Genomic DNA, 71725 nt, shown 5'->3' on the forward strand with positions numbered 1-71725 from the left:
GTTCAAAACAATTTTTCATTTAAAAAAGTCCTTTAATGTTATTATAAAAACCCCAAATTTAAAAATGGTCAAAATCTGAAAAGGAACATTATGATTTTGTCAAAGAACACAAAACATTTCTTTTGACTCAAAACCATTTTTTGGGGGGAGGAATTTTTGTAATTGCCAGTATACCAAAAAGTCTGTTATTCACACATCTCCATGCAGCAGATGTTTTGTAGGTTTAATATGAGCTCTTAGGGGAGGCAGCAGGTTATAAATTTAAACTCCCATGAAACTCAGTACAACCATCATCTTTTTCTCACCATCTGAACCATTAACCATTATATACACTTCCAGTCTTTCAATAAAGGGGACCTGTCCTTTAATGAGCCTGCAAACAATTGCAATTTCCCAAAACAGCCCGGCATTTTAATCGTTTCCCCCACACTTAGCAGTTTCATGTCCAGTGGTTCCAGTTTCCTTTTACTTCTACTTTCACTAGGCCTCTCCAGTCACTCTCTGTTTCACTGTGTTCCTGGATTAGGAGCCCAGTCTCATTGCCATTTATTGTGTCTATTGCTCTTTGCATAACAATTGCAGTATGGAGAAACCACATGGCATAGCTGGGTCCCAAATAACTCATACATAATGCTGCCATGAGTTGGTTTTTGTTTGCATCAAAATTATAGAACATGGCGAGAACCACCAGGGGGCTCACAGAGAATGTAAAGGGACACTACCCTATTATTACACACAATAACATAGGCATATCAAAGTAATATGGCATTACCAACCCAAAAGATTTAAAAAAATCACAAATCCAACCCCCCAAAAAAACCACCTCACAGGATTAAAAAACAAAAAACATTTTTGGGGGGCTGTCTTCTGGTTTCTGGACTCCCCCTGCCATTACACATGTGGGTGACAATCAATGTTGCTAACTCTCATATATTTATAGTGAGTAAGAAGATTTTGTCCCCTGCTGCAGGAGCACTTGCCAGAATACCCAGGTGAGATCAGACTTCACACAATGGTGTAAAATGCTGCCTGATGGTGCAGAGCTTCCAGCTTCTCCCAAAAATCAGAATAATAATCTCCCAGCCCCATGTCAATTAATTTTGGGCTTTCCAGCCACACAGCTATCCCAACCCATCAACTCTGTCCATCCACCACACATCTTTTCCGCACTCCCCAGCTCCACTTTTTCACAACTCCCCTGAACAGCTCTGCTCCTCCTGCAGCTGCGGATGTTCTACATACCCCCAAGCACCAACCCCACTTGGAGTTCTTGGTCACACGGCACAGACTGAAGGGGTTTATAGAAGTTGTGCTGTTCCAGGCCTGCAGTCAGCATGACATACAGCCAACATGGTTTATACAGTGTGCACTTGACATAGTTAGTGCACAGGGAGTACTAGAAATTAAATATGGTATCACTTCCAGGGTGTTATTCTGTGTGAGTGAAAGAGACAAAAATCAGTGAGGATTTTCCTGTTAGGCCCAGTGCTTTATCTGAGAAAGACAAAAGAACTTTTCAACAAAGGGACTTATTTTAATGTACAAGTTAAGACAATTGCTCAAGTTAAGAGAATAATTTCCCAGAGTGAGAAATCAGTGTGGACTTACCTATTTGAGCCAGCAATTCATCTAAAAAAGAAAAAAAAGTGGGTTTTTTTTGTTTTGTTTTTTAAATAGGAACTGATTTTAGTGTCCAAATTGAGATGATGGCTTAGTTTCCCAGAGTGAGTAATCATTCTGCCTGACCCACTGCCAGTCAAGTTCCCCCATCCCTCCCCATTACTAACTGCCTGTCCCTGCCCACAGCCCCTGTCCAGAAATAGAGTCACAGAAAGGCAGCAACATTTCAGATTTCACTCTGCAAATTTCCTTGTCATGAGGGTGCCAGGTTGACACCCGTGGAATTGTAATAATCATTCTTTGATCCACAGAAAATGTGGAGCATGGGCAGGGCCCATGTGAACTGCCCTCTCACAGCCCCACCAATGTGCTCTCAACTGCCTGGGAGACACCTGCTAAGAGCTGGAGGGGAGTGAAGACTCCAGGACTTATTCAGTTCTTGATCTGAATTCTGAGGCCTTAAATGAGGTTCTCTCTCTCTTTCTCTCTGCATAGATTCATAGATTTATATGGAGTATTTGGGGCAGATGATGGAGCAGTCAGCACAGAGGTCGAGGTTCAGTGGGACCCTGCAGATCACAGCAGTTTCAGAAGCCCCTTAAGCTCATGCAGACAGTGGGATGTCTCAAGTCTTTAGTGCCCCTGATAGTCCTTTGAAAGGCCCTCATGACACAGATGCTGAATCTCTGAATGTCACGGATAGGGCATAGCAAATCTGTGTTGGTCTCTTTTGGTCCCTGCCCAGCCCTTCAATGGTGCTGGATGGCTTCAGGGCAAGTCTGCAGCTTTGTATGGCCTGTGTAACATGGCTACCACTGAAAACAGTCTCAGAGACTCTGAAGTTCATAGATTTTGATATGGGGTGAAGAAGTCTCTTCCTTTGATCCTTGGCCTCCCTTTCCTGCTTCTTCCTTTCCCTATGTTGTACCTGCTGCCTCTTGACACTTTTGTCTCTGTGTCCTACCAACCACCTAGTGAATTCCTGCCCTGAAACCCTGATATATGAGCCCTGGCCCTTTCCCCATCCACAGCTCTGCTGTTTCGACCCCCAACAGCAGTGCTGACTCTCCTCCCCTTTCCTTGATTTGGTATCCTGTATCTTTCAAATCTGTTAGTGTGAGCATGCTGTGCTCACTGTTTTCAGGGTGCACAGACTATAGAGCAGCCTACAAAGGGCTGCTGCATGCGCCCCTTACACTGCACTGTGATGGAATACACCCCTGGATTCACACCCTACGCACTATCGTAATAATAATAAAAGGCAGGCCTTGTTAGGTATCATTTGAAAAAACTCATAATTTGATGGTCAATATTATCCTGATCAAATATGAGTGGCAACGTTTTACATAAAGTTATAAGATTCCCCTGTATGATGTTATTAACACATGTTCCACACCCCACAACCCTGCCCAAGCAGAAGTCAGCAGACAGGTCTGTTGTAAACAAAGGAATGTGTGCTTGCCTAAATGTTCATTTAAGCACTGAATAGAGTCATCAAGCAGGAAGGGGGAAAAAAGGAAGCTCAAACAGGTGGGGGGAAAAAATCAGGGAACATCCTTCCCCATAAAATCTTTGTCTGCTAGTTCCCAGTTGAAAATTATTTTCAAGAGTGGGGCTGAAACTAAAAAAAGAAGGTGCAAACTCCCCAAGACACTCCCACTCGCCCCTCTCTGCCTCTGGCATTACACTTAGGAAAACAAAGGAAAATAAACATTGGACTCAGGGGGATCTTGACCTGAAAAATTTGGGCAGCAAGCTTGATGGAAACATGTGGAGAGAAATTTTTCTTATATCTAATATAGTTTGCTGTGTTAGGCAAAAGTAAGTGTTTTATCTTTATTTTTCTTGTAACCATTTCCAAATTTTATGTCTCATTACTTGTATTCACTTAAAATCCATTCCTCTGTAATTAATAAACTTGATTTACAGTTTTATCTAACCCAGTGGATTTAAGCTGAAGTGTCTGGGTAACTGTATTTTAAGGTAACGAGCTGGCATATTATTCCCTTACAGGAATAATGGACTTTATACATTTGTACTGTCCAGGAGAGGGCTGAGCAGTACAGGACATACATTACTGGGGGGAAACCTGGGACTGGGGGGGTGTTGGAGTCAACCTGCAGTATAAACAAGCCTGGTGAGAGCCAGCAGGTACACACAGACACTCGGGGTGTGGCTAGCATGCTGGAAGGCTGTTTGTGAACAGCCCAGGTGGCATTGTAAGGCACCCAAGTTTGCAGGGCAGTTATGACACTGCCCCTAAGTGGTCTGAATTGTACCCTAGTATGTCACAAGCACCTCCTGGCTTTATCTATGTGTCTGAGGAAGGAGCCTAGCGCTGCTGCATGAGCATCTCCCCCTCCTCCTCCCTCCTGTCCTGCCAGTGGTCAGCACCTGGGTCTGCAGAACACCACCTGTGCAACGTGGCACAAAGAGGCTGACCAGGGTAGAACATGGAGTGTAGCGCACAATCCTGTACAGCTGTGAGCTCCGAGCCAAAGTCCTGCACTCAGTAGTGAATCCCGGTGAAGTCTCTGGGATGGTGCAGATGAAAATGAGGGCACCATTTGCCCCCCAGAGTGTAACTAAGTAACATAAATGAAAACTTACCCTTTTCCTTATCAAGTTTCCCTGCCAAATAAAAACAGTTATTTCACTGTGTGCATAGTTTTCAGACTGGACACAGATCTATCATTTCTATTGTGGATTCTCGTGAGCAGTTGAACTCAATGTCTGCATGTAACCTTCTCTTCACCATCGAGTACAGGGAAGGGATGGTGGCCTGAGCCTGGAGCAGTTTAGCAGCTGCCTGTTCAGACATGAAAGCCATCAAGCAGGAAGGGGAAACAAGGAAGCTCAAACAGGTGTGGGGGGGAATCAGGGAACATTCTTCCCCATAAAATCTGTGTCTCCTAGTTCCAAGTTGAAAATGTTTGTCAAGAGTGGGACTGAAACTAAAAAAAGAAGGTGCAAACACCACAAGACACGCCCCGCCCCACCCCCGTCTGTCTCGGCATTGCACTTAAGAAGACAAAGGAAAACAAACATTGGACTCAGGGAGCTCCTGACCTGAAGAATTTGGTTAGTAACCTTAACGGAAACATGTGGAGAGAAATTTTCCGTATATCTAATATAGTTTGCTAAGTTAGGCACAAATAAGCGTTTTATCTTTATTTTTCTTGTAACCATTTCCAAATTTTATGCCTCAGTAGTTGTACTCACTTAAAATCTATCCCTTTGTAATTACTAAACCTGATTTACAGTTTTACCTAATCCAGTGTATTTAAGCTGAAGTGTCTGGGTAACTCTATTTTAAGGTAACAAGCTGGCATATTATTCCCTTACAGGAATAATGGACTTTATATATTTCTACGGTTCAGGAAAGGGCTGGGCAGTACAGGGCATACATTTCTGGGGAAAAATCTGGGACTGGGGGTGTGTTGGAGTCAATCTGCAGTATAAACAAGCCTGGTGAGAGCCAGCAGGTACACACAGATACTCGGGGTGTGGCTAGCATGCTGGAAGGCTGTTTGTGAGCAGCCCAGCTGGCATTGTAAGGCACCCAAGTTTGCAGGGCAGTTATGACACTGCCCCTAAGTGGTCTGAATTGTACCCTGGTATGTCACAAGCACCTCCTGGCTTTATCTATGTGTCTGAGGAAGGAGCCTAGCGCTGCTGCATGAGCATCTCCCCCTCCTCCTCCCTCCTGTCCTGCCAGTGGTCAGCACCTGGGTCTGCAGAACACCACCTGTGCAACGTGGCACAAAGAGGCTGACCAGGGTAGAACATGGAGTGTAGCGCACAATCCTGTACAGTTGTGAGCTCCGAGCCAAAGTCCTGCACTCAGTAGTGAATCCCGGTGAAGTCTCTGGGATAGTGCAGATGAAAATGAGGGCACCATTTTACCCCCAGAGTGTAACTAAATAATATAAATGAAAACTTATCTTTTTCCAGTTTAAGTTTCCCTGCCAAATAAAAAAAGTTATTTCACTGTATGCATAGTTTTCAGACTGGACAGAGATCTATCATTTCTATTGTGGATTCTTGTGAGAAGCTGAACTCAACGTCTGCATGTAACCTTCTCTTCATCATCATAGAATATTAGGGATGGAAGAGACCTCACTAGGTCATCTAGTCCAAACCCCTGTTCAAAGCAGGACCAACATCAACTAAATCATCTCAGCCAGGGCTTTATCAATCCGGGCCTTAGAAACCTCTAAGGATGGAGATTCTACCACCTCCCTGCGTAACCCATTCCAGTATGCTTCACCACCCTCCTAGTGAAATAGTGTTTCCTAATATCCAACCTAGACCTCCCGCACTGCAACTTGAGACCATTGCTCCTTGTTCTGTCATCTGCCACCACTGAGAACAGCTGAGCTCCATCCTCCTTGGAACCCCCCTTCAGGTAGTTGAAGGCTGCTATCAAATCCCCCCCTCACTCCTCTTCTGCAGACTAAACAAGCCCAGTTCCCTCAGCCTCTCCTCGTAAGTCATGTGCCCCAGCCCCATAATCATTTTCATTGCCCTCCCCTGGACTCTCTCCAATTTGTTCACATCCCTTCTATAGTGGGGGGACCAAAAATTGGACACCATACTCCAGGTATGGCTTCACCAGTGCCAAATAGAGGGGAATAATCACTTCCCTTGATCTGCTGGCAAGGCTTCTTCTAATGCAGCCCAATATGCCATTGGCCTTCTTGACAACAAGGGCACACTGCTGACTTATATCCAGCATCTCGTCCACTGTAATCCCCAGGTCCTTTTCTGCAGAACTGCTGCTTAGCCAGTCAGTCCCCAGCCTGTAGCGGTGCATGGGATTCTTCCTTCCTAAGTGCACTTGTCTCTGCACTTGTCCTTGTTGAACCTCATCAGATTTCTTTTGGCCCAATCCTCCAATTTGTCTAGATCATTCTGGACCTTATCCCTACCCTCCAGCATATCTACCGCTCCCCGCATCTTAGTGTCATCTGCGAACTTGCTGACGGTGCAATCCATCCCATCATCCAGATCATTAATAAAGATGATGTTGAACAAAATCAGCCCCAGGACCGACCCCTGGGGCACTCCGCTTGATACCGGTTGCCAACTAGACATCGAGCTGTTGATTACTACCTGTTGAGCCCGACAATCTAGCCAGCTTTCTATCCACCTTATAGTCCATTCATCCAATCCATACTTCTTTAACTTCCTGGCAAGAATACTGTGGGAGACCATATCAAAAGCTTTGCTAAAGTCAAGATATATCACATCCACCACTCTCCCCATATCCACAGAGCCAGTTATCTCATCATAGAAGGCAATCAGGTTGGTCAGGCATGACTTGCCATTGATGAATCCATGTTGACTGTTCCTGATCACCTTCCTCTCCTCCAAGTAATTCAAAATGGATTCCTTGAGGACCTGCTCCATGATTTTACCATGGACTGAGGCGAGGCTGACCGGTCTGTAGTTCCCCGGGTTCTCTTTCTTCCCTTTTTAAAATATGGGCACTATATTTACCTTATTCCAATCGTCCGGGACCTCCTCCAGTTGCCACACATTTTCAGAGATAATGGCCAATGGCTCTGCAATTACATCAGCCAACTCCCTGAGCACCCTTGGATGCATTAGATCTGGACCCATGGAATTGTGCATGTCCAGCTTTTCTAAATAGTCCTTAACCTGTTCTTTCACCACTGAGGACTGCTCACCTCTTCCCCATACAGTGTTGCCCAGTGCATCAGTCTGGGAGCTGACCTTGTCTGTAAAGACCGAGGCAAAAAAAGCACTGAGTACTTCAGCTTTTTCCACATCATCTGTCACTATGTTGCCTCCCCCATTCAGTAAGGGTTCCACACTTTCCCTGACCTTCTTGTTGATAAATACCTCTAGAAACCCTTCTTCTTACTCTTCACATCCCTTGCTAGCTGCAACTCTAATTGTGCCTTGGCCTTCCTGATTACACCCCTGCATGATCTAGCAATATTTTTATTTTCCTCCCTAATCATCTGTCCAAATTTCCACTTCTTGTAAGCTTCCTTTTTGAGTTTAAGCTCACCAAAGATTTCACTGTTAAGCCAAGCTGGTCACCTGCCATATTTGCTATTCTTTCTGCATATCAGGATGGTTTGTTCCTGCTCCCTCAATAAAACTTCTTTAAAATACAGCCTGGACTCCTCACCCCCACATATTAGCCTCCCAGGGGATCCTGCCCATCAGTTCCCTGAGGGAGTCAAAGTCTGCTTTTCTGAAGTTCAGGGTCCGTATTTTGATACTCTCCTTTCTTCCTTTTGTCAGGATCCTGGACTCAACCATCTCATGGTCACTGCTGCCTAAGTTGCCACCCACTTCTACTTCCCCTACCAATTCTTCTCTGTTTGTAAGCAGCAGGTCAAGAGGAGCAGGGCCCCTAGTTGCTTCCTCACGCACTTCTACCAGGAAATTGTCCCCAACACCCTCCAAAAACTTCCTGGATTGTCTGTGCGTCAAGTACAGGGAAGGGATGGTGGCTTGAGCCTGTAGCAGTTTAACCAGACACCTGTTCAGACATGAAAGCTCCTGCATTTCCTATTGCAGTTAAACTGGAAATAGATGAAGTTAGTAGGAATGAGCCTGAGCCACAGTGTTCAGATCAGATTCTGAAGGTTTCCACTGTTTAAGAGGAAATGTGACCTGCCATTAGTTTCAGTCCCATATCTTGGAACAGCCTCTCTGTGTAAATCAGTGTGTTGGGTTTGAACAATGAAACTTTAAAATAATTTAGATTTTGAATGACCTCAGAAATCACCTCTTTCCCAGGGTGATGTCCCAGGAGCTGCAACTAGTTGAAATGCTGAGCTAACAATTGCCTGGATTTAATAAGGAAGGGGCTGGAGACTGGTCATTTTCAGCAGGGCCGCCCAGAGGATTCAGGGGGCCTGGGGTCTTCCGTGGCAGGGGGCCCCCACTGCCGAATTGCCACCAAAGACCCGGCACTTCGGTGGCGGGTCCCGGGGTGGAAGGACTCCCTGCCACTGAATTCCCGCCTAAGACCCGGAGTGGAAGAAGCTCCGGGTGTTCAGCAGCGGGTCTTTCACTCGCTCAGGGGGCCCGGGCCCCGTGAGAGTTTTCCGGGGCCCCCGGAGCGAGTGAAGGGTCCCACTCCAGGGGCCCCAGAAAACTCTCGTGGGGGCCCCTGTGGGGCCCGGGGCCTGAAACAAATTGCTCCACTTGCCCCCCCCTTCCCCCCCCCGGACGGCCCTGATTTTCAGTGAAGGACCCTCAGCTTCAGCAGTTGCTTCCCTTTTCACCCATCAAATCTGAGAATTGTTGATATTAAAGACAAACTGAAACTTCGCCTTTTCTCCCAGGTGTTTGTCTGGGGAAGAGGAATTAGTGGGTGGTATTGGGTGGTGGGATGAAGTCGGAGGAGGAGTGCAGGGGCGGGGGGGAGAGGGCAGTTGGGATGATTTCTTGTTTGATTTTTTTCCCCTGCTGTATGCTTTCCCAAATATTGTACAAGCCACAGCATTCTGGATGAGTTCATTTACAGTAATTATCACTAGTATACTTGTAATTATTCAGAAATTGTTCCATTTTCACAGTTAACATTGCAGATTACAATGTTGTTTGTGTATGATTCCTGCAATGTATGTTATGGACGAACTATATTTCCTAGAGAGGACGGACACAATATTGAACCACTAAAACTATGACACTACATATGTCTTGAGAAACAGATTAGAGTCTGGACTATCTATACCATACAATGGATGGCAGCCATCAGTGTCTCCTGGCTGAATTGCTGGGCAGTTCTGTACTAAAGTCTACTGGCTCACTTATTGCAAGAGGCTCCAAATCCACACACCCTTCTTTGTAGGTGGAATCTCATTGAGTGGAGCTCCAGTTAACAGCAAGGGTGTGACTACACATCTGTTTGCAGGGTCAATCATTAGGATGTTTCAAAACCAAAATGCTTCCAATTTTTTCTGAGGGTAGTAAGAGATATGCAGTTTTGAAAAATATATTAATTGTATTTATGTGGTATAAATCTTCTGTACTTTACTGAAATTGCTTCATTATCCAGGTAAACTTACCCATTTTTTTCAGCAATAATTCTAAAGGAGACAAAGAGAGAGAGAGAGGATGATTTAAATGTGTACATCTTGTTTATTCAAAACTGTATATTCTCTAAATCTAGTTAACTGTATTCATTAAAGCATCTCCTAAATTAGAAGGTATGAAACAACCATGAAAATCTAAACACTTACTAGTTTTTGTCTTAGCAGAGAATGATAATAACTTATAGAGCACAACATGTCACTGGCAGAGCCAGGAATAGAATCAGGTTATCCTCACTGAAGCTGGGTAAATACCAAACAAAGCAACTCTCAAACCTTCTTTTTGGTTCATAAACACATTCACTGTAACTGTAACCCTGCAACTTGTATTGAATTTTCTGTGACTATTCCAGCAAATATGTTTGCATTCTCCTGAGCACTGATATGTCAATAAAGAATGAAGAATATTCCTGGAAAGTGAGCTTATAATTATGATTATCTGGGTCATCTTGTTTGCCATTTTTAAAAATTGGAACATTAGCTTTCTCCCAGTCTCCAGGAACTTCCCCAGTGCTCCAAAGCTTATTGAAAATCAGCGTTTACTGTCCAATGAGCTTCTCAACAACCTCTTTTAAAACTCTTGGATACAAGTTACCTGGATCTGCTGATTGAAATTGTCTTATGTTAAAAAGAACAGGAGTACTTGTGGCACCTTAGAGACTAACAAATTTATTAGAGCATAAGCTTTCGTGGGCTACAACCCACTTCTTCGGATGCATATAGAATGGAACATGTATTGAGGAGAAATATGTTTCACTCTATATGCATCCGAAGAAGTGGGTTGTAGCCCACGAAAGCTTATGCTCTAATAAATTTGTTAGTCTCTAAGGTGCCACAAGTACTCCTGTTCTTTTTGAGGATACAGACTAACACGGCTGCTACCCTGAAACCTGTCTTATGTTAGTAGCTTCTGTTTAACTTCCTACAGAGAAACTAGTGGAATGGAAAAATAATGAGACATGTAAGCTGTCCTTTCACAGTCCCACCAAGGGAGTGCCTTAGCCTGACCTGGGGGACACCTGGAACAAGTCTGAGGGGAGTACAGAATCCATGGCTCATTCAGCCCTTGGACTTTCTTGTGAGTCTATGTGTAACTGACTACCTTTACATGTAATGTATATGTATAGATACTGGGATAGACCAAGGCCAGTTGGGTACAGCAGAGTAGCCTTATTGGTAGCCAGGAAGTGGGCGGGCGAAGCAGGCGCCCACTGCTAAAGGATCTCCCCCCAGCTTAAGGGGAGGATCCACAGGACCTGTATAACCAAGTAATTCTGGGGGACAACTAAAGAAATAACAGGGACAGGAGTGTGGTCAAAGGGTCAAACAAATGGAACCAGAGGGGGATACTGAGCAAAGAACCCCGGACAGCACCCACTGCTCCTCAAAGGCATCAAGGGTGCCAGTGGATACCGCCCAGAGGAAATCTGCCTGGATACGTGAGCGAACGGAGGATCGGAAATATGCCCCACAGTCACAGGAGACCTCGTCAGCCAACCTCATCTCCCTGGTTTTATAGATGGCCATTTTAGTCAGGGCCAAGAAAAGGTTGACCAGGAGGTCCCATGGCTTTGTGGGGCCACGGATTGGGAGTGCATATATAAGGAGATGAGGGGAAAAGTGCAGCCAAAAGCATAACAAAATATCTGTGAGGAGCCGGAATAGGGGCTGCAACCTGGCACACTCCAGACAAAAGTGCGCCAGGGTCTCCCTCATGCCGCAGAAGGGGCAAGTGTCCAGGATAGGGGTAAACCTCACCAAGTAGACGCCTGTGCTCACGGCCCCATGAAGGAGTCACCAACTGATATCCCTGGCAGGCCTCGGAACCAGGGTAGAGTACAGGCTGGCCCACCGGGGCTCCTCACTTTCTAGAGGTGGCAGGAGGTCCCGCCACTTTGTGTCAGGGCGAGACGCGAGGGTGAGGAAGTGAAGGGTGTGGAGCATGAGCATGTATAGATGTTTCTTTGGCACGGTCTGGAAATGAACCGGCTGCAAGTCATGCAGCTGGCTCACGGTGAAGGGGCGGGGGGGTGGCAGGTTGGATCCAGGGGGCAAGAGCCCAACGAAAATGTCCGGAGGGCCCGGGGAGGAGGGTGGTCAGGGTGTGCCCTCTCACAGGACCCAGTCGAGGTACGCCCGAGCAGTGGGCAGGATAGCAGCCCTCACCTCCTGAAGTACATGCTGGGGAGTACGAGGCCTGGAGAGCCCCATGCGCTGAGCGAGCATCAGGGGATCCAGCCAGTCTCCCCGGTCGTAGTCCAGGAGGTCTCTGACTCTGGAGACTTCTGCTAGGACCAACCTCTGGCACACCACGGGGGACTCCGCCACCTGCACATGGAGCTGGGGGTTGTGTAGCAGGGGCTCCGTGAGGAGATTAGCCCCAACGGTGGCCGCCACGGACCTGGTAGTTGAGAACCGTTTCCAGGTCCAGAGGAGGTCCTGGTAGAAGACCGGCAGCCCGGAGAGGTCTCACGGAAGATCTCTCGGATGGAGATAAAGGAGCTGCCGGTCGTATCAGAGCCCTCGGAAGCAGCACAGGAAGCCATGCACCAGTATGCGCCACGCCGGACTACCTGCACCATACAGGAGCCTCTGAAGGGCCTGGAGGCGGAAGACATGGACCTGAGTGTGCAGGCACTTCAGGCCCTGCCCTCCCTCCTCCAGGGGCAGGTGGAGGGCCCCTGCAGAGACCCAGTGCAGTCCTGGCCAAAAGAACTCCAGAATTGCCATCCGGAAGTTGGCCAGGAAATCCGGGGCCAGGACCAGGGTGTTGAGCTGGTACCAGAGGATGGACAGGACTAGTTGATTGAGCACCTGTGCCCTCCCTCGAAGGGAGAGACACCAGAGTAGTCCTGTCCATTTCCGGAACCACTCCGTCACCCTGCTCTGTAAACCATGCCAGTTCTCCAGTCGAGACGGATGCGTGGCAAAAAGGTAAACGCCGAAATAGAGCAGCAGACCCGCGCTCCACCGGATGGCCTAAAGCGCAGGTGGGAGGGAGTTCGCCTGCCACCTGTCCCCGACCACCAGACCAGAGCTCTTGACCCAGTTGACCCGGATCGAGGAGGCTGCCAAGTAGATGGCCTGGCAAGCCTCCACCCACACCAAGTCACCCAGGTCCTGGACCATGAGGAGCGCGTTGTCGGCGTACGCCTTCAGGACCAGCCGCAGCTCCGGCTCTCAGAGCACCAACCCCATCAGCCTCCAGCAGAGGAGACAGAGCATACAGTTGGCCCAAGAGGGGGCACCCCTGCCATACTCCTCGCCCAAAGCTGACTGGTTCGGTCAAGGTCCAGTTGAGCCTGACCAGACACTCTGCGGAAGTGTACAACACCTGCAAAAAACCCAAGAACTGGGGTCCAAAGCCAAACACTCGCAGAGTGTTCAGGAGGTACCCATGGCCCACCCTGTTGAACGCCTTCTCCTGATCCAGGGACAGGAGGGTGAACGACAGACCATCCCTACACCCAAGCTCCAAGAAGTCCCGGACCAGATACAGGTTATCGAAGATGGTGCGGCCCGGGACGGTGTAAGTCTGGTCTGGGTGGACCACGTCCACCAGCACGGACCCTAGCCGCAGCGAGATGGCCTTCGCTACCTCTTTGTAGTCCATGCTGAGGAGCAAGATGGGACGCCAATTCCATAAGTCACGGAGGTCCCCCTTCTTCGGCAATAAGGCGAGCACAGCTCACCTGCATGAAAGAGGGAGGACCCCGCTCTGCAAGGACTCAGCCCAGATGGTGACTAGGTCTGGGCTGAGGACATCCCAGAACACGCAGTAGAACTCCACGGTCAGCCCGTCCATGCCCGGAGATTTATTGGTGGGCATGCGACGGAGGGCTTCCGAGAACTCGGCCAGAGTGAGACGTAGCTCTAGCCGATCACAGTCACCTGCGCTGACCGTCGGGAGTCCATCCCAGAGCACTCTGCAAGTGTTAGGATCAGTCGGATCTGGGGAGAAAAGGTTTGTGTAGAAGGCCCTGGCCCTCCCACACATCTCCACTGGATCCGTGAGGGGGGAGCTGTCCTCTGCCAGGAGGCAGGTGACGTGATTCTTAGCCCCCTCCCTTTTTTCCAGGGCATAGAAGAAGCGGGAGCCACAATCCATCTCCCGAAGGAGGCAGATGCAGGATCGAACAAAGGCAGCCCGTGCCCGACTGTCCACAAGGGCCCGGAGCGCCTCTTGCTTCTCCCAGCATGCTCTGCAGAGGGATGGATCCTTGGGGCTGATGGCCAGATGCCTCTCCAGCTCTAAGACCTCCCGTTCCAACTGCTCTATCGCCGCATCCCTCTGTCGGCTGGTGCCCCAGGTGTAGTGCGGCAGAAGAGCCAGGCGCGCACCTTCCCCACGTCCCACCACCGCCACGCCGAGGGAAAGGCGCGCCTCTACCCTCGCCAGGCCAGCCAGAACTCCCGGAAGGACGTCACGAAGCCCGCATCCTCCAGCAAACTGTTATTAAAGTTCCAATAGGCCGGCCCCAGCCTCTCCCTGCAGAGAGAGGCCGTCACAGTGGCAAGATGGTGATCTGAAAATGGGGCTGGCCGAACGCAGGAGGAGTGGGCCCATGAAAGGTGGAAACATGACAAGTAGATGCGGTCCAGCAGGGAGTGGCGCGACCGATGGGCCTCCACCCGGACGAAGGTGAACATCTAGACGTCATCCGGGTGGTGGTTGCACCAGACGTCCACTAGGGAGTGATGTTCAATGATCTCCCAGAGGACGTCCGCAGCAGTCGGGCATTGCTTGGTCCCTGAGCGGTCTCGTTCCTCGAGGGTGGTGTTAAAGTCCCCGCCCAGGATCAGGCACTTGCAAGGATCCAAGGAGCCGAGGAAGGTGGCCCCATACTGATAGAAATGCAACCGCTTTGGGCCCGATGTCGGGGCTAAACGTTGACAAGATTGACCACAAGCTCCTCCATGCGGACCCAGAGGTGCAGCAGGTGGCCTGGCACAGCCTCGGTGACCCCCAGCACCTCGGGCCGTAGGTCAGGGAAGAACAGGGTCGCTACTCCAGCCATACGAACTGTGAAACGGCTAAAGTAGACCCTGTCCCCCATTCCAGCCACCAGCTGTCTTTGGCGGCCAGATCCATATGGGTCTCCTGCAGGAAAACCACAGAGTACCCCCTCTCCCAAAGGAAGGAGAGCACCTGGCTCCTGTGGGACACCGAGCAGAGAACCCCGAACAGCGCCCACAGCAGACGAGCAGAAGGAAGATATACTACTGACCACTGGATGAACAGTTTTCCGTTCCCTGACTGACCAGAGCAGAGGCTGCTCCAGGCTAATGAGAACACCTGACTCTAATTAACCTGCAAAGAGTCAGGTGAGGCTATTAAGCTAATGTGACCACCTGACTCTAATTAAGGCCCCTCTGATACTATAAAATGACTCACTCCAGTTAGGCAGAGGAGAGCCAGGGGAGAGGAAGTGTGGCTGAAGGGCTGGTTAATGAAGACATCCTCAAGTCATTGGTAAGGGAGCCCTAAGGTAAGAGTGGAGAAGCAGGAGAGCTGTGGGGAAGTGGCCCAGGGAAATGTAGGAACTCTGGCAGTGAAAGGTTGGCTGCCAACAGCTGCTACCGTTAGGGTCCCTGAGCCCAAACCTGGAGTAGAGGGCAGGCCCGGGTTCCCCCCAACCCACCACTACAGAAATATCTCCTGGGAGGGGAAGCCAGGCCCCTGTCAGGACAGGAGGCTAAACTGTTTTGGTATGAGGCCGTAGGGCAACAGAGACTGTGGGAGTTCTCTCACCAACCTCCTTGCTGGCTTATGATGAAAAGGGCTCAGTGGACTGTATCCCTGGCCCTAGAGAGAGAAGGGCTATGTGGAGGGTTGCAGTGAGTCTCTGAAGCTAGCATAAATGGCCTGGAAGTGCAGGACCCACAGGGACAAGGTCAGAGCTCTGCCACAATACATATATGAACATGGCCAGTTGTGGTGGCGGGCTGGGGTCTGATGTGAGAGCTGAATATTTTTCTGCATGAACTGGACTCTTCCCATGAACTCCACTCTCTATAGACCACCCAATTGCCATCAGATGGCAATAGTTTCTACCCAACAATTGGTACTAAATTTGAATATTTAGTATTCACATTTCATGGCTACTCATCAGAAATCATATTTAGAATCCCCCAATCTTCTGGTCTCCTCTGTTCATCAGGTTGAAAGCCACCTTTCAGTTATTAATAGGAACTCACCCTTTTCCTCCTGAGGAATATCTGGAAAATAAATACATAGAGTGAAACTTTATACAAATGCACTTTGCATGGGCAAAAATGTTCAGCTGTGTGCTCACAGTATGGTGCAAGGCTGGGTTGGGTGCTGAGGGGGATTTTCCAAAGCAGTGCGTCAGGTTTCTTCAAGTCCCCCGAACTCTCCATCCTGTGCAGTCCCTGAGGGTGAGGCTAGGGCATGTGAAAAGCGATAGATTCCTCCTGAATCAGAGGCTTCCAGTCTTAACAGTTACCATTGTGCCTGGCCGCAATGCCATAGACATGGCATGCAGGGAGAATGGACGTTGACTGGATTAGAAAGCACTGCATCTGCAGACCAGGATTCGATGCAGACAGGAAAAGGTTAACTAACAAGGCCACAAGATTCTGTAGGCCAGTAGTTAGAGGAGGGGGAGACCCAGGTTCCAGTCCCTTTGCTCCAGTGACTCTCCGATTACCCAATAATCTTCAAAAGGGGGGCTAGAATTATATTAGATATGAAATTGTACTAAGCTATCGGCTTCATAGTGTGTTGTGTTAAACCTACTCTAAGCTGTGTGACCTCCACCCCCACCCCATTTAAAATGGCCATGAGAGACAGATAAACAGCCCCACCTAAAACAAAGGGAGTATAAGAGCCTACCCAGTAATTTGGACTTTGTGGCCGAGAGCTCGAAGGGGCATTCACTGTCTTTGGGCATGTCTGCACTACAATCCTAAATCGACCTATGTAAGGTTGACTTACAGCCACCACAGTAATTACTGTGGAGGCTGGTGTCCACGTTACCCCCCTTCTGTCAGTGATGCGTGTCCTCACCAGAAGTACTTGCACCGACTGAAGATGGGCAGTGTGAGGGGCTGAGAGTCAGTGCTCTCATCTCCCCACCAGGAGCCCAGCTGCCCCCCCGGGCTTTTCGCCTCCACACTCATAGCCAAGTGCAAGGAGGAAGTTGGCCGGGGCTTCTTGCCTCCAGCGGGTAGATCTGTGCCCAGAGTCTGGTCAGTTGCCGTGCTCCTTGTGGGGAGCTGGGACCCCAGGGAGCAACAGGACTCCCAGCAGGAAGTGGGGAGCCTAGGTGGCAGCCCAGCTTAGAGTGGAGATGTGGCAATAGCCCAGCTGAGGAGCTGGGAGCCAGTTTTCATATCCAGCAGAGTCATGAAATTGACAAGACAGTCAACAGCTGTCATAAGGAACACAGTGTCTACACAGACACTGCATCGCCCTAACTACACTGACATAAGCTGTTTGCCTCTTGTGCAGGTGGAGTTATTAGTTGCCGGAGTAGGGCACTTACATTGGCAGGAGGGAGGCTGTAGTGTAGACACTGACATAGTTAGGTTGACATAAGCTGCCTTATGTTGACCTAACTCTGTAGTGTAGAGCCAATCTCAGTGAAACAGAGGCTATCGCTACACTACAGACCTTATAGCAGCACAAGCTGTGCTGCTACAACTGTGTTGCTGTAAGGGCTCCCGTGTAGTCACTCTTTGCTGGCAGGAGAGAGCTCTTCTGCCAGCAAAATAAAACCACCCCCCAATGAGCGGCGGTAGCTTTGTCAGTGGGAGAGCATCTCCCGGTGACATAGCACTGTCTATACTGGCGCTTTTTTGTTGGTAAAACTTTTGTTGGTCAGAAGTGTGAAAAAACACAGCCCTGACCAACAAAAGTGTAGTGTAGACATAGCCAGGGACAACACAAGCAGAGGCAGAGAGAGTCACAGCAAATAAGACAAAAGCAGAAAGAGAAAGTCAAGGAAACACAGCCTAGAAGCACAGTAAAGTGGCTCTGAAATAAAGCTTTTTTTCCATACAGAGTGCTGAGTGGAAAGGCAGGCTGACAACAGCGGACAAAGGAATGTCTCCTCTTTTTGTTTCTTCCTGCATTTGGAGAAGTAGGACTTTGTGCATTCCTTGTAAATAAACAAGATACCACCAAAGAAAATACCAGATTCCATTATCAATTTCTATTCCCATATGGAACATTCCCAGAGCTCAAAACTTTGGCGGACCACTCAGGTCAAAATGGAAAGTAATAATAACAAAAAGTAAAGTCTAACAATAGTTGTGTTTATCTTAGTAATAAAATTAATCCAAATAAAAAATCATCTACTTTCATGAACGCTAGATTCAGATTATGGTACGAAATGTGGCCTCTCTATTGTCTGACCCTATGCAGAGATTGAGAAATACAGCCTTCTAACTCTTCTTGCAATCAAATAATTCATCAGTTATTCCATTGCAAATTTAAAAACAATCCTGGTGCATCAGGGCACCATGTGAAAAAAGGGATGGGTGGTGAAATGAAATAGTATAGGGCTTACACAACACAGTGTATAATGTTTAAAAATATCAGTGTAGACTTACCCTTTCTCTTGCTCACTTCCTCTGCAAAAAGAAGGAAACATTTGAGTGTGTGAATATTGTGTCCCTACAGGATTTAGCTAAAGTTTTCTGTAGAAGTTGGATATGGAATAAGCTATTTGGAAAATCAAAGGAAGGGAGTATTGGAAGCAACCTGCTATGAGCTATCAAGTACAGGTAAAACACTAGAATCTCATTATAAGCTTGAGCTAGATCTTTTTCTACATGGAACTGTTTCCTGAAAAGAAAGGAGCATAAAGATCCTGTTAAAGGGAAAATCCTGGTGCATTCTATGTATGTAGTTGCTATGTCACCTCCATAATTAAAGTTAATGGGGATGGGGAGAGTTACTGCATTACTTACACCCCTCCACTGGGACCAGGGAGCAACAAAAAGCCAACAGGTAGGGAACAGGGGAGGAGAAAAACTTTCTTGTTCATCTGGCTGCATCCTGATTAGCCTTGGGCCCCATGAAGTCTGTCCTAGGGTGTGGAGAACATTTTCACTGATAATTTGTTTATGGAGGGAGCGTAACCTCAGATAAGGGTGGATGCTGGGGCATGGAACTGGGGATGGGCTCTTCACTTGCTGCTAATGCCCTCCTCATCCCACTCTAACAAGTTGTATTTGGCTCTTCAACCGCCCCATGAGAGCATTAAGGGGCAGCCTTAATGCTTTCAAAGAGCTGGCCGTGAGGGGGCTGGAGAACCTGGTAAGTCTTTCAGGCCAGTGTGGGATTCTGGGGGACTGTGACAGGGAGCCTGGTCTAACTGAAAAACCTTCTATAGGGGCTGGGGAGTCTGGAGTCCAGAAATCCCCAAGGAACAGAGGGATTTTGCCTGGGGGGGGGGGTGCTACAGTTAACACCCACAGTCCTCTCCACAGGGGCCTGGAAGAAGCAGGTGGGGGGAACAGCCAGCCAGAGCAGAGAAATGGTTTTACATTCTCTGGAACAATGTGCCTGAGGGTCCAAGAATTCATATGAGGGAGCACTGGCCACCGCCTGCAGCCTTAACTCTATCTTGATAGAGTTTTTGTGTGGGAAATACGTCATGTGAATGGATCATTCCTGCTGTTTCAAGGCACAGCTAATATCAGACATCTGACAGAGGTAGATGGAGGGACAGAGTTTAGGAAACACATTTTTTTCTTTCCTACAAAAATGTTAACAGCCAGGCTGCTGGTGAGCTGAAACCATTGCTCATCATGCTATCCAGTGTCATCTCATTGTGTTCCCCATCTGTCTGGATCCCTCTCTTGTCTTTTGGTAATCGTTTTTATCAGCTACAAAATGTACTAAATAATGAAATGTGTAATAAATATGTAATGTTAAAACTTATGTTTTGGCTAATTTTAAGCAAGTGAAAGTGTAATGCACACACCTCCTGGATGTGGTGTTCTGTCCCATCTAGTGGCACTGAGACCAGTTAGAGAGAGAGAGAGAGAGATAAAATGAGTCTGCTACAACCTTAGCTAACACCCAGTTGGCTTTTGGTTCATGCGAGAGAGGATCATGCACTAAGCTCCAAAGGTCCCCTGCGACCGGGGTCTGCTGGTGTTACATTTACTCTTCAGAAATAGGACAGAAGGATTCAGGTCTGGGAAACACCCCAGGCGTGTTTGGATTTTCCAGGCAAGGCAGTTCAGTGTGAAGAGTCATGGCATTTCACCCTCCCGTCCCCTCCCTCTCCCCCAGTTCCAAGCAGGCTGCCTTAGGGAAAATGTCACCCTGGGAGAACTTGTATTTTGGCACACCTGGCACTTGCTGCCTCCTTGGGCTTCCCTCTCTGGGCTCCAGACCCACCCCTCCATCACCCCTGGCCTTCGCTGCCTCCCCTGGCCCCCATCCAACCCCCATTGCCCCTGCCTCCCACTGACTCTACATCCACCCTGTGCCCACTGCCTCTCTGGGCTCCCAACCCACCCCTCATCACACCTGGCCTCCGCTACCTCTCCATCCATCCCATCATCATCATCCCTGCCCCCTGCTGCCTCCCCAGGCTACCCACTCCCCCATCACCCCAGAGCCCCACTACCTACCCGCCCACACTGCATTGACCCGACCTTCCTTCTGTGACCTTGCACCCAAGGTCTGTCCTTCTCCTTGCCTCTTGACCACGTCACCACCCCTCCCCGACCACAGTGCACTGGGCAGTGGCCCCCATCATCCACATGTAAGCCCGGTCCTGGTTCAAAGTAAAGGCCTATGTCATGGGGAAGATGGGGAGGGACTGCACTCCAGCTATTCCTGGGAACATGGGCAACTGACTGTAGGTAAGAGCAGTTCTGAGGGAGCTGTTGTCAGTGTCAGGGACTGGATCCAGAATACGAAGAAGTACGAAGATGGCTTTAAGTCACCATTTCCTCCCTTCCCACCCACAGCGAGGGCTGGCCAGGACATACTGTGCGCCAGAACGGAGAACTGGGGCCTGAGTGTGGATGATTTTGCAAGATTGGTCCTTAGGCTGCTTCAGAGTCAAGCTGCTTCCACACACTTCAGAGGGCAGGATGTGAGGATTCATTTGCACTGTCCACCTCCTGTGTGTGTGGGTGAGAGAGAAGGAGAGAGAGAGTGAACCTGTTGAAATTCAGGCAGACTTACCTATTAATTTATTGAGAGATTCTGGAAAAGAAAAACAGTTCTTTAAATATCTGCACATTGTTTTATCGAAACTGCATAGTTACAAAATGTAACTGATTTTTATTACAATCCATATGTCCTGAGAAATAAGTTCCAGCCCAATCAACCATTATAACACACTTAATTGTTAAGCTTACAGCAGTTCTTCATTAAATTGTAGAATTTTCTGCATTAAAATCCATAGCTTGTGATTCACCAGCTGTGATTCACCAGCAGTTTATGGCTTGATTTTTAAAGATATTAAACTGCCTAACTCCCATTGCTTTCAATGGGAGTTAGGTATCTAAATGACTTTAAAAACTGACCCTTAGTCCTCTAAACAAAATTCACAGTTATTGATTTTAAAACCCAATGTTGAGTTGTATTCCATGGGACTGTGTTGGATTAAAGCATATGTGCTTCTGTTAATGGGATCACACTCTAGGCTGTATCAAACCTAAGATGCTACAGACATTTATGTGGACAGGATCATGTAAATATGTGTATATCCTGTGGATCTTCTCTGAATTAAACTGCTGAAAAATCCATGCAGACTTACTCCTTCCAGTCTTGCCAAATACTGAAAAAAAGAAACACATTGAAGTGTCAGCACATTGCTTTATCCAAACTGTCATTATAAAATGTAACCTCTTTTTGTCAACTAGAAATTGTCCTAAATGATAATCTAAAGACGAACAATACTTTGGGGATTTTTACTAAATAATATTAAAACATTATCACCATACACTCCTCTTATGGAGGCGCACTGGTTCAAAAATAGTTAAGGGTTGAGAGAAGCTCACTTTCTAAAAAAAAGGTAATTTTTTCCAAATGCTCTAAAATCCATATATGAAGCCGATGGTGCTTCTGTACCTTATCTGTATTTCCTGGTTAAGTATAATTTGCACGTGGCAATGGCATGGAATGGAATGGTATGAGACGCTGGCTGCATTCACAAAGCTTTTGGTCAGTGAATAGTGCTCTCCCAGCAGTAGGTATCAGTGTTTTATAAAGGTGGGTAAGAAATTGTATCCTCATTTTACAGAGGTGTAAACTGAGGCACAGGCAGCAGAAGAGACTTGACTGTGGTCATATAAAAAGTGTGTGTCAGCATCAGGAATAGTTTTCTTGTCATTTCACATGAGCTGGGTAAATACTGCAAACTGTGAACAACATGTTCTTCCCTGTCAATCTATCCTCTTACAACAATGAATTCTTTAGCTGGAACTGACAATTGGGCTGACCACTCCCTACCACACTCAGAGAGGCAGCTTCCTGCTGAGAACTAAGTTGTGACACTGAATAGTTCTCCCTAAATAACCTCAGTGTCTGTCATAAGCCCCATTGATAATTTTCAGTACTTTCAAACCCAACAATTAATAAAGTACGAAGAGTGACTGAAATCTAGACTTGTCTTCCATGTTCTCTGAAGACAAAGTGGCAAGTAAGAAGAGAGTTGCCTATTTTGATACAGTTACCCTCACAGAAAGTCATTTTCAGACCCAAGATTCTTCCTGATTTAGGAAGATACATAAGCATAATGTTCTGTATGAATACCTCACCTAGCCCTATCATTGAATCCCACCCCCAGCTCTGCCACTAGAATAACTTGGCTGCATTCATCAAAGACAACAGTAACAATCAGATTTTCAATCTGGACCACCATAAATTGATTTAACTTTAAAGATTTTGAGAAACATTCTCTGCTAATTAACACTCTTCTTGTGAACTTATTTACAACAATGTCAAGAATTTCAATACTAGTTTTTGTAAAAGGAGCCAGTAAACAATGATTTTTTTTTTTAATGGATAGGTTACAACATTGACAGTAACAGATGAAATCCTGCCCCATTGAAATAAATGGGAGCTTCACTATTGATTTCAATAGGGCAGATGGAGCTGCTGACACCTGGTGAGTGAGATCTGGCTTTCAAGGGGCCCCTCGGTGCCTCAGGATTCCCTGAAAGTGTACGGCTTGCATATGACTAATTCCACCACTAGCTGCAGGTCAGGACTGAGGGTAACTGGCAGAGCTGTGGGGCTGGAGAGCTCTAACATTCTCAACCCTTCTGTCTCAGGGGAATTCATTTTCTGTGTTACTAACAAGCTACACACTCCAGGTGTAACTAGGGAGTGGACATGCAGATGATTGGAGCTCACATCTGAGATCTGGTTTTGGCAACAAAACATGGAAACATGAGCCACGTTCTGGGAAGTGGCCCAGAAGAGCCTGCACTGCTACAGTCATCTGTACAAAGCGGCTAGTCCCCTTCTGTTGCATTAAAAAATGTGATTGGCATTGGATTGTCAAAGGCCAGGTGACACGTGTCTGACTATCGAGACATAAGAGCAGGTAGACGTATGTCTGCTGCACAGAGCTTACTGAGCTGCAGTGGAGCTGCGGTGATGTAATGTGATTTGTATGTTTGCCCAAACTTCACTCATGCCATGCAGTGTCTGTCTGCTCAGAACCATGTGTTACTGGGAGCTTCTGCCCAGGGGCTCTGTGGGGGAGGTAGATAAACTTACCAGTCCTCTCATGCAGTTTGCTGCGCTCTGGGGAGAGAAGAAAAGGAGACCATCATGGGTTTAGCAGGGGTCGTTCTGAGCAGAGTGTCACAGGACTGAAGCGACGGAAGCTCCCTAAAAGTGGGGGGCCACCTGCAGCCGTACCATGGATCCAACCCACTGAGCCACCCCTCCCCCTGAAGCCCTGTACTTGTCCTGCCCCTTTCCCTGAGGCCCCCCCGGTGCTACCCAATCCCCCTGAAGACCCACGCTCATTCTGCCCCTTCTCACCGAGCCAGTGCTCTAGTACCACCCCTTCTCCCGAGACCCCATTCCTGTGCCATCTCTTCCCCCGAAAACACACCCCTGCGCTAGTATGAGCATTCCATAAGAATTTTCCCAAAATGACCGGTCCAGCATTGACCAGAGGCCTTCACTTGGCAAGGGACTGATGCCAGATATCTTGAAGCCTGACCCAAAGGGCTCTTCTCACCCAGGAAGTTCCAACCCACCTCCCACTGAACTGCTGGCAGTTACCAGAACTACAACCTCAACTTTCCATTTAAACCATGAACAGGACCAGGATGTTGTCAATGCAAATAGGCTTTTTCCTGCCCTGTTCTGCTTCCCTTGTATTACCTGCTCCTACCCCCTGACTCCGATCTCCTGGGAACCTGACTCTGCTGCTTACTCACACCTGACTCCTGTTCCAACCACTAGGCATGACTGCCATGCCCTGGTCATGACACTCGAGCAGAGCTAGCATGAATCAGCTACCTGGGCTGAGAAGCTCGCTCCCAGCTACAGTGTAGATGTACATTGTGAGTCAAGAGTGTCAGCGAAAACTGTTGGTAATGAACAACAGACAAGTTCCCAGATAAGCCCTGAAACAGAGCCCACAAATTGACACTGAGGACAGCACCTCCAGCAGATGGCACTGCCAGGAATGAGGGGAGGGAGCATCACACCAGAACATGTGTCACATAGAGAGAGGCCTTCACTGCGGCAGCCTGTCACCCGGCCTCAAACCTCCAATTTCTAGGCTGTGCAATCCCTTTGTTGTGCTGATTTGCAAAAGTGTGTAACTCTAGCGTTAGTACTGGCAGGAGCTTACTTGGGGAAGGGCTCGGTGGGGCTTTGCGGTACTGGATTTATTCTACACCACTAAAGACATGGGGTCACATACAGTTTCAGCTCCCAGTGGAACAGGCTGGGTGGTGGGTCCCATTAGACTGCATCTCACAAAGCCCACACAAAGCATAGAAGGTTTTGGAGGCTCTGTTCATTCGAGGCCCAGGCCTAGGCTAGGATGGGGGGAAACAGGACAGGACTGAGAAGCTGAGGGCTGGAATAGCAGGAAAGCAGTGGGTGGGGGACTGAGGGATGGAAACAGAGGTGGGGCTGGAGGAGGAAGCCCAGGGATACTGCAAATTCTGCCGCATTTGTTACTTCCAAGGGCAGGGAGGGATGATCATGAAGGAGACTCAAGTCCATACATTGTACAGGGGATTTTTCTTTCTTGTGACAGTGTGAAAGCACAGACACATGTTAAGTAGGGGGTTAGTGAAGTACCTGCTTCAAAAGCCTTCCTCTCAGCATCTGAAATAGGGAGCAGAAAAGAGTTAGAGACAGAGACAGGCGCTGTGTGCCCCTTAATGACTGGGGTCATTTACAGACACTCCACAGCCTCAATCCCAGCCCCAGCACAGAAGCCAGCAGCTTTGATAGGAGTGGGGCTGGCGGTTAGTGATACGAACCAACATGCAGGATCCCTGGGACTTGCCAAGCATCTAAACTTGATGGAGGACGTGGGTCTGGATCCGATACAGCTCTGACATTCTCAACCCTTCCGTCTCAGGAGAATTCCTTTTCAGCGTTACTAACAGCCCTTTGTAGCAACAAAGCTACCCACTCTAGGTACAACTAGGGGATGGACGTGCGGATTATTGGAGTTCACATCTGGGATGTGGCCTTAGCAACAAAGCATGGAAACGTGAGTATGAGTCTGGTTTCTTGCTCATCTCCACATTCTGGGAAGTGGCCCAGAAGAGCCTACACTGCTGCAGTCATCTATAGAAAGTGGCTGGCCCCCTCCTGCTCCATCAGAATAATGTGATGGGCATTGGATTCTCAAAGCCAAGGTGACACCTGTCTGTCTATCCAGACATGAGAGCAGATAACCCTGTGTCTGCTGCAGAGAGCTCACAGTGCTGCTGTGGGACTGGGGTTACTGTAATGTGATTTGTCCAAACTTCACTCAGCCCTGCCCTGCAGTGTTAGTGCTTCTGTGTCTGCTCAGCACCGTGTGTTGCTGGGAACTTCTGCCAATGGGCTCTGCCGGGGAGGTGGATGAACTTACCAAGCTTCTCATGCAGCTTGTCGCACTCTGGGGAGAGAAGAAAAGGACACCATCATGGGTTCAGTAAGGGTCGTTCTGAGCAGAGGGTCATGGGCCTGGAGCGACGGAAGCTCCCTAAAAGTGGGGGGCCACCTGCAGCCGTACCGTGCACCCAAACCACTGAGCCGCCCCTCCCCCTGAAGCCCTGCACTTCTTCTGCCCCTTTCCCTGAGCCCCCCCACGTGCTACCCAATCCCCCTGAAGACCCACCCTCACACTGCCCCTTCTCACCGAGCCAGTGGTCTCGCACCACCTCTTCCCCCAAAACCCCATATCTGCACCACCTCTTCCCCCAAAAACACACCCCTGCGCTAGTATGAGCTTTTCATAAGAATTTTCCCAAAATTCCTGCTCCAACATTGACCAGAAGGCTTCACTTGACAAGGGACTGATGCCAGATGTCTTGAAGCCTAACTCTCAGGTCTATTCTCACCCAGTAAGTTCCAACCCACCACCCACTGACCTGCTGACAGCTACCAGAACTACATGCTCAACTTTCTATTTAAACCAAGAACAGGACCAGGATGTTGTTCATGAAAATGGGCTTTTCCCTGCCCAGTTCTGCTTCCCTTCTGTTACCTGCTCCTACCCCCTGACTCCGATCTCCTGGCAACCTGAATCTGCTGCTTCCTCACATCAGACGCCTGTTCCACCCTCTAGGCCTGACCGCCCACGCCCTGGTCATGACACTCAAGCAGAGCTAGCATGAGTCGGCTACCTGACCTGAGAAGCTCGCTCCCTGCTACAGTGTAGATGTACCTGGTGAGCCAAGAGTGTTAGAACTGACTGGACGTGTCAGACAAAACTGTTGTTAATGAACAACAAGACAAGGTCCCAGATCAGCCCTGAAACACAGCCTACAAATTGACATTGGGGGCAGCACCTCCAGCAGACGGCACTGCCAGGAATGAGGAGAGGGATCACCACATCAGAACACGTGTCACAGAAGAGGCTTTCACTGCAGCAGCCTGTCACCCGGACTCAAACCTCCAATTTCTAGGCTGTGCAACCCTTTGTTGTGCTGATTTGTAAAAGTGTGCAACTCTAGTGCTAGTGCTGGCAGGAGCTTAGCTGGGGAAGGGCTCGGTGGGGCTTTGTGGTACTGGATTTATTCTACACCACTAAAGATGTGGGGTCACATACAGTCTCTGCTCCCAGTGGAACAGGCTGGGTGGTGGGTCCCATCAGAGTGCACTTCACAACGCCCACACAAAGCATAGAAGGTTCTGGGGGCTCTGTTCAGTCAAGGCCCAGGCCTAGACTGGGATGGGGTGAAACAGGACAGGACTGAGAAGCTGAGGGCTGGAATAGCAGGGAAGCTAGGGTGGGTGGGTTGGGGACTGAGGGATGCAAACAGAGCTGGGGCTGCGGGAGGAAGCCCAGAGGATACTGCAAATTCTGCCGCATTTGTTACTTCCAAGGGCAGGGAGGGATGATCATGAAGGAGACTCAAGTCCATACATTGTACAGGGGATTTTTCTTTCTTGTGACAGTGTGAAAGCACAGACAGACGTTAAGTAGGGGGTCAGCGAAGTACCTGCTTCAAAGGCCTTCCTCTCAGCATCTGAAATAGGGAGTGGAAGGGAGTTAGAGACAGAGACAGGCGCTGTGTGATGCTGTGTGCCCCATAACGACTGGGGTTAGTTACAGACACTGCACAACCTCACTCCTAGCCCCAAGACAGGAGCCCTCAGCTTTAATATGAGTGGGGCTGGCGGTTAGTGATATGCACCAACACACAGGAGCCCTGGGATTTACAAATCATCTAACCTTGATGGAAGATGTGGGTCTGGATCCCGATACAGCTCTGACATTCTCAACCCTTCCGTCTAAGGGTAATTCCTTTTCTGTGTTACTAACAGCCCTTAGTAGCAACAAAGCTACACACTCCAGGTATAATTAGGAGATGCATGTGCTGATTATTGGAGCTCACATCAGGGATCTGGTCTTGACAACAAAGCATGGAAATGTGAGTATGAGTTTGATCTATTCCTCATCTCCACATGTTCAGAAGTGGCCCAGAAGAGCCTGCACTGCTGCAGTTATCTATAGAAAGTGGGTGGTCCCCTCCTGTTCCACCAGAACAATATGATTGGCATTGGATTCTCAAACGCAAGGTAACAGCTGTCTGTCTATCCAAACATGAGAGCAGGTAACCCTGTGTCTGCTGCAGAGAGCTCTCAGTGCTGCCTTGGGACTGGGATTACTGTAATATGATTTGTATTTTTGCTCAATCTTCACTCAGTCCTGCCCTGCAGTGTTGGTGTTTCTATGTCTGCTCAGCACCGTGTGTGGCTGGGATCCTCTGCCCAGGGGCTCTGCTGGGGAGGTGGATGAACTTACCAAGCTTCTCACGCAGCTCCTGGCATTCTGGGGAGAGAAGAAAAAGAGACCATCATGGGTTCAGTAAGGGTTGTTCTGAGCAGAGTGTGATGAGGGTGGAGCAACGGAAGCTACCTAAAAGTGGGGGGCCCACCTGTAGCCGTACCATGGACGCAACCCACTGAGCCACCCCTCCCGCTAAAGCCCCGCACTTGCTGCTTTCCCTGAGGCCCCCCCCTCCATGTGCTACCCAATCCCCTGAAGACCTACCCTCATGCTGCCCCTTCTCACCGAGCCAGTGCTCTTGCACCACCCCTTCCATGGAGATGCCATTCCCGCACCACCTCTTCTCCCGAAAAGACACCCCCACGCTAATATGAGCATTCCATAACAATTATCCCACAATGCCCGCTCTAACATTGACCAGAGGGCTTCACTTGACAAGGGACTGATGCCAGATGTCTTGAAGCCTGACCCACAGGTCTATTCTCACCCTGTAAGTTCCAACCCACTGACCTGCTGACAGCTACCAGAACTACACGCTCAAGTTTCTATTTAAACCAAGAACAGGACCAGAATGTTGTTCACGAAAATGGGCTTTTCCCTGCCCAGTTCTGCTTCCCTTCTGTTACCTGCTCCTACCCCCTGACTCCGATCTCCTGGCAACCTGAATCTGCTGCTTCCTCACATCAGACCCCTGTTCCACCCTCTAGGCCTGACCGCCCACGCCCTGGTCATGACACTCAAGCAGAGCTAGCATGAGTCGGCTACCTGACCTGAGAAGCTCGCTCCCTGCTACAGTGTAGATGTACCTGGTGAGCCAAGAGTGTTAGAACTGACTGGACGTGTCAGACAAAACTGTTGTTAATGAACAACAAGACAAGGTCCCAGATCAGCCCTGAAACACAGCCCACAAATTGACACTGGGGGCAGCACCTCCAGCAGATGGCACTGCCAGGAATGAGGAGGGGGATCTTCACATCAGAACACGTGTCACAGAGAGAAAGGCCTGCACTGCGGCAGCCTGTCACCTGCCCTCAAACCTCCTATTTCTAGGCTGTGCAATCCCTTTGTGGTACTGATTTGTAAAAGTGTGCAACTCTAGGGTTAGTGCTGGCAGGAACTTAGCTGGGGAAGGGCTCGGTGGGGCTTTGTGGTACTGGATTTACTCTCCACCACTAAAGACATGGGGTCACATACAGTCTCTGCTCCCAGTGGAACAGGCTGGGTGGTGGGTCCCATCAGAGTGCACCTCAACGCCCACACAAAGCATAGAAGGTTTTGGAGGCTCCGTTCATTTAAAGCCCAGGCCTAGACTGGGATGGGGGGAAACAGGACAGGACTGAGAAGCTGAGGAGCTGAGGGCTGGAATAGCAGGGAAGCCAGGGTGGGCGGGGGACTGAGGGATGCAAACAGAGCTGGGGCTGCGGGAGGAAGCCCAGAGGATACTGCAAATTGTCGCATTTGTTACTTCCAAGGGCAGGGAGGGATGATCATGAAGGAGACTCAAGTCCATACATCGTACAGGGGATTTTTCTTTCTTGTGACAGTGTGAAAGCAGAAGCAGAGACACACGTTAAGTAGGGGTTTAGTGAAGTACCTGATTCAATGGCCTTCCTTTCAACATCTGAAATAGGGAGGAGAAAAGAGTTAGAGACAGGTGCTGTGTGCCCCATAACAACTGGGGTTAGTTACAGACACCCCACAGCCTCACTCTTAGCCCCAGCAGCTTTGTTAGGTGTGGGGCTGGTGGTTAGTGAGACGCACCAAAACACAGGAGCCCTGGGATTTGCAAAGCATCTAATCATAGAATACTAGGGTTAGAAGGGACCCCAAGAGATTATCTAGTCCAACCCCCTGCTCAAAGCAGGACCAATCCCCAGACAGATTTTTGCCCCAGATTCCTAAATGGCCCCCTCAAGGATTGAACTCATAACCCTGGGTTTAGCAAGTCAATGCGCAAACCACTGAGCTATACCACCCCACTAACCTTCATAGAAGACATGGGTCTGGATCCTGATACAGCTCTGACCTTCTCAACCCTTCTGTCTCAGGGGAATTCCTTTTCTGTGTTACTAACAGCCTTTTGAAGAATCGAAATTATGCTCTCCAGGTACAACTAGGGGATGGACATGCTGATTATTGGAGCTCAAATCTGCGATCTGCTCTTGGCAATAAAGCATGGAAATGTGAGTCTGAGTCTGGTCTCTTGCTCATCTCTACATTTTCAGAAGTGTCCCAGAAGAGCCTGTGCTGCAGCAGTCATCTATAGAAAGCGGCTGACCCCCTCCTGCTCCATCAGAAGACTGTGATTGGCCTTGGATTGTCCAAGCCAAGGTGACATCTCTCTGTCTATCCAGACATGAGAGCGATAACCCTGTGTCTGCTGCAGAGAGCTCACAGTGTTGCCGTCGGACTGTGGTCACTGTAATGGGATTTGTATTTTTGCCCAAACTTCACTCAGCCCTGCCCTGCGGTATTGGTGCTTCTGTATCTGCTCAACATCGTGTGTGGCTGGGAGCCTCTGCCCAGGGGCTCTAATGGGGAGGTGGAAAAACTTACCAATTGTCTCACGCAGCTCCTGGTACTCTGGGGAGAGAACAGAAGGAGACTATGGTCATTCAATGTGGGTTGTTCGAAGCACAGTGACGTGAGTTTTTTCCAAACTCTGGGTACATCTCCACTGCAGATGGAAGCAAGCTTCCCAGTTTGTGCAGGCAGATACGAATTAGATCTGCTCAAGCAAGTGAGCTAAAATCAGCAGGGTAGCCAGTGTCATACCTGCTGATGATGGGTGCGGGGCAAAGGGCGCAATTGCCCAGGGGCCCGGGCAGCGGTGAAGGCAGCCTGGCGGGCATGTGGAAGCCCTGGCCATGCCAGAAGAGCTCCCATTGACTGTTTTGCGCTGGGGCCTAGAAGTGCTGTCTGTGGGCCTGGGCAGGGGTAGCACATGCAGCAACTTGGGCTAGATACTCAAATACAGACCCTCTCAGAACCCCTGGGTATGGACTTAGGCGGCTACTCTGAGCCACTGCCCCTGCTATCCTAGCTGCATTGCTATTGTCAGTGCACTAGTCAAGCAGAGCTAGTATGTGTTTGGCTACCCGAGCTGGGAAGCTCGTTCCCAGCTCCAGTGTAGACGTACCCATTGAGCCAAGGGTGTCAGAACTGACAGGACACATCAGACAAAACTCTTGTTAATGAACAACAGACAAAATGCCAGATCAACCCCTAAACAGAGCCCACAAATTGCCACTGGGGGCAGCTTATGGGACTGCAGGGAGTAAGGGAAGGGAGCGTCACACCAGAACATGTATCACATAGAGAGAGGCCTGCACGGCTGCAGCCTGTCACCCAGCCTCAGACCTTCTATTTCTGAGTTGTGCCCAATCCCTTTGTGGTGCCGATTTGCAGAAGTGTGTAACTCTAGGGTTAGTGGTTGGCAGGAGCTTAGCTGGGGCAGGGCTCCGTGGGGCTGTGTGGAACTGGATTTTCCATCCACCCCTAGATACATGGGTCAGGTCCTGCCCCAGCTCTTGTGAGAACAATGTGGATGGTGGGGCCCATCACAGTGCACCTCACAGAGCCCATATAGAGTGTACTAGTATTTGGAGGCTCTGTTTCTTTGGTGCCCAGGCTTAGATTAGGATATGGGGAAACAGGACAGGACTGAGGAGCTATGGGCTGGGATAGCAGGGAAGCTGTGGGTGCGGATTGAGGGATGCCAACAGAACAGAGCTGTGGGAGGCAGCCCAGGGCTGGGATGTGTGTGTGTGGGGGTGCAGGCAGTGGCAGTGTTTCTAATATGGGGACCCCTTGCAAAGCTCAATTCCAGGACCGCTTCCATTGACCTCACACACATGCTGTGTGCAAGGGTGGTGGCGGGAGTAACAGAACTGGACAGGACTGAGGAGCTCAGGGCTGATGTAGCAGGGAGGCAGTGGGTGGGGATTGAGGGGCACTGGTGGTGCACTGGTGCTGTGGGGAGACAGTGGGTGAGCACTATGGGGCAGTGGCAGAGCTGTGTGCAAGTGGGGAGCCCAGCATTGGGATAGCAGCCATTTTGCAGGTGTAACCACAGACCTGCATGGAGGAAGTTTGCCCAGCCCCTGACTCAGGGCTTGTTTATACAGCCCAGTAGTTTGGCCTATGAGGGTGTGATTTGCAGCACACACCAAAGTGCTGTGCTGTAACTGAACACTGAATGGACCTAGTCGGTCCTCTTCAGATATGACTATGGAAATGTAAGGTAGAGACCTTTCAGTTCACACCCACAGCATCCACACGGGGTTGTTAGTTACCAGGCAGCACTTTGGTGCGCGTTGCTATTCACACCCCCGTAATCTGACCTGTTGGGCAGTGTAGATATAGCCTGAGTCCTGCCATCTTATGTGCATTACATTCACTCTTTGATGTTGAGGATGATACTGAAATCTGAGCTGCAAACCCTGCAGTGTTTGGCTATTTCCAGGGTAGGGGGAGATGATCACGAAGGTGACTAAGGTCCACACAGTGCATGTGGTGATATTTCTATCTCACTGTAGCATGAAAGCACAGACACACGTTTACTAGGGTTTAGCCAATTACCTGATTCCCAGGTCTTCTTCTCAGTCTCTGAAATGGGGAAGAGAAAAGAGTCAGACCCAGAGTCACACACTGGGTGGTGCTGTACACTCCCTAATGACTGGGGTTAGTCACAGACACCCCACACTCCCAGCCCCAGTGCAGGAGCTGGCAGGTTTGACGGGAGCAGGGCTGGCGGTTAGTGACATGCACCAACATGCAGGAGACATGGGGAAGTTTCCTACTCCTTAGCCCCTTTCTACACACACACTGGAACCAGTTTAACTAATTAGGTTTCAAAACACACCTTGAGTTAAACTGGTGCAGGGCTGTGTGTAGAGCAGGCCTTGGGCTGGTGCTGCAGGGCTAGTAGAACCATGGGGTGGGGTCAGTTACTCCACAGCGACCCCTCTGGCTAGTTACAGAACAGCATTGATTGCTAGGGGAGTCTCATCCAGCCCTCCCCAGCTGGAGGAATGGTGGCCACAATGGGGCATGGCAGAGGGCAAAGGAGATGAAAGAGGGGGATTCTTAGGTCTCTTCCAGGTTGTGATTGCCGTGAGAACCCCAGTCACTGCGCTGGCATGTTGTATCCATTGTCTGCACCTGTCATCTGTATTTCCCTGCATGTGTGCGCAGTGCCCAGCAGAATGGGTCAGCACCACTCAGCACCATCACAATACAAACCAATATTGTTACTAAATATTGAAAAGTTCACAGTGGAATAAATTAGACATGTGGACTTTCAAAAATGGTGCTGCTGTGTCTATTAACACAGCTCAAGAGAGCGAATGTCACAGATTCATAGAGTTTAAGGTTAGATGGGACCATTAGAACATCTACTCTGACCTTCTGTGCAACACAAACCAGAATCTCACCCAATTACCATTGCACCAAACCCAATAACTCAGATTTCACTACAGCAGCTTCCAGAAAGTTGCCCAGTCTGGATCTGACGCCATCAAGAGATGGAGAATTTACCACTGCTCTGGGGAGCTTGTGCCAGGGGTTAATCACCCTCCCTATGTCCTGTGCATTCAACAGTCTCAGGGATGGAATCATCTCACAGAGCATCATTGACCTTGCAGTGTCATTTCCTTTAAGGAGAATAGAGTCACTGAGCAACTGCCCAGGGTTAGTGGGACAGAATCTGACACAGTTTGTCACTGCAAACCCATCTCCCTGCTGGGAATCTCACAAGCACTGACCATTGGGTATCTGCTGCAAAATACACATTTGCCGACTATTATCATCGGTGTGTGTGAGAATGTGGGAGAGATGAGGAATCACTTGACAGAGACCTCTCAGCTCCATCCCTTTCATTGCACTGAGCCCACAGGTAACACCAAGCAGTCACAGAGCTCACAGAGCAGCAGACCTACCAAGATTTAGTAGAGTCTCACATTTAGAGCGTTTCTTCTGAGAGGCCTTTTGCTTTGCTGTAAGACAGAGAATCGGACATTGCAGTGAGACAGGGAAGGAAGAGGAAACACTGAGCAATGTGCTAATACAAGTGGAGCCAGGGACCCCCATGTGTTTGTTAGTTTGGTTTATTTCCTTAAAACCAACACAAGTTAAATATCTGAGCAATAAGACACTCCCATGCCTCAGCCCAGTGCTCTCTAGGGCTGGGCTCTAAACATGCAAATAACACATTCTCATTACCTGTGTATCCAAGATATGCACAAGCTCCAGCAGCAATGAGAACCAGAGTGAACATCACCCAGAATGCAGCCCGCCAGGGAGAAACACGGGGGAAGATGTCACCTGGCAAACAGAGAGTGCAGTGTGTGAGGAGCACGGTCCCATCCTGGAGCTGGAGAATGGGGTTTGCCACTGGGTTTGACACCTGAGTCCCTGCTCAGGGCACTGAGAAAATCACAGGAATGAAGGGAACATCCTCTCCATTCTCAAATCAGTCACAAATGGGAGCCACTGAAACTGGAGAAACCAGCGAAGCATCAGTTACAAGAACCAGGACTCTGCTCAAATCTCTCCTGCTGCTACGAGCTGACAGCCAGAGACTCCGTGCCCAGCCTGCCCAGCCCTGCCTGCACCAGCTGGCTGTTCGGATGGTCATTGTCACACAGCTGCCAGTTCTCAGTCACCACATCCAGTCCAGATAAGTTCAGCAGAGAACAACTGTTTTCTTAGCTGGCCCCAGTGTGTTATGAGTTCATGGATTCATAGATGTTAAGGCCAAAAGAGGACATTATGGCCATCTAGTCTGACCTCCTGTATAACCCAGGCCAGAGACCCTCCTCCATTGATCCCTGCATCCAGCCCAGAACTTCTGGTCCAGCCAGAGCAAATCTTAGAGAAAGAGACACCCAGTTTGGATTGAAAAATTCTAAGTGATGGAGAATCCAGCACATCCCTAAGGCAGTTATTCCAGGGGTTAATTCCCCTCACTGTTAAAATCTGCACCTGATTTCTAGTCTGAATTTGTCTAGCTTCAACTTCCAGCTGTCAGATCTTGTTCTTCCTTTGTCTGCTAGATTAGAGACCTATTGACTGTCAGAAATCTCCTCCCTGTGTAGGTACTTACAGACTGTGATCAAGTCACCTTTTAACTTTCCCTTGGATAAGCTCTATAACTTTAGATCCCTAAGAGTCTTCTCTTGGATATGCTAGATCAGTGGGAGGGAGGTGAGGAGAAGCTATCCTCCCTTGCACAGTCTCTGTTGACTCCCAGTCTCAGTGATTAATCAGGGGGCAAAAGGGGGGGAGCCCAGGCCCACCCTCTACTCCGTGCTCCAACCCAGGGACCCTAATAGTATCAGCTATAGTAGCTGACCTTTTAGGAACAGGACACGTACAATTCCCTGGGCTACTTCCCCACAGCAGCCCCCACTTCCTCAAGCTCCACTTCACCCTTGCCTCAGGGCCTCCTTCCTTATACCTAGTATGCTGTATACAGCTCAGTCTCTCCAACAGCACAACTTTCTCCCACAGCTCCTGACATGCACTCACCTGAGTGACTGGGAGGCTTTTAACTAGTTTCAGCCAGCCCCTGATTGGCTTCAGGTGTCCCAATCAACCTAGCAATCTCCACTGCCTTCTGGAAAGATCTTAATTGGCCCCAGGTGTCTTAATTGACCTGGAGCAGCTGCCATTTACTTATCCTGGTACCAGGGATTTGTTTAACCTGGGGCTAATATATCTATCTCCCATTACTTTTCTATAGCCATCTGGCCTTGCCCAGTCACAATACCTAGCAACCAATGACCATGGAGGGCCCACCTCTAGGCAGGAAGCCAAGCAATGTTAGCCCTGTTGGGGAACAAAGGACTGGGGTGTGTGAGGTGGAACCTACGTGTGGGCTGCAGGAAGCAGGTGAGACACACCTGAACTGGGACAGTGAGGTCAGAGGGACAGAGAGTTGGGCTCTGTGTTGCCCAGGATGGACTACGTGTGACGCTCTGTACCTTGGGGGAACACCCAGCACCCTCATGTTCATCCTTGTAAAATGATTGCGTGGTATCCAATGCAAAGTTTGTCATGTTGGGTGTCTTTGGAAGGCTCATGATGCCCTGAGCATTGTTGTTACAGTGATGTTATAGGTGGTAATTTCATGTATGTAGTTATGAGGCTGAAAATGTGTCCTCATGGCTTAAAATAAGCCTGGGCAAAAACTCTCCAAGAGCAGAAAGGCTGTTCACACCTCATCAGGGCATGTATGGCACAAATCCAGCCCAGCCTCACAGGAACAAAGGACGTTGGCCTAGGCAGCAACAAAAGAATCTGTTGGACTCTTGAGGGAGTCACCCCCCTTCCTTTGGTCAGTTTGGGACTGTGATGAGGTAATGCTCACCTGTCTCTGAAGGGGGGGGGAAGCCAAGAGGGAAGAAAGAACATGATAAAAGGGAGAGATATTTGCCATGCTCTTCCTTTCTCTTCCACCTATATCTACAGACACCACATCAAGCGACTGAAGCACTGATCAAAGGGGAGAGCCTGGCTGAAGAGCAACCAGCCAGCCTGTGGTGAGAAGCATCTAAGTTTGAAAGTGTTAAGATCAGCTTAGAATGTGTTTTGCTTTTATTTCATTTGACCAAATCTGCTTTGACTTATAATCACTTAAAATCTATCTTTATAGTTAATAAATCTGTTTGTTTATTCTACCTGAAGCAGTGTGTTTGGTCTGAAGTGTGTCAGAGACTCCCCTTGGGATAACAAGCCTGGTACATATCAATTCCTTTGTTAAATTGACAAACTCATATAAGCTTGCAGCACCCAGTGGGCATAACTAGACACTGCAAGACAGAGGTTCGTAGGGTTGTGTCTGGGACCGGAGATATTGGCTAGTGTCATTCAGTTGTACAATCCAAGAAGCAGTTATATGCCAGAGGCTGTGTGTGAACAGCCCAGGAGTGGGGGTTCTCACAGCAGAGCAGGATAAGGCTGGCTCCCAGAGTCAAGGATTGGAGTGACCTAGCAGATCACTGGTCGGTCCAGATAACACCAGAGGGGAACGTCACACTACGCTGTAACTTTTTTTGCTCTGTGCTAATCAAGGACTTCCTATGCTGTGTGTCAGCCGACTAATAAACTCTTCTGTTTTACAACACTGGCTGAGTGTCACTGAAAATGCTGACGGAGGAGATGCTTTGATACCCAAGATTGTGTCAGTTTCCCTCAAGGGTCTGTCTCAGTGGGACTCGCTCAATGGAGCTCACTGTGGGAAACAGGGGTGCTGAAGGCACAGACGTCCTGTCTAAGGAGCTGGTGAAGGAGGGAGGGGGAGGCGCTAATTGGTGGGGCCACTGGTGGTCAGGAGGTGCTGGGGGGAGGGGGAGGCTGATGGGGGACTCCTCCTCACCTCCCCGCCTGCTCACCTGTCCCCTGCCTTACTTCCGTGCCCCACCTCCCCTCCCACCTCCTCCTCATGAAGCGCGGGGGCCCCAAAAGTGAGGGGCCTGGGGCTGTCACCCCAATTTGCCATACCCTAGAGATGGCTCTGCATGGAAGAATCTCTTCTGTTGCTGAAGTAAGTGTTTACACTACAGCATTGCACCTGTAGCATTGCCAGTGTAGACACAACCTGAGTCTATTACATCAGCCCAGTTGCCTTTATCAACCAAACGCATCATCTCCTCAAAGAATGATATCGAGTTCATTTCACAAGACTCAGCCCAGCTCCTGACAGGCAGTTTGTCCACAGAACAGAAACCTCCATCAGTAATGGCCTCACAGAAGAGGTTAGAAGGACATTTCCTGTCTCAGTACCAGAAACAGTCCCAAGTCGAGTGCAAATCCCAAGAGACCCAGCCCCCTCCTCACCACCCATTCCCATGGTGACTCCTTCTTCATGGGGGGGGACTCACATGAGAGGTGAATGGCAGATTGTCGCTCGGTCTCCAGCAGGCCATTCCGCACTATGCAGCTGATGTCTCCATTGTCTTCCCCTTGAGTGACAGTGACGTGACTCACAACACTATACAGGTTCTCCCTGTCCTGAGTCATGTCGGTCACAATCTCCATCGACAGGTTCTGCCAGTTCTTTCCAACCCACTGGAGGTCGGGTTTGGGGAACCAGCCTGCGGATCTACAGGCCAGCCCGATCCCCTGGCCCCGGGGGCCCAGCACATCAATGAACACTGGAGCCACAGCTGCAGGGAGAGATGGAGAGCATGTGTATCAGGAAATTGTGTCTTTGTTAGCACCATGTGACTCCCCAGCTACCGCTGGGTATAGGGGGCTGTGACTGGAAAGCTCCATTCCCATATACACAGAGCCTCCCTTGGACCCCTCATCCTGACAATTGGGGAAATTAAATAATGCCATCTTGCATTTCCATAGAGCACTACATAAGAACATAGGAATGACTATACTGGGTCAGACCAATGGTCCATCTAGCCCGGTATCCTGTCTTCCAACAGTGGCCAATGCCAGGTACTTCAGAGGGAATAAACACAACAGGAATTCATCAAGTGATCCATTCCCTGTCACCCGTTCCCAGCTTCTGGCAAACAGAGGCTAGGGAAACCATTCCTGCCCATCCTGGCTAATAGCCATTGATGAACCTACCCTCTGCTGTTCCCTGTAACCTCACAGAGGCTTAAACTGCTCACAGAGATTGCTGGACCTGCTAATGAAATGCAGCCACTTCTGGGAGGAGCCCAGCAGCTGTCAGGATCATTGCACTTCAGTACAGAGCAGGAAGTGAGGGATAGTGACCCCGCCCACATCACTGCTATGACTTCTCCTGTGCCACCCTCCTAAATACTGTGCCCTCTGCTGTCCTTTTCTCACACTGGTAATGTTGCCCCAGGCCAAGCCACCCCTCATGCTTGGATTTCTCTCTCCCTGTGCTGCACACAACCACCTTCCCCTCATTTAAATCTCTCCCTAAAAACAGACGTGTCCTGCGGAGCCTTTGGACTAGGAGCCTCCAAAGATGGGAGATGATTTAAAAACAATGTCAATGTTCTGCATTATCACAGGAGGGCCCCTCACCTGGGGCTTGATGTTTCTGAACTGTATTTGTCTGAGGCTACGTTACTCAGTGAGCTAAATGGGCAGAGACCGTCCCTTCCACTGCCCTTGTGCAGCACTGAACATGGGGTCAGTGCCCAGGGAATAAAAAACAATATCCCAGCCCTTGGAAACTGCAGGGGGAGTTTCAGGGAGGCCGAATGTAATTATCACCAGAGCTGGGATTTGAGCAGAACATGGAGATAAATGTCCCACTCCCACAAACAGCACCACAATGAGCATGAGTGCTGAGGACTGTAGCCTTACATCTAATTGAAAAGAGGTTGTTTAATGCAGTGATGCCACTGAAACCACCCCAGTGGGGTCAGCGCTGAGTGCCAGGGGAGAGCGCCCCCTGCTGAGTCCTACACACCACTCTCTGCAGCACAGGATCCTTCTGCCATGCTGGGCTCAGCCTGGGGCACCCCCCCCCAGGGTACAGGAGGCTCTGGCTGCCCAGACACAGTGCCCCTTAGTCCCGCATCTCACCTGCAACCCGTAGTTCAGTGATGGCTTCCTGGCTCCATTCTGGGTTCCTCACAAGGCAATGGTATGTCCCAGCATCTGCCACCTGGAGCCGTTTCAGCTTCAGGGAGACATTCCCACTGCTGAACTCCTGCCGGAACAGCTCCGTCCGGGTCTGGTAACTCTCCCCTGGCAGGTCCCGGCTACCCTCATCTGAGTACTCATGAACCGAGATATATCCTGATCCAATTTTCCTCCACAGGACGTCCATGCTGGACAGTCGGGCTGGGGGCGAGAGCTGGCAGGGTAACACCACATCCTGGCCAACTACTCCCACCATGGGGTGCGGGGAGCCAGCCAGGGAGAACTCCTCTGGAACAGAAAACCACAGGAGCAGAGTGAGTGAGAGGAAAGAGGAGAGGGCAGCGCTGAGCCAGGGTCCAGCCGTACAGACACGCAGTGAGTGAGAGGAGTGGGCGTCACTGAGCTAAATACAAAATTCCTTCAGTCGTGAGTCACATGTAGCTCAACTGAGTTACTCTCTGGGCAAGTCTACTCTACAGTGCTACAATGGCATAACTGCACTGATGCAGCTGTGCCACTGTAGCGTGTCTGGTGAAGATACACTATGCTGATGGGAGAGCAACATAAGTTATGTCGACTTGGGGTGTAGTGTAGACCTGCCCTCAGTGTGGATGCAGAGCAGTGCAGCCATGCCATGACTGACACAAGCTGGTCCTACAATGCTGTCCTACAATCCCCCAGAAACCCCTCCAAAGATTCTTGTCTTGCAACCTACCTACACTCTATTGGCAAAGACTGGCCCCAGCTGGCAGCCTCCTGCCAGTTCATAGTGCCCTGCACAGCCGCATTGCACCCAGTTATGAGCTCTTTCCACTGCAAGCAACTTCTTTAATGAACCAGTTTCAACTCCACGTAGCCCCACAAAGTCTTCTGAGAGGCCATCTCAGAGCACTTCTGCTGGGCCTGAAGGTATTGAATCTTTGATGGACCTTTGAGCCGATGCACATCCCTTCCATGAAAACAACAAGGAGTCTGGTGGCACCTTAAAGACTAACAGATTTATTTCGGCATAAGCTTTTGTGGATAAAAAATCCACTTCAGATGCATGGAGTGAAAGTTACAGGCATTATATACTGACACATGAAGAGAAGGGAGCTACCTCACTAGTGGAGAACCAGTGTTGGCAGAGTCAATTCAATCAGGGTGGATGTAGTCCACTCCCAATAATTGATGAGGAGGTGTCAATTGCAAGAGAGGCAAAGCTGCTTTTGTAGTGAGCCAGCCACTCCCAGTCCCTATTCAAACCCAAATTAATCGTGTTAAATTTGCAAATGAATGTTAGTTCTGCAGTTTCTCTTTGAAGGCTGTTTCTGAAGTTTAGTCCCGTCCATTGATTCAATACCCAAAAGAGAAACTGGCTCAGATGGGCAGTCACCATTCTGGGGATTGGCATCTGGAGGGAATTAAGCAACTGAAGGTGATTTATGTCTGCAATATAGCTGTGTATGAGAGGTCTCCACGGTCCTTTGTCCCACCATGGGGTAGGTAGAGCAATTACTGCAGAGCTGCAGCACCTGACACTCACCGTGTGGCTACAAGGGGAGGGATAAGGGTGAGATTTTCAAAGCCACCATGTCTGCTCACATTTATCTTAAGGGGAACTGGGCCTCCCAATCTCTCAGGCAGCTGTGAAGATCTCAGCCTTGCAGGCCATGAGAATCCAGGTTCCCAGTGGGGCAGGTCTAGCAATATGGTGCCTTTGGGTCCCGTGACAGAACAGGAAGGGATCAGTGTCGGGGGTTCTGGGAGCCTCTCTCAGGGGAAGCAGGAGCTGGGTGACTTGCTGAAAGATCCAACAATCCTGCCACCCAGAGCTATGACACGCCCCAGTCACTCCAACATCATCCCCACCCCACAGCCTCCTGGGCCTGACCCCTTTACTCTTCAGGACTGAGGAGGTCCCGGGGGTGGGGGGCTGGGCCTCAGATGTCCCTAACCCAGCCCTGCAGGGGGCAGTGTACATGGGGGACAGGGAGGGAAATAATTGGGATTTGAATGTTGTTACCAGAGAGAGAACATGGTGCCAGGAGAAGGATCCCCAGGCTGCACACACAGAACTGCCATTGCGTCGCCATGGGGACACCCCGGGCAGGGACCTGTAAGGAGAGAACAGGGATGGTTAACACTCCCCAGACTGTGTGAGGGGCTGGCAGTGAAGGGAACATGCCCCATCCAGCGTCTCAGCTGACCCATTCTGCTCCCAGGCAGAGCAGCTCCGCAAGGACAAGAGAGGATTTAACCCAACCCAGGATGCTCTGCTGCCTGCCCAGGCCTGGCACTAGGAATTTCCACCCCCGGGAAGTGCCGAGTATCCACCCCCATTTCCTTCCCTTCAAAGTTCTCTGACCATCCACCGGTGCAAGTGTCCCCTGACTCCAGTGCAGATGAACCCTGCAGCAGAGTAGGGCCACTTCTGAAGTAACCCCAGTGGTACCCACATCACTGTTCCCCCTGCAGAAGGGGCCTGCCTCTGTGCCTGCCAGCACCGTGGACAACACAGCAGATGCTTGACGAGGGTCTCTCTACAGCTAACCGCATGACGTTCTACAGTGTGAGCTAAAGAGCCAGGCTGTGCAGCTGGGGCTGTGACAGACTCATGTGCTGTGTGGATCAGGCCCAGAGGGGACCCATCTCACATCCTGGCCAGTGGGTGACATCTGGGCACCTTTCTACAGGGTCAGCTTGGCCGGATGTCACCTGTGTCTGTAAGTGACGCTGCCAAGTGACAGGGCAGTGGCTGTCACAGAGACCGGGGGTGCTATCAGATACCTGCTCCCCTGCCCCTGACATCAGTGGGAGACAATCACATCTATAGATGTTACAGTAAGATACACAGTGGGGATCAGGAGGGGCTATCTCAGCTCTGCTCAGAGCCTCAGGCATCCTGCCTCCATTTCTCCGGTCTGTGTACACAAGGTCAGACTGGATGGACACAATGCGCTCTTCTGGCCTTAACATCTGTGAATCTAGATTTATAGATTCATAGATTCTAGGACTGGAAGGGAGCTCGAGAGGTCATCGAGTCCAGTCCCCTGTCTATTTCTGTTTCAGTTCCAGCTCCCTCCAAGCCCACCCATCATGTGTGTGGTGCATTGAAAACTGTATTGGAATTGTAAGCTGTCACTGTAAATGCTATGGGGGTTTTCCAGGTCCTGGTCCTGCTCCCAGGTAGGGGGCTCTGTAGGGAAATGTATGATCTGGGTCAAGCAGCAGGCAGTTGTACACAGAGCAGCCTAGAGCAAAGTGGAGTGACCTGGGCCTCTCTGACTTAAGGAGCAGCCTGCTTTGTACCTCTCTGTTTTGGATCCTTATGTGTTATCGTTCTGGATTATCTAACTCCTCTGTTTGGGCCAGGAGCATAACAATGGGGACTCTCCCTGCAAAGAGATCTCCCTTCTCAGCTCATCCAAGGTCACTTGGGAATGACTTGAATTGCTAGAGGGTAGGATTAAGGCCTAGTCATTATAGGCAGGTGCCCGGGGCAGGGATAAGGTCTAGGCACTATAAGATGGGTGAACTAGAGTGCGTTGTGATAAAGGAGGCTATCGATATAATAGGCATCACAGGAACCTGGTGGACTGAGAGCAATCAATGGGACACAATCATTCCGGGGTACAAAATATATCAGAAGGACAGAACAGGTCATGCAGAGGTGGGGAATGGGACTATATGTGAAAGAAAATGTAGAATCAAATGAAATAAAAATCTTAAGTGAATCCACATGTTCCAAAGAATCTCTATGGATAGTAATTTCATACTCTAATAAGAATATAACATTAGGGATCTATTATCGACCACCTGACCAGGACAGTGATAGTGATGATGAAATGCTAAGGGAAATTAGAGAGGCTATCAAAATTAAGAACTCAATAATAGTGGGGGATTTCAATTATCCCCGTATTGACTGGGAATGTCACTTCAGGACGAAATGCAGAGATAAAATTTCTCGATACTTTAAATGACTGCTTCTTGGAGCAGCTGGTACGGGAACCCACAAGGGGAGAAGTAACTCTAGATTTAGTCCTAAGTGAAGCACAGGAACTGGTCCAAGAGGTAACTATAACAGGACCGCTTGGAAATAGTGACCATAATATAATAACATTCAATATCCCTGTGGTGGGAAGAACATCTCAACAGCCCAACACTGTGGCATTTAATTTCAAAAGGGGGAACGATGCAAAAATGAGGGGGTTAGTTAAACAGAAATTAAAAGGTACAGTGACTAAAGTGAAATCCCTGCAAGCTGCATGGGTGCTTTTTAAAGACACCATAATAGAGGCCCAACTTAAATGTATACCCGAAATTCAGAAACACAGTAAAAGAACTAAAAAAGAGCCACCGTGGCTTAACAACCATGTAAAGAAGCAGTGAGAGATAAAAAGACTTCCTTTAAAAAGTGGAAGTCAAATCCCAGTGAGGCAAATAGAAAGGAGCATAAACACTGCCAAATTAAGTGTAAAAATGTAATAAGAAAAGTTTGAAGAATGGCTAGTCAAAAACTCAAAAGGTAATAATAAAATGTTTTTTAAATACATCAGAAGCAGGAAGCCTGCTAAACAACCAGTGGGGCCTCTTGATGATCGAGATACAAAAGGAGCACTTAAAGACAATAAAGTCATTGCGGAGAAACAAAATGGATTCTTTGCTTCAGTCTTCACGGCTGAGGATGTTAGGGAGATTCCCAAACCTGAGCTGGCTTTTGTTGGTGACAACTCTGAGGAACTGTCACAGATTGAAGTGTCACTAGAGGAGGTTTTGGAATTAATTGATAAACGTAACATTAACAAGTCACCGGGACCAGATGGCATTCACCCAAGAGTTCTGAAAGAACTCAAATGTGAAGTTGCGGAACTTTTAACATAAGAACATAAGAACAGCCGTACTGGGTCAGACCAAAGGTCCATCTAGCTCAGTATCCTGTCTACCGACAGTGGCCAATGCCAGGTGCCCCAGAGGGAGTGAACCTAACAGACAATGATCAAGTGATCTTTCTCCTGCCATCCATCTCCACGCTCTGACAAACAGAGTCTAGGGACACCATTCCTTACCCATCCTGGCTAATAGCCATTAATGGATTTAACCTCCATGAATTTATCCAGTTCTCTTTTAAACTATGGTTTGTAACCTGCCCTTTAAATCGGCTTCTCTACCCAATGACCGGAAGATAGCTAATGTAACACCAATATTTTAAAAGGGCACTAGAGGTGATCCCGGTAATTACAGACCGGTAAGTCTAACATCAGTACTGGGCAAATTGGTCAAAACAATAGTAAAGAATAAAATTGTCAGACACATAGAAGAACATAAATTGTTGGGCAAAAGTCAACATGGTTTCTGGAAAGGGAAATTGTGTCTTACTAATCTATTACAGTTCTTTGAAGGGGTCAACAAACATGTGGACAAGGGGGATCCAGTGGACATAGTGTACTTAGATTTCCTGAAAGCCTTTGACAAGGTCCCTCACCAAAGGCTCTTATGTAAATTAAGTTGTCATGGGATAAAAGAAAAGGTCCTTTCATGGATTGAGAACTGGTTAAAAGACAGGGAACAAAGGGTAGGAATTAATGGTAAATTCTCAGAATGGAGAGGGGTAACTGGTGGTGTTCCCCAAGGGTCAGTCCTAGGACCAATCCTATTCAACTTATTCATAAATGATCTGGAGAAAGGGATAAACAATGAGGTGGCAAAGTTTGCAGATGATACTAAACTGATAAAAATAGTTAAGACCAAAGCAGACTGTGAAGAACTTCAAAAAGATCTCACAAAACTAAGTGATTGGGCAACAAAATGGCAAATGAAATTTAATGTGGATAAATGTAAAGTAATGCACATTGGAAAAATAACCCCAACTATACATACAGTATGATGGGGGCTAATTTAGCTACAACGAATCAGGAAAAAGATCTTGGAGTCATCGTGGATAGTTCTCTGAAGATGTCCACGCAGTGTGCAGTGGCAGTGAAAAAAGCAAACAGGATGTTAGGAATCATTAAAAAGGGGATAGAGAATAAGACAGAGAATATATTATTGCCCTTATATAAATCAATGCTATGCCCACATCTCAAATACTGCGTATAGATGTGGTCTCCTCATCTCAAAAAAGATATACTGGCACTAGAAAAGGTTCAGAGAAGGGCAACTAAAATGATTAGGGGGTTGGAACGGGTCCCATATGAGGAGAGATTAAAGAGGCTAGGACTTTTCAGCTTGGAAAAGAGGAGATTAAGGGAGGATATGATAGAGATATATAAAATCATGAGTGATGTGGAGAAAGTAGATAAGGAAAAGTTATTTACTTATTCCCATAATACAAGAACTAGGGGTCACCAAATGAAATTAATAGGCAGCAGGTTTAAAACAAATAAAAGGAAGTTCTTCTTCACGCAGCACACGGTTAACTTGTGGAACTCCTTACCTTAGGAGGTTGTGAAGGCTAGGACTATAACAGCATTTTAAAAAGAACTGGATAAATTCATGTAGGTTAAGTCCATTAATGGCTATTAGCCAGGATGGGTAAGGAATGGTGTCCCTAGACTTTGTTTGTCAGAGGGTGGAGATGGATGGCAGGAGAGAGATCACTTGATCATTGCCTGTTAGGTTCATTCCCTCTGGGGCACTTGGCATTGGCCACTGTTGGTAGACAGGATACTGGGGTAGATGGACCTTTGGTCTGACCCAGTACGGCCGTTCTTATGTTCTTATGGCGTTTGGATCCCATTGGGACATGGGTATCTGGGTGCTAGAGACAGGAGCACTTTTTAAACTGTTTTCAGTTAAGCCTGTAGCTTTTGTGGGATGTGGTTCAGACCTGGTTCTGTGTTTGTAGCAGGTTAGTGTGTCTGGCTTGACAAAACAGGGTACTGAAGTCCCAAGCTGCCGGAGAAAACGGGATCAGAGGTAGTCTCCACACATCAGGTGGCAGTCCCAAGGGGGTCTCTGTGACCCAACCCATCACATGGGCATCTGACCAAAAGAGCCAATGGGAAGGCTAGAACTTTTTTAAATTGGCAAAAAACCTTCCCCTTTGTCTGTCTATTGTTGTTCTCGGGGAGAAGCAGAGACAGGGGATGGGTCTATTCTGTAAGAGCTTGTGCCAGGTATAAAACATCATCAGATCATACCTAGAAACTACTTATTTGAAACCCCAGATATGTAAGTAGATCAGAAAATGTCTAGGAAGATGCAATTAGGTTTATCTCTTTTTTATTTCTTTATGGCTTGTGGACGCCTCTGTGCTAAACCCAAATGCTTTTGTTTGCTAGTAACCTTTAAAAAGTGATTCTTGATGCTTAATCCTTTATCCTTGTGTTGTTGTTTTTTTTTTTAAATCTAGCAATAGTCTGTGTTTTCTGATGTATTTTTTTTCTTTTCTAGCTTCATGGCAATGAAACAGCTAGACTAGAGTAGGGCAGCCCAGTGCATGAGGTTGCAGTTGGGCACCAAAACTCTAGAGCAACCAGTCTTCTCAAAGCAGCATGCCACAGAGAAGAAAGACCCAGATCAAGCCCAGACATCCTTCTCAATGACAGAAAGGTAGGGATGGAATGGGGGACTGGAGACTTCCCAGGATGGAAGGGTCAGCCTTCCTCATCCCGAAATCCAGGTGCCAGGATGGAGGGATGCCCTTAACCCAGGCCGAGTTCTAACTATGGAAGAAAGGAATTTCTTCCTAGAGATGATGCACTTGGAGACGGAAGCGGAGGCAAAAAGTAAAAAGCGGAGGCGGAGGAGAGGAGAGAGGTGAAGTGCTTGGAGGCAAAGCGCTTGGAGGGGGAAGTGAAGCACTTGGAAGTGGAGGAGAGGAAAGAGGTGAAGCACTTGGAGGTGAAAATGGAGCTGAAGTGCTTACAGCTGGAAAAGGCTAAGCTGGGTCAACCAGGTAGTCCTAACAGTCCTTCTCCAGGTCCTTCTCCCCATTCCAAGAAATTCCCCACATACAAGGTAGGCAATGATACAGAGGCCTTCTTAAATTTTTTTGAAAGGGCCTGTCTTGGGTACAACACCCCTAAAGACCAGTAAATGGTGAAGCTGAGGCCACAACTCAGTGGACCCTTAGCAGAGGTGGAAGCTGAAATGCCTAAAGAACACATGAACAAATACAAACTTTTTAAACAAAAAGCCAGAATTAGAAAGGGGCTAACACCCGAGCATGCCCATCAGCGTTCAGAGCCCTAAGGTGGAAACCAGACATGGCATTTTCCCGACACGCTTACCACATTGTAAAAAATTGGGATGCCTGGTTATCAGGAGCAAATGTTAAGTCTCTGGAAGATCTCTCTCTCCTAATACAAATGGAGCAGTTCTTAGAGGGTGTTCTTGAGGAAACAGAAAGGTACATCCTAGATGGGAAGCCTAAAACTGTAATTGAGGCAGGGGAGATCGGAGCCAAATGGGTGGTGGTGGCAGAGAAGAAAAAAACTAGTAGCAGTTGGTGCAGATACCAGAAGGGGCAACCCGAGACAACACCCCAACATTGTAGTCAGCCCAAGGCTCCACCTCGCAAGGAGAAGCACTCCACAGAGCCATGGAAACCCCAGATGCCCTCTCATCCCACCACCCTACTCTCCAGCCACCCACCTCGCCCCAGCCCACAGTCAGCTGGGCGATGCTTTAAATGTAATGAGCTGGGGCATGTGAACTGCAACTCATCAGCCCGGGGTCCTACTGAGAGCCTTCAGGTCCAGATGCCTCACAAATACCCCTAGAGCGAAGGGAAACTGTGAGAGTGGGTGGGAGGAAAATTACTGCATGGAGAGACACTGGAGCACAGATGTCAGCTATCCACCAACCCCAAATTCATCGACCCAGAGGCCCAAGTGATGGTGCAACCCTTTAAGGCCAACTTTTTTAACTTGCCTACAGCCAAACTGCCCGTCCAGTACAAGGGCTGATCAGGAATATTGACTTTTGCAGTCTATTACGATTATCCCATTCCCATGCTGCTGGGAGAAGATTTAGCCAACCATGTGAGGCTAACAAAATGGGTGGGGATGGTCACCCGCAACCAGGCTAAACTGGTCTCGACACCTAACTCCATTCCTGAGTCTCCTAAAGGAACCCAGTCACAGGTGGTGGAACCAGACCCTAGACCAGAGTCTATGGCAGCAGTTGTAGATCCAGTTCCTGGGACCCAGCCAGAACCAACCCAAGGATTGGAACTGGCAGAGCAGTCAGCACCAGAGCCCATGCTTGCAACCACTCCAGAGTCAGGGGAGCCAGCACCAAAGGGCGCCACAGAGTCTGCACCTGCAGCAGCAGCTAAACCGGTGCAAGAAGCTCACCAGAGCCTAATATACAACCTGGTGCACCAGCGGAGATCAGTTTACAGTTGATGGAGACACCCTCATTGCCTGCATCGTTTCCAGTGGGACGAAGCCCAAGTCTACAACCCAGCAAGGAAAGAATGTCTCCAGCATCAAGGGAGCAGATCCAGGCATAGCAGGAAGCGGATGAAAGCCTCAAGGGAGCTTGCATGGCGGCACGGAGCGACCCACTGCCTCTCAGCTCTTCCAATAGGTCCAGGTTTGTTGTAGAAGGAGGACTCTTATATAAGGAAACCCTTTCTGGTGGGCACAAGGAGGACTGGCATCCTCAGAGACAGTTGGTAGTTCCAACTAAGTATAGGGAAAAGCTCTTGAGCTTAGCCCACTATCACCGTAGTGGCCATGCTGGTGTGAACAGGATCAAAGATCATTTGGGGAAGTCATTCCACTGGAGGGAAATAGGCAAGGATGTTTCTACCTATGTCTGGTCTTGTGAGGTGTGCCAGAGGGTGGGAAAGCCCAAAGACCAGGTCAAGGCCCCTCTCCAGCCACTGTCCATAATTGAGATTCCATTTCAGCATGTAGCTGTGGATTTTCCGGGTCCTTCCTCTAAGATACCACCCAGAGGAAAGCTATACATACTGACCTTCATGGATTTTACCACCCGATGACCAGAAGCAGTAGCTCTAAGCAACAGCGGGACTAAAAGCATGAGCCAGGCATTGGCAGATATTTTTGCCGGGGTAGGTTGGCCCTCAGACGTCCTTATGGATTCAGGAACTAACTTTCTGGCAGGGACCATGAAATGTCTTTTGGAAGCTCATGGGGTGAACCACTTGGTTGACACCTCTTACCACCATCAAACAAATGGCCTAGTGGAGAAGTTTAATGGGACTTTGGGGGCCATGATAAGTACATGCGTGAATGAGAACTCCAATGTTGCAGCAGTTGCTCTTTGCCTACAGGGCTGTACCACATCCCAATTTGGGATTTTCACACTTTGAACTCGTTTATGGCCACAAAGTTAAGGGGCCATTACAGTTGGTGAAGCAGCAATGGTAGGGGGTTACATCTTCTTCAGGAACTAACATTTTGGACTTTGTAACCAAACTGCAAAACACCCTCAAAGACTCTCTAGCCCTTGCTCGATAAAATCTACAGGATGCTCAACAAGAGCAAAAGGCCTGGTCTGATAAACATGCCAGAGAGTGTTTCTTCAGAGTAGGTGACCAAGTCATGGTCCTAAAAGTGCTCCGGGCCAATAAGATGAAAGCATCGTGGGAGGGGCCATTTATGGTCTGAGAGCGCCTGGGAGCTGTTAATTACCTCATAGCATTCCCAGACCCTACCCTAAAACCTAAAGTATACCGTGTTAATTCTCTAAAGCCCTTTTATTCCTGAGAGATCAAGGTTCTCCAGTTTACAGCCCAGGAGAGAGATGACACTGAGTGGCCTGAAGGAGACTACTATGAAGGAAAAAATAATGGTGGCAAAGAAGAGGAATAAGGGGAATATAAACTGGCTGTTACTAAGGACCTGTGGTTTTAAACCTGGGGTGTTTCTGCATGCTCTTTTTTTAATTGAAACACACCTTAAAAATGTTAAATAAAGGATGTATCTTCATATAGGGTTGTATTTTAGTGTGTTTATTCCTTTACAAAGGTTAATATAACTTTCACCTGTATTTGTTAAAAAATGGAGTAAGAAGCAGCTAACAGTGTCTTTGCTGCAAAAGCATAATGCTTCAAATTGTCCTCACTAAAAAATGACCAATGTTAGTCTAAAATATGGGTGGGGGGACTTTTTTATCACTATAAATTATTTTTATAAACAGTTTGTCCATGGTTTTAACCCTGGGATGGTTTCTGCATGCTAATTTTTTATTGAAACGCATATGTAATAGTACTAAATGAAGGGTTGTTTCTTCAAATAGGCTTGTCTTTTAAAGTGTTTATTCCTTTACAAAGGCTAATATAACTTTCACCTCTATTTGTTAAAAGTGGGGGAAGAAGCAATCTTCTTATCTCTGATCCACTGGCTCACAGATGCTGTTTTTGCTGCAGCTTCAAATTGTCCTCACTAAAAGCATAGTGAAAAGCTTTTAAAAATGTTTTGTTAGTAAGCGTTTGTGGGTTGAACCCTGAGGTACTTCTTCGTGCTCATTTTTTTATTAAAACACCTGTAAATAAAGGGCTGTTTCTTCAAGTAGGCTTGTCTTTTCAAGTGATTATAAATAGAGCTTTATTCCTTTACAAAACTTAATATAACTTTTACTTGCTTTTGTTCAAAAGTTTAAAAAAAAATAAACTTCTTATCTCTATGTTCTGGACATCTAACAGCCTTCTTTATTTCTAATTCACTGGCTAACAAAGCTGCTTTTGCTGCAGCTTCAAATTGTCCTCACCAAAAGCATAGGAAAAAACTTTTAAAAACTGTTTGTTACTGAGGCCCATAGGACCTTTTTATTAAAACACCTATGTAACATTTATTAGAGCACCCGCTACATGGCGGGAAAGATGCTTGGAGTCTGTTTTTTAGATAAGAATAAGGCAGTTAAAGGGGAGGGTAGTAGGGGGGTTGTGAGGGGAGGGGAGGGAAATGGCTCTTGTTTAAAAATCTTGGGACTATAGGATTGGTTCAGGAAAATGTATTCTGTGATACAGCTGTAGAACAGCATCTGATTGGTCTGATCCAAAGGCAGAGATAACTAGCCTGAGGGGTTGTGAGGCTTGGGAGCTCCCTCTTTCCCCACGAACAGTCGCAAGGGTAAGATCTCGCGCTCTCTCTCTGACTCAACCACGTGCTGCCTATCTTTGCCCTTTGCAAAGGGGCTTTCTTTTCCCTTGTCCTGCCATGTTCTCTCTTTTAACCTACCTTTATATTTCTAATTTATTTAACTCTTTTTAAATGTTCTTTTCGTAATCTCCCCTTATATTTAATATTTTAAATGCTTCTTTATTAACCAAGCTTTATATTTTTACCATGTGCTTACTAAACAGTGTCCGCTTTATAAAATTCCCCTTTTTTCTCTTATCTGTGCTTTTTTAACCTAACTTTATATTTAATAACCATTTTAAGTTTATTTCAATTTTTTTATTCTTTAATAACATGCCAAACAAGCCCTTTAAAATCATCTCTCCTGACTAAACCTAGCCAAAAATCTTTCTTTTTTTTAATAACTTGCCTCTGTTCTTTCAACCTAACCATTTAAAAACAAAAATCTCTATTTTTTTAAGTTCTCTCACTCTATCCTTTCAACCTTTTTCTTTAAAAAATCAACCAAATGTATCAAAGCACAAGCATGCACCATTCCCCTATTCAAGTTTCTGCTTCCCTGTGTAACTGGAAAGCTTTTTCTAAAGTTTAATCTCCTTCACAGAGCAGTCTCTCTCTCTCTCAATGCATTGACTTGAATGGTACAAATGATTCTATCTCTGAACAGAAAGTCTGTCAACTCACCAAAGTCACAGGTTTTATTGAGTCTCTTTAATCCTGTGACATATTTTTCTATGGTGTCATTAGTTTTTGTATGCATGTGTAACCCTTCTGCCAGGTGGAGCCAGCAGCAACCAGGGCCGGATTCAATATCTAGGGGTTTCTTTCCATTGATACAACACAGAACCAGCTCAAGCCCCCACTCAGTAACCTGGGAAATTTACACACCACCTCTGGGTACCTCAGAGGCAATAGTTCCCCGTTCGCAAGCACAGAGTCTGAGTGTAGGAAAGAAACTGTTAATAAAAGGAGGAAAGTAACTCGGCATTAATTTGGGAAAACACTACAAACAGGGTTCATAAACAAAAAACATGAGTAAAAGACCCACTCTCAATAGGTTGGGCAGTGTCCTTCTCCCCTCAGGTTCTTACGTCCAGCAACCCAAAAATCTCTTTCAAGTGCCCAACTCTTTTCTGCATCCCCCCTCACATTTGCCATCCTTGGTCAGTCCAGACCCAGAGTTCAGAGGTGCATCTGAAGAGTTCATCCCCCCCCGGGTGGGATAAAGAGGTACCTTACTCATTCTGCTGTTCTGGCACTTGCTCGCGGCCCCTTTCTGCCTGCTCATTGCCTTTCTGCTGCCGCCCTGCTGGCCACCTGCTCACTGCTCTTGCCGTGCCTATTCTCCAGCTGCCCTGCTGGCCGCTCATTGCACCTCTCCACCTGGCTGTCAGTTGCCTTTTGCTGTCACCTGCCTCTCTGCTGTGACCTCTGCACATCAGTAATTTTCAGCTCTTTGCAGGCTGGGCAGAAACACAGTTCTACCACAATTGATTTCATCTGTGATTGAGCATTTAATATAACAAAGAAGTGCCCAATGAAGCCTATTTAGCTCTTTCTTTGAAGGGGGGTGGGGGCACATGGCAGGTAGGGAAGGGGGAAAGCACAGGTTAAACCAGTCCAGGGAGGACCCTTGGGAAGGGTTTGTGGTCTCCTGGCTAAAACACTGGTCCCCACCCCTTTTACTTTCACAGGGCTCTGCCATTTGAGCCTCTGGCTTAATGAGGTTCTTTCAGCTGAGGGTGAACCCCTCATTTGGGACCGGTTAAGCACAGTCCCGTTTTCCTGTACTCCTACAATAATTACAACATTGGTAACCATATTTCACTACCCCTGCACTTCAGTATTAAAGTGATTTGTACCCAACACAAGCTAAAGTTGATTACTTTGACACCGCTTTATCTGCTGAATATGTGAGCAGAGCAGGAGCAAACTGTATGTACATCAACACATCCAAAGTCTCTCCCGCTCCCAGCTAGCTGTGAGGGAAGCATTCATTCAGACCCTGCTTACACGTAAAAAATGGTATCTCTCAAAAGTCTCATTCCTGTTTTAGTATGCAATGTTCCTCTAATTAAGTCAGTATTTTACTTAACTTCATCCTTTCACCTTCAAATTTAAAGGTGTCATGAATATCCAGTGCTTTCTCCCCAAAAACATGCAAAAACACTGATGATTTCACTTTGTAATTTTTCTCTTCTGCGGCTGCTAAATACAATTAAAATCTCAGTTGGAATTTCTTCCAGTTCTCTGCAACATTGCCTGAAAACTGCAGACTGGATGGAGGTTGTGACACATCCATTTTTGGCTTTCTTCCCTTCTTAAGCTAGTCTGGCTACTATTGTGCTCATAAAACATATAAAAAAATTTGTTTTGTCTCTGTTTCCTGCTCTACCTGCTCCCCTTGCCTCTGCTTTCAGTTTCAAACACAGGAATTAACCTCAACATGATTTCTGCAGTCTCTCTCTCAGGCAGCACTTCTGACACCATGATCTTGGGATTCATTAAACAACAAACCAGTGAGTGAGAAAGGAATCAAACTTTTATTAAAAACAAACTAGAGAGTGTCTGTTGGGAACTGCTCTGCACGCCCCTGCTTCCAGGGTCTGGCTCAAAATTCCTATGTTCATAATCTATACTCCCGGGGGGGAGGGATAGCTCAATAGTGCTAAACCCAGGGTTGTGAGTTCAATCCTTGAGGGGGCCACTTAGGGTTCTGGGGCAAAATCAGTACTTGGTCCTGCTAGTGAAGGTAGGGGGCTGGACTCAATGACCTTTCGGGGTCCCTTCCAGTTCTATGAGATAGGTATACTGTCCCTCTAATACTCTATAAATTATATTCCTGCACAAACATATCTCTAAACCAACACCCCACTGCTGAGGGAAGAAGTGAGGGTGAAGGGGAAAATACTTGTTGATGCCCCAAGCTTTCTGGGGGCAGAGGGGGCCCATGTGCTGGCCCTGTCTCTCTAGGAGTGGAAGCGGGGACTCTATCATTGCTACCCCATTGGCTAGGGGGCAGGTATATGGGGGCCTCATGTCAGGGAGAGCCTAGGGCCTGGCATTGTCTTAATACAGCCCCACGCTCTGCAGAGCTCCTAGCCTTTCCTGGCCCAGGAAGGAGGGATTGGAGTCTGGCCCCTATCCAACTGCTCTGTTATCATTGCATCTCCAGCCCAGCCCCAGAGCAAAGGGTGAATGTAGGTTTCTGAGCCATTTTATTATCTGTATGCCCTTGTGCAAAGCGGGGCTCTGAAAGCCACAGAGCTGAGACATAGCAGGTGCTGGGGATTCTTGGAGGCTTACGAAAATGGGAAATTTTCTTCTGACAAAAATTTTCTTTTCATTTAAAAGTTTTCCCAAAGTCCTCCAATATTCTGACACAATGATTAAAAAACAAACAAAAATGGTTTAAAAAAGAATGGAAATACAATTAAAATAAAATGCAATCATAATTATTTTTTTAATTCAGTTCTTATTCTTTTCCTCCTTAAACAGTTTTCATTTTGATTCCATCAGACTGGAAATGAAATGAACATGTTTTTGTTGTGAATCATTTTATTGAAAATTTTCACATAAAATGAAATTATTTGGTGAAAATGTTCATATACTTTTGAAAGCCATTTTTCATTACAAACATTTTCCAGGGAACATTCTTGACCAGCTCTAGTTTCCAGCTTCTTTACAGGGCTGTTATTCAGCCTAATAACACAGGGTAAAATACTGAAAAAGCACCTAAGTCCCATTGGCTTTCAATAGGAGTTAAGGGCCAGATCCACAAAAAGACATAGACAGATTAAGGGCTAACTGCTTTGAGAGCACCTACCAGTTCAGGCCCTGCCCTGAAGACAGCTGGGAGCAAGTCTCACTCAGACAGGGAGAGTGGGCATGTGGTAGAGTCTGAGGTTGTAGGACTCACCTGGGATTTGGAAGAACCAGGTTTGAGTCCCTGCCTCAGATTTGGGGCAGGAATTTGACCCCAAGTCTTTCCCATCGCAGGTGAGTCTCCTAGTAACAAGTGCTCAATAGGCCCCATGGCAGAGGTAGGCTCCAAGGAGGGATTTCGAGGAGGGGAAGATGGTGGCTTTTTGAACATTGGCGGGGAGCTGTTCCCGTGCATGGTGTCAGTGTGGGAGAAAGCACAGAAGTGCTTGAGACGACAGGTCGATATTCAGGCTGCCATTGTTGGCAGAGCGTGAGCTGATGGCTTGATGAACTACTAGGTCTGACAGTTAGTATGTTATCTAACACCACACATCCCTCCAGCACAGACCAGGCCTGTGCGTTCAGTGTCCTGTGCTGGGTTAACACATGTTCTAACACAATGTAATGCCCCATGGAGACGAGGCTTGAAAGGGTCTGAGCCCAGCTAGGCTCAGCTACACCTCATGCCAGACTGAGAGCTCTTTGGGGCAGGGACAATCTCTCATGGTCTGTATGTGCAGCATCTGGCACAATGGGGACCCAGAACTCAGCTAGGGCTTCTAGGTCATACTGTAATACACATAATAATAACAGCCAGGGAGGCACCAAATGACCCCTACACACACACACACACACACACGTCTGGTCTGGCAACCCCTCCTCCTAGGGGTATCGGCAGGGCAGGGTTGTGAGGCCCTTTTGAAGAGGCTGTGTTCCCCTTCGCACCCTCCAGGGAAAGGCCACAAGGAACTCCAGATGGCAACACGATGCAGTGAGGGGATAACAGGCTGAGCAGTGAATCACACCTGCCATCGGGGTTTGCCCAGCACTGATGGGATGTGGGAACAGGCCATGGCAGTGGGGACATATTCCCAGGGGGCAGGAGTGTGAGCAGCCCCCAAGAGCGAAGAAACAGGGGTAATAATGAGGAAGGACCTACCTTAAAGATTCAGCATGTCACAGGAGATGCCATGTAACAAGCCAGGGGTCCCAGCACTACACAGAGCACCCAAGGAACCGAACTGACATGCTGGGAGCAAAGGGGGAAAGGGATCCTGGAGCTGTTTGTGAACCCAACTGGGGGAAAGTGAAAGCACCAGGGTGTCAGTCACACATTAACCTAGCAGAGATATTATCTGGCCAGGATCCAGGACAGGTGTTCAGTTACCTGCAGAGACACAGTGAGCAGTTTATACAGCGATGGGTTCCTGTTCATCCTCCAATTGCATGGGAGGCCCACAGCATGGGAGCACTAAGTGCTGATACTACCCTACCCCTGGATCTGCTCCCCACTCCCATCCCTTTTCCCCACCCCAAGCTGACCCCCATCCCATGCACAGAGAACAGGAGTCCAGGGTTCACTGCAAAGTAATGCAATGGGCTTGAACATGGGACAGAAGGTGCAGAGTATAATAGCACCTATGACTTTTAAGGAGGCAGCATTGTGATGGTGCATCCATGCTCCTAGTGGGATCATCAGTAGGGTTTGAACCCAGGATCTTCAATACCACAACACAGGTCTCTGCTATTTGAGCTAAGGAACAAGCTCTATTAATCACAGGGTGGAGAAGCAATCAAAGTTTATTTGAGATCTCAAAGCGGTGCAAGGAGACTGGCACGTCTCAGATCAAGCACATCATCATAAGCAGCTTTTCTCTTTTTATACATTTTGTAGCTAAGCTCTTCCCTTCTCCCCATCCCTCCTTCTATAGTTATGTTAAGCAGGTAGCAATTACATTTAAGCAGTTAAGTCATCTTGGCGGCTAAAAGGCTAGCTTGTTAGTAACTCTTCTTTGAATTGTTATCTTGTTCCTTTCCCTTTGAACTGTTATTTTCCCTTCAGCCAGAAACATGCAGGCCTTATTATTACCGCTTGGGACCGGTTGAGCGGTGTTGCAACTGTCGTTAAGGATCATACTGAAACCGGAGCTGCCAACTCTGCAGTGTTTGTTTATTTCCCGGGGATGGGGAGATGATCAGGAAGGTCCAACCACCCCAGATCTAGCATCCTCTTCCCCTCCTCAGTCAGACTCTGAATCATTGTTTCCGGTAACTATTGTGCTTCTGGTCTCAGAGGGAAAATCCCCACACCCAGACCTTCATGGAGTTTAGATCCTAACTCTGTGGCCTGGGACTGTATCTATCATAGGCCCCAAGTCCACACTCCCAACTCTGGGGAAGGTCAGATTAGGACCCACAGCTGGAGCTAAGCCTCATGGCCTATCTCCAGTTGCTCTGTTGCATCTCCCTTCCTCCTCATGCCTTCTTGTACTGATGAGCCACAACCATCTCAGTGTTTAGAAATGTGAGCCAGCTTGGAGTCTTTAAACCGAGAGGGGACGTCTCTTTCTACCAGACTTTCTCTAGCACAGCCAGAAGTTAGCAGCTTAATGCAGGGATCCCTGGGGGAAGCTCTCTGGCCTGTGCTATGCAGACACTCAGACTAGATGATCTCATTGGCAGTACTGCCAACCTGAAATGTTCAAATATCATGAGTCAGACTCACCAAAAAACATGAGATTGTCTTTAAAAGAATGAGATTATGTAAAAATAATACATGTGGTGTTCTTTTTTTTGGTCTTCTGCTTTTTGAGCCTTTTGGATGTGCTGGGGTCACATTTTGAAGCTTTCTCCACAATCATGAGGGCTAGAAATTAATTTTTCTTTAAGAAGGAAGGCTGAAATCATCACATATCCACTTGACTCCAGGAGCTGCAGCTTTAAGGAAAACAGTAATTATCATGTTTCAAAGTGATAGCCGTGTTAGTCTGTATCAGCAAAAACAATGAGGAGTCCTTGTGGCACCTTAGAGACTAACACATTTATTTGAGTATAAGTGTTTGTGGGCTAAAACCCACTTCATCAGATGCATGGAGTGGAACATACAGTAGGGAGGCATAAATACACAGTATATGAAAAGATGGGAGGTGCCTTACCAAGTGGGGGGTCAGTGCTAACAAGCCGATTCAATTAAGGTGGAAGTGGGCTTTTCTTAGCTGTTGGCAAGAAGGGGTGGAAATAATTTTTATAGTGCTAATGAGGCCAATGTATCATGAGACTTATGACAAAATCATGAGAATTGGCAACACTGCATCAGTCCTTTCTGGCCTTTAAATGTATGATTATGAAAATAAACTCCCCTGGAAACTTCATGAGAACAGACTAAATGGAGAAAGAGCGTGAATGAGGCAGGTTAGCGTGTGAGGACAAAAATAACATTGTGAAAGCAGGTTATTCAATCCCACATCACAGCGTGTGATACACCCCCGCGCCGCTGGGCTGCTAGCTCAGGGTCAAGCCTGTGGAGAGCTCATTGGGGATGGGGAAGAGGCATCTGTACAGGAGACTCCAGCCCAGTGGTGAAATGTGCCCAGCCACCATTCCAGGATTACCCACTTATGCATCAATTACTCTGCAAAGTTGCTCTGCAAAACTGCTCTGCCTTGTGCTCCTGACACATTTCCCTTGAGGTCCTCTGCTGCTTGGCATCCAGCAGAGGTGTTAATGTCTGTTCACAAGACTCCCACATGTTTCTTTGGCCTTTTCTTTTGGTTTCCCCACTTGCTTAGTCACATTAATTTGAGCTCCACACCTGCTCAGAAGTCACTTCTGGATGCTCTTTCTCAACTGCCTTGTGTTCTTTCCCATCCAGCAGTGCCCTGGTGCCCGTCTCTTGGCAGAGACAGCAGGATGAGCAGGGATGCAGAAGGGACCAGGATGGGGGAAGGGACCTGGTGCCCATCTCTCAGCATGGATAGCAGACTCCTCGGGAGCCCTGAATGGGGAGAGGGGGCAGTCAGGGCAGGAGCCCCATTTATCACCCCTTAAGCCCAAAGGGTGAATTTGCCCCTGGGGGAGCTGGGTCCTTCTCACCAAGGACTCAAGACCAGGGTGGAGGAAAAAGGTTCAGGCTCATCCAACATCCCAGGTCCTCCAGTGACCTTTCACCCTGGCCCAGCTGTGCCTTTAGCCAGGGGCTGTCTCAGCCCCCAGGCAGTGAGATGGGACGGGAGGCGTTTCCTCAGTGATATCTTTAGATATCTTTAGACTGAAACAAGTAAACTAGTCTCCTTTGGTTCTCAATCTTCCAGCCCTAAATAGCGATGCTGTGGCCAGGGCGGGGAGCAGGAAACGGGGAGCGGTTACAAATATCAGACCCAATGAGGGGACAGAGTATTTCAGAGAGAGTCTGCGGCATCTCTGCTGGCTGAGCCCTACAGACCCCAAGGGCCTGGGAGCAGGGAGAGTGGCTGGCTGGAGCATCCAACCCAGGGGAGCAGACAGTGGCAGATCGGAGCAGAGAGAGAAATTGGAGCTTCTCGTTTGAAGTCAGACAGAGCAGTGGGGGCAGGTGGGAGCAGGAAGCAACTGCAGATTGTCCCCTCCCGACCCTCTCAGGAGTAGACACCACTGGGCTGTTTCCATCCAGATTGGTTCCCCCCACCGCACCGATGATCTTGTCTCTGTGCCTCTTGCTTTCCGGTGAGTATCCAAGAATCCTGTGCTAATTCGTAGCAGGTTGCAAGGAAACAGAGCCAAGAACAACACCAGACTGCCAGCAAATCCCCTTTAGTGGGAGAGAAATGGGAACCAGTGTGTACACTGAGCATGAGAGAAACTGGGTCAGAATCAGTGAATCAGTGTCGCTCCACTGGAGTTAATGCCGGCTTACGCCAGCTGAGTATCTGGTCCTCTAGAGATCTGAAGGGAAAGCTGGTCCCAGGTCAGCCAAGGTCTGTGTGCGCGAGGAATCTGCCATGCCCCAGATCTAATGTCCTGCCTGGTTCACTTTTTCCACAAAACATGAACCAGGAATTGTTTCCCTATCTGTTAAGGGCAGATTTTGTCCCTCAAAAGGGATGTCAGAAAAGGGGAAATTTTATCTCCAGCACTAACCACACGGCACCTTTCTGTTCCCAGCGCTGAGTCCCAGCAGCCAGGAGATCTGCTCAGCTCCCGGTGAGTCTGTCTGTCTGTCCGTCCCCAGACACACTCACCCCTCTGTCTATCTATCATGCCAGGGAAGTTTGTATTAACAGAAAGCTGCAGAAAATTATTATTCATTACTATTGAACTGTGGCCCTGACACCTCTGTCAGGGATCAAGGTCCATCATGCCTGGTTCTGTACACCCCTATGTGAAGGTCTGGTCCCTACCCCCGATTAGCTGACAGTATCAGGGCTTGACTACACTACAAAATTAAGTTGACTTAAGTTGACATACAGCCACCACAGTAATTAAAGTGGAGGTTCAAGTCCACACTTGCTCCTTCTGTCGGCGGTGTGCATCCCCACCAGGAATGCTTTCACCGACAGCTATGAGGCATTGGAGCCAGTCAGCCCTGTGTGGAGCTCAGAGCTCCCCCTTCACTCCACCTGGACAGCCACTCTAGCATTGACAACCTGGGCTGTCAGCTGGATGCGGGCTCACATTTCAACCCCCACCCGGCACTGACAGCCCCAGCTGTGAGCCTGTGCCCAGTTGACAGCTTGGACTGTCAGCACAGTAGTGGGAGGAGGGCTCCAGCTGTCAGCCAGACTCGAGGCTGAAAGACAACAGGCGATATAAGTAATGTGGTGTCTACATTTGTGGAGGTGGAGTATTATGTCGGTGAAGTTGGGGACTTATTTTGGCAGAAGCATCATTCTAGTGTAGACACTGAGGTAATTAGGTTGATGTAAGCCACCTTGCATAGACATAATTCTGTGGTGTAGATCAGGCTCCAGATCTGACATTATCCCCCCATAGCCCAGCTGTGCTGAAATAAGAGCCTGCTCCAGAGACATTGCCCAGAGCTCCTAGCCCTAGAGCAGGTAGAGCTTCTCCTGCTCTGCAATTTGACGCTGGCCCATGCCATGTACACAGCCCTGAGCCCAAGCCCTGGAAGCCTAAATGAGCTGGCACGGGTCAGCCATGGGTTTTTATTGCAGTGTAGACATACCCTGTGAGCTGCTTCCATGGCAACCAACTTCCTTTGACAAAATTCTCCCTGGGCTCCCCCTAAAATGGGAACCTCTGACAGCCCCACTGAGGGCTTTTACCCATTCCCCTTCCCAGGTGTTCTCCCTGCTCCCACCCTCTACCTGAGCCAGACATCCACCCGTGTGGGGGCCTCCATGCTGCTCCAGTGCTCTGTGTACTCCCGGGTTCCTGCCACTCGCATCGTCTTCTGTAAGGACGGGGAGGAGATTTTGTCCCAGACAGGCTCAGAGGAGAAGGTCACCTACGACTATGACCACAAGGTGTCCAGGAGCACTACCGGGAATTATGCCTGTGGGTACGAGATCAAGGACAGCAACAACCGGATGAACAGATCCCAGCTCAGCCCTGCCCAGCATCTCAGCATCACTGGTAATGTGGGTGAATGGCAGAGCCAGTACAATTGTCCATATAATGGCAGAGGAAGAATGCAGATGCAGATAGCTAAGCAACAGGGTGACAGGCAGAAAAGTAGGTTGTTATCCTTCATATGTACCAGCCCCTAGATGGAAACATGACACTTGCTTTGTTGGTGGGTCACACGACTGTTAGTGAGACAGCAGTGGGAAGTTGGTTCCCAGAACTCCAGGGTTTTCTTCTTGGTTCTGGGAGCAGACTGTGGGTAGTGTTAAGGGAAGCATAGCCAAGCACATAAAACTGGCACATGCCCTCTGAAAGGCAGTGAGACAAAGTGTATGAGCCTTGGGTTTGCCACATTATTGTCTGTTCCCAGCTCTGCCTCAAGTGACATTGTACAACCCTTTGTTATCCATACAAGGGGTGAATGACAGCTGTCACCTATACCATAGGGGCATGAGCTCTTGGCTAGTACCTGGGTCTGTGAAGTTCACAGAGAAGTTAGTAACACTCAGTAGAAGAGCTGGGCCTAGATCACAGGGTCTCCTGGCTTATAGCTGAGTGCCACCCCCAGGCTCCAGGACACCGTGTGGAGAGTCCATGCCCACACACAATTTCTACAAAGGAGGCCAGGGCTGCCAAATACCCGTGATGTGTGTGACACTTGGCAGGTCTGAGAGAGCTGGTCAGTGAGCCCCTTTGGGGAGGTTCCCATTCGGGAACAGTCATGTCCCATTTGACTGGTGCAGGGGGCTGGGCTCAGCCATCGCAGCCACGTTTCTCACACACTGACAAATTTATTTGGGCATAAGAGTGTCACCTGGAGGCACTGACAGGCCCAGATTCTCCTTGTCCCCATTGCACAGGCCAGGCGAGCAGCAGTGGAGAGGAGTCAGACCCCACAGCTCACGGAGACGCTCTTGGGCCAGACCCCAGGGATCCAAGCCCAGTTCTGTCCCCATAGCTCACCCCTTAATGCATAAACACTTTGTGCCAAACTCACCCCTGGGGTAACTCCTCTGCCTGCAGCAGTTTCACCAGGGAAAGAGCCAGCTCTCTGTAGTGAAACCCAGCCCATGGCCCCAGTGCCAGGCAGGACTTAACTCCCCTGAACCCTCAGCACTGGGCATGAGCAGGGCCTAGGCCTGGTGCTGCCCCAGGCACAGGAGCAGCTGGGGAATGTTGCCCGTGCACACAGCCTATCACACAACCTGCTCTGCCCACCAGGCGAGCCCCGGGCTGTCTGAAGGGTGCAGGGGTCTCCCGCACATTCAGATCCCCAAGGGAGCTCCACAGACAAGAGCATCTGATTGGAGGGCAGGGAAATCCTGGCTCAGGGCTTCCTGGGGCATTTTCTCCTGGCATCACTTATGTCCCACTTCCATCCTTGCCTGAGGACACAACTGGTGCCAAGGCCTCGTGCTGCCCCTCTGCCCAGGGCAAGATCACCCCTGCGGTGAACTTCCAGCTCACTGGAGAGGGGTGATAGGGTCTGGGCTGCTGTGTCTGTCGCTGGCTCTTGTGAGGCCTTTGCACTGAGTCCCAGAGCAGTCTGAGCAAACCTGGGCCATTCCTTGCTCCTCTGACCCCTCAGGGCTGTGCTGGGCCCTAACAGCCTCCATCACTCAGGCCTCCCGTCGGGGGAATGTGCCCCCCTGCAGCGTGATCCCCCCTTAGATTGAGGCCTACAGGAGCTCGCACGGGGTCCCTGATACACAGCAGCTGCTCTGTGTCTAGTGCTGGTACTACAGTCCCACACGCTGCTTTGCACAGGCTGTCACCATGTCATTTTCCATGTTGCAGGGCCGACCATCTCCCCTGCCATCTGGGCCGCTCGCTGTGTCCTGGTCCTCCTCCTCCTGGTGTCTGCGCCCATTATCACCTTCATGCTGGAGAAATGGGACCTGCCTGAGCCTGCAGGTCTGGAGGAGACTCGTGAGGGGAGCAACAGCGTCATGGGGGGGAGAGGGGCTAAGAGTGGAAGAACCCCATTTAGCAGCTGTGAGCAGTGGAGACAAGGATGTTGCCTGGAGAGATACCAATGCCCAGCTCTGAGTGGGTGTTGGGGAGACACCACTGGTCAGTGCTGCACAATAGGTCCCTGCGGTAACTGTCTTTGCCCAGGTAACTGCTGCAGCCTCCTTCAGTCCCTCCTCCCTTCCCCTGCCAGGGACACTGTCAGTCACTCTGCCCTGCAGCCTGCAGCCCTCTGCTCACTCCCAGACAGGCCAGAGTCACACCGAGCTCTGTCTGATCTTAACCCTGCCATGAACTATCCCAGCCAGACAGCCCAACCCAGCTCCTTCCTTCGGTACAAATAATCCATTATTCAGAGAGACTGCAAATGAAGGGGTTAAGGCTGGGCTTATGGTTAAACCATAAGTGTTTAACATAAGAGTGACACTTCTGGGAGATTGGGGTTCAAATCCCAGCTCTGCTCCAGAGTCCTTGGGCCTGTCACTTCATCTGACTGTGCATCAGTTCCCCATCTGTGAAATGGGGACATTAATTCTGCCTTGTCTAAAGGGAGAATTTTCAAAGTCCCTAAAGGGATTTATGAGCAGCTGTGTGTGATTGTTCTCTGCACCCACTTCCCTGTGCTCCTAAATCCCTCAGGTGCATTTGAAATCCCCCCCTTAGATTGGGAACTCTTCCAAGCAGGGGCTGTCTGACCCACTACAAAAACTAAAAAATAATTTCCCCATGCTAATTTCCACCTACTGTTACTCACACCTTCTTGCCAACTGTTTGAAATGGGCCACACTGATTACCACTACAAAAGTGATTTTCCTCCTGTTGATAATAGCTCAGTTCCACTTTAATTGAATTGTCTCGTTAGAACTGACCCCCCCCTCCCACTTGGTAAGGCAACTCCCATCTTTTCATGTACTTTGTATATATATTCTGCCTACTGTATTTTCCACTCCATGCATCTGATGAAGTGGGTTTTAGCCCACGAAAGCTTATGCCCAAATAAATTTGTTAGTCTCTAAGGTACCACAAGGACTCCTTGTTGTTTTTGCTGATACAGACTAACACGGCTACCACTCTGAAACCTAAACCACTACAGTCATCCCAGGATAACTCCTTATGGGACCACTAATTCCAGAATCAGAGAGCATTGAGCAGGGTTAAGTTTACATCATTTTCAAAGTGACATAAGCTAAACTGGACAAAGCCCCTCATACAGTGCAATAAGAGTGTCCCCACGGGGACTTATCCCTGGATAGCTGTGGAGGATTAGTAAGAACAGTACAGTTCTGCTAGTCAATTTTCCCCTGCAGACCAGCCCCAGCGCAAAGGGGCCCTGACCTCAGCTGGAGTCTCTGGTGGGTCCTGTTACATATATAATAATGGCAAAATGCAGTTGGGGCTCAGTCGACAGGTGCTGGACGAGGGGCCAAGGAACGAGGTCTCTGTTCCTGCTTCGATATTCCATACCCCAGCTGGGTATTCGACTGTCTCCAGTGGAGCCTTGTGGTTCAGCTGTCAGACTGTGAGTCTGACATGCCTAATAGAGAGAGATTTCTGTAGGGTATCTAGAGAGAAGGGGGGAAAGGAATAAGTTGTGTCTGGAGCATTGTTGCTAGGCAGATGCACAATTAGCATCGCACACCCAGAAGATTTTGAAATTGGGGGTAGTAGTTTTGGGCAGGCTCAATAGGCTCCCTGTAGCTGGATTTATAAACTCCATTGAAAGCCAGTAGTCGGGGCAACTGCTTTACAAAAAAAAACATGTGGCCTGTATGGGCTCGGAGAAGCTCAGCCACAGGAGCAAAAAGCAAGCTGCTTTGTTCTAGCTCTGAATGACTTTGCAGCAGTTTAGTGATATCATAAATATCATTTCATTTTAGTCAAATTATGTTAACCTTCTTGGTTCACCATCTCTCATCTTTTGAAATATAATAATAATAAAGAAAAAGTCATCTATATTTTGCTATTCAAAGTTTTTGTATTTTTTGTAACAAGATTTTTCATTTATGTAATTAATACTAATTAGTTTGTCAATTAACTAAGTAATTACACAGTCAAGTAGAGGAGGAGAAAAAGTCTCCATGAATTCCAGTTAAAAAATTCTGCAAGGAACAGAAAAACATATTTTCACTCAGTAAGCTACATATAGTTGATAAACACAGACTAACTAAAATTCAGATGAACTCAATCAGAGCTTTTAGAACTCTTAATTACATCTCACTGTTTTTGAAAACTGACTTGTTTAAATTTAATTTTTCTTTTATTTATACTTATACCCAACTAAAATAATATACGTAAATTATAAAATAACCTTGTTACTTAGTAAAACTTAAGCTATCTTTTTATCATTATAAAATGTTATAAAGTTAATTCTTAAAAAAAGTTCATTCCTTTTATTCTTTTTAAATTTAATTGTACAAAGATAACCCTCTGCAATCCTTGCTGAAAATCCTCAGATAAATAAATTCCGTGTGCTCGTCTATAAAAATTGTGTTAAAGCACGAGGAGAGGAGAGGTAAAGCAAACTCTAGCCCACCCAAAACTTACACAAGCTCTTTGGAGCAGGGGCTGTCATTTGCTCTCTGTCTGTTCAGCGCCCGGCACAACAGGGCCCACAACTGGTCGATGTCTAGGTGCTACTACAATAGAAATGTTAAATCAGAACAATGCACAGTGTCTGGGAGAAAGGTCCTGTCTTCTATTAATTATTTGGGTTGCTGTTGTTACTTTCCCTAGTTTTTATTTTCCTATTAGTGTGAGACTCCCATCAGGTGAGTCACAGGATGACTGGACAAAGAACAGCGACTGGGGCTAATCTGCATGTGGTGCCGGGACGTTTCTCACCACTGGAAGGAAACATGCCCTCTTGGATGTCTCACATCTACACAGTGCCAGGGCCTTCAGCAATATGCACTTGGCTGCGTTTCACACCTGGGAACATTGATGGTAGCGCAAGGGTTCCACTATCGGGTATTCTTAGAATAGGGGAGCAGAGATAACAAGAAACCCCTGGAAATATTTCATCTCTGACCCCTTCACCCTTGTCTAGGTGAAGGCACCTTCTCACCCACTAGATGGGGCTTTGCACCAATCCCACTGGAAAACTCCATCTTACCTATTGTTTCCAGTCACTCATTAATGCTGCCTACAAGACAAACATGATGAGGCCGGGTGTGACCCAGGCTTTCAGTGGAAACCTCACATGATGCACTTTGATGAACTGAAATGTAAATCCCAGACCTTGGGGATCCTTGTAACCCTTGTGTACTCCCGGGACCTCTGCTAGTTGGCTCCAGAGGTCTGTGGATCACATGCATCAAAGTAATGTAACTGCTTCATGCAGTAACTGCTTTCCAGGGAGCTAAATGTTCTGATGATGTTCTCTTGCTACCACGTGGCTGCAGTATTTGACTGAGTGGAACAAACCCAGTTTCACAAAGCCAAAGGTTGCGACTTCCCTATAAGCCAACATGACATTTAAGAGACATGGGTCACAGAAACTGCAAGTTCAAAGGTGACCCTGACACTGTTGTCAGTTTTCATGATTTTACAGCGAGTCACAAGATATCTGCTGTTTTCCTTTGAACCTCAGCTTCTGGAGTGTTGGGATTATGTGAGAATTTTGACTTTTGTTTGAAAAATTAAGTTTCTAGCCCCCTTGCCTGTGAAGAAAAGCTGGAAAATGGAACCCCTAAAGAATCAAACACAAGAAGAAAACTAAAAGGATACAAAATGTATAATAAAAAAAACTCATACATTTTAAGGCAGTCTTGGGATTTTGGGGGACCTTCCTCATGATTTTTGTACATGTTGGGCTGGCGGTATAGTCTCTAAACAGAGCTCAGAGGACTTGGGAGCTGAGATGTAAATATAAAGAGTAAGGGGGAAGGAATGCAGTGTTTGGGCATTTTCACCAATTTTATTCAGAAGAAACTTTTTTTTTCAAAGGGAAGAAGAGGCTGCTTGTTCCCTGAGAATATTACAATGTCCAACAGCACTTTGGGTGCTGTGCATTGTTCAGCTGTGGCCCCAGAGAAGGTCCCCCACTGCCTAGCTGCACAGCCCCTACAGATGCCTCTGATTTTGGGAAGTTCTGTGATGCGGCTGTGCACTTACAAGACCTGCATTTCAACAAAAAGCGCATTAATGACATCTGTCCTGCTGCAGAGCGATGGTCGCGTATGTTGGTGTCTCTTCTCTCTGGGGCCGTGGATGCTTTAAGATAAAACACAGTAATGTTACTTTTCTGCTAAGCCAGCCTAAAGCCAGAGAAATTAAGCCAGAAAATGCCCGTCTGACAGCACTGCTGTACGTACATCAGGAGCAGTTCTAATGGGCATCTAGGCTGGGAAACACCAACAGCCACAGTTCCTACATCAACTCCTCTGAGGCAGACAGCTCAGATTTCTCCCTCTCAACCTTGGTCTGGCCCTTTTCTCCCCTCACAGTTAGGACATCTGGGCTTTGCCTTGACACCTGCCAGTTGGGCAGAAGAGCCCTTCTCCTTCTCTCCATGCCAATCCCATCGAGGTAGAGCCAGGTTCTCCCTGCAATGGGGTGTTATTATCTAATAAGGATTCTTCTGTGCTGCAGGCAGTGTAGTTTCTCCTGTCTAATTTCATATTTTAATCACTGATGTTATTAATGGCGATATTTATAATGGTTATTTGCACTTGTTATTATAATATTGTTATGCTCCAGATTGGGTGACTCCTAACCAGGGTTTCTTTGATCTATGGGCAATCGCGGCACGTTGCTCAAGTTGGTGGCTGTGATAACCACCTGCCATTCAGGCTAAATAAGTGAACCATTAAATGCCCCTTTGTTTAATTCCAGCAGAAGCAATGGAAAACCACCACCCAAGGACAAGACCACAGGGAAGGCTGGGCCTGGCAAGGCCACGTAGTCCAAGGGGGTTCCTCAGGGTCTGCTAACAAATACAGGGGCAGGGATTGATTTAATTGCAGCTGTGTGTCTGTCTGTGTGACACAAGCAGCAGAAACACCTCAGAAGCAAACAGAGAAAGCAACAAGACAGACAGACACAGCCAGAGGAGCACTTGTAACAGGACCCTGAGAAAAAGCTGAAAGAGAGAGACAGAGAGAGAGAGAGACAGCGCTTTTGGGCAGAGTACTGGCTGGAAAGAGGCTTGAATCTGGGATCAAAAGAAAAGTGCCAGGACTTTGTAGATCTTATGTAAATAAATGGGGTTGTATCAACAAACATACCTGACTCTGTCATCACTTTTTCCTCTCAATGGAACAAACCAGAAGACCCTGAATATTGGCTGACTGCTTGCATCAAAAGGGTCAATGTGTAATTTTGATAGACAGCTTCAGAATTCACATTGCGTTCTTGGCCCCAAGCTTTCAGGACAAAACCTCTCCAGTGATCAGACATGTCAATGAAAAATTCATATTCAGTGGATTGATTTTGTAGAAGAGAGGGAGGGGTATGAAATTCAGGCTGATGTTGGGATGCTAACTGTAACCTTAACTCTGGGGAAACCAGCTATGCCTCCATGATAGCAGCGCACAGCTCTTTCCTTTATGACACTGCTTTAAACTCTCAATAAAAAGGTACATATTAAAAGTGATAATAAAAAGTAAAATTTGCATGACCCAAACTCCTCCCACGTATCATAAGGGGAGGAGGAATAAAAATCCAGGGTTATTGTTCATTGCCAATATCAGTTGGAGTGTGGACAAATAATTACCCTAAGGAAGCAATTGGGGGACAGATGCTTTGTGTTAGCAGCTTTCCCTGCCACTAACATGGTACCCAGGGTGTGTGCACCACCGTGCAGCTGCTACTAGCGGTGTGAGGCTGTGCACGCTTCACTGACACCTACATCGCATGGAGACCCATTGGGGGAAATCCTGCTCCACTGAAGTCAACTCCCAGGATTTCGCCCCTTGGCTGTCTTTCTTCCCCTGTGGGAGGCCTGTGGTGGGGGGTTACCAGCGAGTGGTGCTGGGGCTTCACTAATATGATCCGTCTCACTAGAGCCGATTCCCACTTGGGTAACATTTTGGAGCAGCAAATGCCTGGGGGATTTGACCATCCAGTTCCCAGGAGTTTTAATGGGAACTTTGAAACGTTGAACATCTCTGCATTGGTTGTTTGACTGCAGAGGCTGGTGGGGGAAAACTCCTCTGTAGCTGGATGGGTTTTCAGGCCATGGGGGATTCTCCCCTATCGCTGTGGTGTGGAGTTCAGGAAGGATGTTTTCCTCTTGCCTGGATGCATGTCTGTGTGTCCGTGGGGGACAGGGTCTGATTGGACAGTCGGACTTGTAGTTCAGTCTCGTGCTGATATTTTCCTCTACAGGCTGGGCTGTGTGGCTGGACTTCATCTCCCATGATGAACAGCAGCCAGGGCTCTCGTGATGTACTGCCTATCATAAAGTGGTGTGGTGTCTGCCCCACCCCCATGCTAGGGGGGGCTGCAGCAGGCCAGTGCACCTGGGCAGCCTGGCAGCCAATAAGAGCAGGGCTTATTGGGAGCCAATCAGGGCCCAGATTGGAAGGAGCAAATCAGGGCCAGGCTCAGCCCTATAAAAGGCTGCTCAGGGAGCAAGCAGGGAGTCTGTCCCAGGCCTTTGACAGGGGAAGGTCTGTCTCCAGAGCTGGGAGACTAGCACCTGGAACAGTGCAGTGCTGGGCAGGCACAGGGGAGCATAAGGTAACTCCAGCCCGGTGTCTGCCAGGCTGCAGGCCCTGAGGGGAAGGGCCTAGCTAGTGAGAGGGGCTGAAGGGGAATTGGCCCAGGGGTGGGACGTGGACAGACTGAGGGAGAGAAGGAGGGCTGGATGGCTGCCACTAGAGGGTCCCTGGGTTGGGACCCAGAGTAGTGGGCGGGCCTGGTTCTGCCCCCCTTGCAGTACCCCCAGCCATCTGCTGTAGGGAGCAGCCATCATGGACTACGCCAGATCCCTGCCAAGAGGGATTAGACTTTGGGTTGTGTGGTTGGACATGGTGGCTGGGGTGTAGAGAGAGTGCTGATCACCCCCCCCCTCCTGGAAGGGGCTGTGGATGGACCAAGGGGCACTGCTGGAGTGCGGTGGTCCAGAAGATGAGGTCGCGAGCTGGTAAGCGATATGGGCTCAGATGCCAACCGAGGGCAAGACGATGGATGTGACACCACCACCAGGAGGGGGCGCTCCACTGGGCAGAGCTAATTCTGAGACAACCAGTAGGAGGCACCAGGTGGTGAGTCCCAACACTGTCACATGGTGCATCATGGGAGAGCCAGTGAGCCCGGCTCAAAGAGGAGACCAGGAGCAGGAGGCACTCTTGCACCAACTTGAATCAAAATATTTTCTTTTTTCAGCTGACATATTTGGTATTTTATATTTCACTGAAAAGTTGAAATTGCCAATAGAAATTTTTGAGAAACTAAAACAAATTCATTTTTATTTAAATCTTCCACAGGAAGAAAGCCTGTTTTCCAACCAGGTGAAGGATTTAATGATCCACTGGCTTAATTTTTTTATATAAAAATGTAAAATTAGCAACCTAGACTCTAAGTGGAATAAAGCATGGCAGGTGGTGATGACAGCGCTTCTTGGGAGGCTAAATCTCCCTCTGAGATGTGACACTACTCAGGGCTTCCTGACACTGTAGACACTTAGGGGACTTTTAAACAAGAGATTTTCTCTATTTATACTTTGAACCTCACACACCCAGAGATAAGAATATCCCCCATATAAATATCTCAGCCTTCAGCCTGACAATACAGG

The 71725-nt window shown here is 48.3% G+C and overlaps 1 protein-coding gene across 1 annotated transcript; it reads right to left on the bottom strand.

Annotated features, from left to right (window-relative positions):
• Window positions 1-14351: 14351 nt before the first annotated feature.
• On the bottom strand, window positions 14352-56747 carry LOC135976417 (butyrophilin subfamily 3 member A2-like). Its single transcript, XM_065571869.1, has 16 exons — window positions 56615-56747; window positions 41718-41808; window positions 39653-40000; window positions 38014-38298; window positions 34352-34453; window positions 34069-34125; window positions 32711-32737; window positions 30686-30712; window positions 29724-29750; window positions 28145-28171; window positions 27339-27365; window positions 25763-25789; window positions 24976-25002; window positions 23425-23451; window positions 21455-21475; window positions 14352-14584 (listed from the first exon to the last, which is right to left on the bottom strand). The coding sequence occupies exons 2-16, from the start codon at window positions 41785-41787 to the stop codon at window positions 14352-14354; spliced, it is 1332 nt and encodes a 443-aa protein (XP_065427941.1). The 5' UTR covers window positions 41788-41808; window positions 56615-56747.
• Window positions 56748-71725: the final 14978 nt, after the last annotated feature.

Source organism: Chrysemys picta, chromosome 17 (assembly GCF_011386835.1).
Source record: "Chrysemys picta bellii isolate R12L10 chromosome 17, ASM1138683v2, whole genome shotgun sequence".
Classification (NCBI taxonomy): Eukaryota; Metazoa; Chordata; order Testudines; family Emydidae; genus Chrysemys; species Chrysemys picta.

Coding starts and splice junctions, on each gene's coding strand:
- LOC135976417 (XM_065571869.1), bottom strand. CDS start 41,787: ATGGCGACGCAATGGCAGTTCTGTGTGTGCAGCCTGGGGATCCTTCTC. Junction 34,126..34,351: donor TGCATATCTTGGATACACAG/GTAATGAGAATG, acceptor TCTGTCTTACAG/CAAAGCAAAAGGCCTCTCAG. Junction 23,452..24,975: donor GAGGAAGGCTTTTGAAGCAG/GTACTTCACTAA, acceptor TTCTCTCCCCAG/AGCGCAGCAAACTGCATGAG.